The 71,840-nt window shown below is 45.3% G+C and overlaps 1 protein-coding gene across 1 annotated transcript; it reads left to right on the plus strand.

Annotated features, from left to right (window-relative positions):
* The first annotated feature begins 10,063 nt into the window (after positions 1–10,063).
* On the plus strand, positions 10,064–36,922 carry TECRL (trans-2,3-enoyl-CoA reductase like). The gene is made up of 12 exons (XM_054991522.1): positions 10,064–10,333; positions 12,625–12,676; positions 16,508–16,552; positions 17,862–17,965; positions 21,911–22,026; positions 23,789–23,894; positions 26,870–26,942; positions 28,646–28,689; positions 29,648–29,705; positions 33,926–34,011; positions 35,866–35,911; positions 36,219–36,922. Exons 1-12 carry the CDS (start codon positions 10,100–10,102, stop codon positions 36,344–36,346), a joined length of 1,092 nt encoding a protein of 363 aa, XP_054847497.1. The 5' UTR covers positions 10,064–10,099; the 3' UTR covers positions 36,347–36,922.
* Positions 36,923–71,840: the final 34,918 nt, after the last annotated feature.

The raw sequence follows: 71,840 nt of genomic DNA on the forward strand, positions 1-71,840 counted from the left end.
TAGGGGGGTTGGTCAAGTAGAGCACAACGGAGACAGGGACGGCTGGGAGCTCCTCAGTCAGCAGCCGGGAATCCTGGAATACTGGTCAGGATGAGTTCCTCCTTCTAGAGCTTTTGAAAAGTCTGCAAAACTTCCCTTATCTGAGGGGCATTTGGAGGCTGAGGGATGGGGGTGGAGTTCTCTCAATTGCCTTTTTCTGGCTGCCAGATTTGTGTCTTACTTTGATTTAGTGCACTTTTATGTAAATCATCTGGGAAAGGCAGCACATGAACATTTTAAAAGAGATAAATACATGTTGAGTGTTTTTGACTGCAGCTGAAGTTGCGTATCTATATCTGTTGAAATGCAATAGATAGTAAGAGAGAGAGAGAACTGTCAAAACAAATCCAACATGAGGGCCACCAATAAGGTTGCCAACCTCCCGGAATTACAGCTCCAGACAACAGAGATCTCTTCCCCTGGAGCAAACGGCAGCTTTGGAGGGCGGCCTCTGTGACAATTACACCCAGCCCCTCCGCTCCACCCCAGGAATTTCTCAAACCAGAAGAGGCAACTCTAGCCACCATTTTAATAGCACACATCTCTTTGCGCGTGTCCCTCTCTGCATGCTGAATGAGCTGCAAAACTCCCCAATTCCCTTCCTGGCCAAGACGAGCAGACCACCGTCACAATGAGTTTTGATGCTGTAGCTGTAGCACTTGGAAGAATCAACACAATCTGTTCTCATTTTAGTGGGACTCCACAGTGCAACCTGAGCCTTCAGTGCATGTGACCACTTGGGCCCAATGTTAGCAGTTAGATCTGCCTTCACGATATTTATAAGCCTTGTGAATATGGCGATATCATAAGCCTCTCTCTGTATGTGTTTTAAAGACAGAAATGCTGCCTAAGCCAGGGAAAAGGAGAGGAGAAAATGATTTGGGCAAATATCTGGAAAAGGTAGACCTTCCTTCAGAATTCTGTAACCTGTTAAAACACTGCTTGAACTCCTTCAGCTAAAAAGCTAAAAAGCTTTGATCCAGTCCAGACATAGCCAGCTGCAATTATGCAGCACTCCATGGGCAGGCTGACCCTGTACTGGATGCAAATACACATTCCCGCCACAGTGGAGTTGCGCAAGCATCATTAACTGCTGCACATCCAGGATTGGATCAAGCCATTCTGCCACTCCAAGCGCTCCTCATGGCCACTTGGAGCATCTCTGGACTAGGCAGTGGCAGTACAAGTGGGGGCCCCTCCTGTCTTGCCCCTGTGAAGTCTAGCATGGGCTTCAGAGGCATCGGCTGGGCGGCAGTGGAGCTGGAGGTAGCAAAGGACACAGGCCCCTCTCCTGTTGCCTCCCTCTAGTGATGTGGAGCCTCAGCAGCACTTTGGCAGTAAATTGTTCCTCCTTATACCCAAAGGTGCAATATCGATACATCTATGGATGCAAGTTCACCCAGTCTGCACGGGCAATTCCCTACTCAGCAAAAGACTTGGTCTGTGAAAGCTGTTTCCAGGCATGTGTCAGCCTTGCTGAGTTGAGCAATTGGCTGTAACAGAAAGACTCCAGCGTAAGTGGCCTTCCAGTCATGCTTACGGGCTGCAGGGGAGCTCAGAGCATGGCAGTGAAGCCAAACGCTGGTTTGATTCAGGTTTGAATGCTGCTTTGAAGGGAGGAGAAGAAATGATAGTTTGTGATTTGGACATAAGTACAAACAGTGCCCCCCTGCAACAGTGAAAGTCTTTCACCTTTGAGTTCCATGCAAAGGGAGAAGGGAGCTCTGGAGTCCAAAGATCCATTTGCTTCTTCCTGAAAGAGCAAATCATGGCTTCTCTTTCATTGATAGACATCATTGTTTTATCTGGATATGTGCTGCAATATAGTTTTTAATTCCAGAGGCAAATGCTAGAAAGGATGATTTCTTCACACGAAATCATGGCTTATGTTGTCAGTCTCCAGAGCGTCTTGCACATCCTGGTTTTCCTTTACTTTCTCTCTGTAGCCTGGAAGGTGCTGCCAAGAAAGAAACCAGGATTAATGCCCGCCTTCATACATCATGTGAAACCACATTTAAGTTTAACAGTGGACAATAAACCAAGTTCCAGTCCTGGCTTCAGCACTGGTTGAAGCAAGCTCTGATTCACAATAGCTTTAACAGAGAGCCAGTTTGATGTAGTGGTTAAGAGTGGCAGGACTCTAATCTGGAGAGCCGGGTTTGATTCCCCACTCCTCCGCTTGAAGCCAGCTGGGTGACCTTGGGTCAGTCACAGCTCTTTCAGAGCTCTCTCAGCCCCACCACCTCATAGGGTGTTTTGTTGTGGGTATAATAATGACATACTTGGTAAACCACTCTGAGTGGGTGTTAAGTTGTCCTGAAGGGCGGTATATAAATTGAATGTTGTTGTTGTTGTTATTAAGATGCTACTGGACTCCTGTATCATATAGTTCATGGAGTGGCCAGTGTTCAGACAGTAGCTAGCTAACCATGGTTAATTTAATTCAACCGAGGTTTTGTGCACTGTCTGAACTGAACTATTATTTCATGTTCTCTCACCCTCAAAATGTTCCTTACCAACTTTGTAGCATCTTATGTTCTGTATGTAATATATGACAGAATATTTGGCTCTAAGTATTCTTCTAAAGATGCTCATTTTTATCAAGCCACAGGCAGGACCACAGGTGCCAGTGACAAGTTCCTGATATCCTGATAAACATATTATATAAAGCACATTATATAAAGATCAATAGATATACTCCAGTAAGCTTCCTCCTGAGCTTTTTAAAGGTGCCTGAAGCAGAGCTGAAGAATGGCCTGCCTGTTCAAATGAAAAGGCCGGCGTACCCAAGACCTTTCTCACTTTTCTCTTGTCTGCAGACCAGCCTGCTTCCTTGGCATAGGGTACCTGCTGTTTGTAATTCGGCCCACCCAGCCAGCAGTATAGCTGTTTAAGGCTGGGGGCTGCCTTTTGCCTCCCCGCAGGAAGAAGAGCTAACAGACAACTTCTCAGCCAATCGGGGATTAAGGAGGGGGCAGAGCCAAGAGCCTTATAAGGTGGCTCTGCCCCTGATCCCCTGCCGTTGCCTTGAGCTCGGCCTGAGCAGAGTCCCCTTCAAGCCCAGCACCTCTGAGGCTGCTTCTATTGAAGGCCCTCCGGTTGAGGCGGCGGCGGCGGCGGCGGCGGCGGCGGCGGCGGCGGCGGCGGCAGCATTGCATTGCATTGCATTGCATTGCATTGGAGAGGCTGCGCTATCCCCCTGCTTGCTACCCTCAGACTCCAGGAGGAGAGCCAGGGCCCAGTGCCAGGCTCAGGGGTTTGGCAGAGATCCCCCCCATTTACATTTGAGGCTTGTTGTCTCTCAGTCAGGAGGGCTGAAACAGGGTGAGGCCCAGCCCCTGAGGGCCTCTGGCCTACCTGGCTCCTCTCCTCCACCTTTTTTCACTCTGTTGGGAGGGAGTTCTTCCAGTAGCAGCAGCAGCAGCAATAGGCTTGGCTGTAGGCCACAGGAGTGAATTGCAGCCATCTGAGGGGCCCGTTGCTTCATATACTATTGCTACTGGCCTAGCAGGGAGGATGCTGGTGGCCCCCCCTTCCCTGTTTAGACTTTCCCCTCCCCCCTCCATTTACACTTACTTTGGAGGAAGTATTTACATCAGCAATAGCTCAGCCTAAGACCTTGAGGCAGCAGGGGCCATTTTGTGGGAGGGCTTGGCAGTTTATTCAGTTTGGTGAGGCCATTTTTAGGGTGGCACCCAGTGGCCTGCTTAGCCTCCTGGGAGTGGTGGCCATGTTGTGGAGGTATCTACAATATGCACAGCAAATGCGGTGGCCATTTTGAGTGTGGCATTTATGTGGCCTGATTGGCCTCCTGTTTACTGGCAGTAGCAGCCATTTTGGTGGAGCTTTTGCAGCTTATCCTGTGCTGAGGGTGACCATTTTAAGAGTGGCACCTGGTGGTCTGCTTAGCCTCCTGGCAGTAGTGGCCATGTTGTGAAGGCATCTACAAAATGCAGAGCTCTGGGAGGTGGCCATTTTGAGTGTGGCATTTGTGTGGCCTGATTTACCTCCTGCTTACTGGCAGTAGCAGCCATTTTAGTGGGGCTTTTGCAGTTTATCCTGTACTAGGGTGGCCATTTTGAGAGAGGCACCTCTGCTTTGCTTCCTGGCAATGGTGGCCCTGTTGTGAAGGCACCTGCAATATGCACAGCACCAGGGGTGGCCATTTTGTTGTGGGCCTTGTGTGGCCTGATTTGCCTTTTGCTTACTGGCAGTAGTGGCCATTTTTGTGAGCCTTTTGCAGCTTATCCTGTGCTGGCAGTGACCATTTTGAGTGTGTCTCACGACGGCCTGCTTAGCCTCCTTCCACTGGCGGCCATTTTATGGAGACCTCTACAGGCTACACAGTGTTTGGGCTGCCATTTTGGGGGTGCTGTGTTCCTACTGGGCTTTGAAGCTCTAAAAGCAGTTATTTTACAGTACATCACATCACATTACATTACTGTACATTTCCATCTTGCCACCCAAAAAGGGTAGTAGCCCTGCTAAGGGCAAGCAGCCAGAAAATAGGCCTCCTGCAAAGTGGCCCTGCAGACTCTTCCTTTGAGGAGGATGAAATGGCCAAGGGGAGGAGGGAAATACTGGGCTATCAGTGTCTCTCAGTCAAGAGTGCTGAAGCAGGGTTAGGCCCAGCCCCTGCAGGCCTCCTGCCTATCTAGGCCTCCGTAACTGTTTTGACTTTATTTGGAGAGTGTACTTACAGCAGCAGCAGTGAAGGCCTGGCTGAGGCCGGGGTGGAGGGGGGCTTGCAATCATCTGAAGAGTGGTTTGCTGCACGCTTTATTTCCACTGGTGTAGCAAGGATATACAGTCCCAGAGTGGTTGTGACTAGTTAAACCCCTCCTCCTTTTTCTCTGCTCAATTTTGCAGCCTTGGTGGGCCTGTTTTTGTTTTTTAGGTTTTCTCACTCAGGCCACCTAATGGCATGCTGTGTTATTGCAACTGCTGAAATCTGCAATGCTGTCATGCAGGACACTGAAGTCTAAGATGTGATCTGATCTTTCTACCAGATTAGCGCAATTGATGGCCAGTAGCGGATCTGGCCTAGGCTGCTGTAATCCAGTCATGTTGAAGTGACAATGGACCTTACTGACAAGGTAGGTAAGTCCACTAGCCTCTAGGGCCTGGCTGTGGGGGCTCCAAGGGGTCAGGCGACGTCTCTTGACTCCCATGTTTAGGATCCTGGGTTGTATCACCTTGGGTCTTGCCTTTGGGTTTTGCAGTTTGGCCACTGGGTTATTACTTAACTCAGTCCTCAAGGGCCAGAGTCATAAAGGGAGCAGCATGTCCGGGGTTAACCCTCTTCTTCAGGAAGGGGAGGAGAAGGATGAGGCAGACCTGAGGAGAGAGACAAGTAAATGAGACGTAAGAAGGTTCACCTCACCTAGTCCAGGCAGCTGCTAGCTGGCCTCCTTTATGGGAACTACAGCAGCTGATGGGGCACCGAGCCTTGTCTCCAGTGTGTTGAAGTGGAGTTTTCACTACCTTGGGGACCAGTGGCTTCTGGGTTTAGTTCAGGGGCACTGGTGGGCTGAGCAGTGGCCCATTGACCAGTCAGAATGCGGGTCTTACTGTAGACCGTATATATTTGGAATTTTCCAATCCTCGTGGCAGTTGGACTGTGGGGGAGGGAACTAGATAACCCCTCAGCCCTCTTCCCATGGATGCATAGGCAGTGGTGCTCATACCTAACCCTCTTTCATCCACGTGGAATAGGATTTTGAGACAGGTCCTAGAGACTGGTCCTGATGTTTATGTTTCAAGGCAACGCCTGGTCTTGCCTGCAGATGGAATGGTGCAGCTTGCCCCTTGGATTTCCTCTGAGTTATACTTGCGGGGAGGGCTGTGGTTGCTTGGCAACCAGGCGCCATTGCCCCCAGCACGTTATAAACCGATGATCAACTGGCCAGCAGTTTCTGGTTGGGGTGCAAGTTGGGCTGTAGGAGTTATGGCTGAGCTGGTGCATCTTTCCCTCAGTTATGGGGAGCGGAATGTTAAGGGTCTGGCCTCATACCCAGCGGCAGCCATCAGGTGGCTTAGGCACCTTTAGGTTTGCCAGTAAACCTCTCAGTTTGATGTAAGCCCAGGTGATTTCTGGGGTCACACAATGTTAATGGTCGGCATGGGAGTTAGAGTTAGCACAGTGATGGCCCAAGCCCTTAAGGAAGGGTCTGGCAACTCTGCACTTAGCCACTGGGCTGGAGATGGACAGGCAAATGCTACTGTTTGGTGGGAGGTGGGGTCCTTTGTCTCACTCCTGGTAATTCACTTGGGGATAATGGGCTGGACTTATCCAGGGCACAGCCCTTCCATTACAGGTCCCAATGACATGCATGCACAGGCAAGGTGGCTCGGTGCGCTTGAGGGGAGGAGCGGTCCGCCACCTCACATTCTGGTCATTTACTTCTGCTAGAGATTCCAGACCCCCTGCCCTCACTTACCTGGGCAGCGGGGGGGGGAGTGTACCTTCCTTGCGCGCTCCCCTGCCACGCAGCGCGCTCCTGTATGCCACAGCCGCTGGGATCGGGGCCGTTTTGGCCACGATCGGGGCCGCTGCAGAGCACAGGAGCGCGCTCCACAGTGCTCAAAACGGGCCCAATCCATAGCAAATGGGCCCGTTTTCAGCAGCTGTGGTGCGCAGGAGCGCTCCGCAGTGCCCGAAACAGGTCTGTTCTGCCACGGATCGGGCCCGTTTTGAGGTGCTGCGGAGCACAGGAACACTCCTGTGCTCCACAGCACCTCAAACCTGGGCCCGATACGCGGCAGAACAGCCCGTTTCAGGCGCATTCTGCAGCGACCGGCCATGCGATGACATCATCGTGCCTGTGGGGGTGCGCACGCTCACACAGGCTTGCACCACCCAAGCAAGTGGTGGCCTGATGGTTTGAGGGGAGAGGCGGACCTCTGCCTCACACTCTGCGCGTGCGCACCCCCTCCCTCCAAAGGTAAGTGCCAGGCCTCTGTCCCCCCGCCGGGAGATTGAGGGGGCCTGGCAACCCTGACTTGTGCTGTAATGACCTTGGATCCGGGGCATGGCCCTTCTGATAGAGGCTCACGCAGACTTGCACGCATAGGCAAGGTGGCCTTTTGAGCTGGTGGTGAGGAGCGGCCTCTGCCTCACGTTCAGGTAATTCAACTTGGGGGTAGGACTTTGTCTCACAGGGCATGGCCCTATCTTGACAGGCTCACACAGGCTTGCACTGCCCAGGCAAGTGGTGGTCTGATGGTTTGAGGGGAGGTGTAGTCTTCCGCCTCCTGTTGGTCATTCACCGCATGGTAATGACTGTGGCTCATGGGGCATGGCCCTTTCCTGACAGGCTCACACAGGCTTGCACCACCCAGGCAAGTGGTGGCCTGATGGTTTGAGGGGAGATGCGGACCTCTGCCTCACGCTGGTCATTCACCATGGCTAATGACCTTGACTCGAAGGGCATGGCCCTTTCCTTACAGGCTCACACACACTTGCACCACCTAGGCAAGTAGTGGCCTGATGGCTGAGGAGAGGTCCAGTCTTCCGTCTCATGTGTGGTCATTCACCTGGGTGGGAATGACCTTGGTTCTAGTCTTTGCAGGTGCACTTAGACTTGCAGTGATGGGCAAGTGGTGGCCTGGTGTTTGATCCAAAGGGCTAGGCGTGAGGCCAGTAGAGCCCTATTTAAGGCATTAGAGGGTGGCCTAGGGATTTATCTGCCTCACCCGCAAATAAGGGCCAAATTTGTTGACCTCTACAGAGGGGATGGGGTTCACCTATTGGTGAAGGGCAACAACATCCGCTTAGATAACCTGCGGTAAGGTGGCAGTAGGCCACCTGTGGGGCACAAGGGCCTAAGCAGAGGCTTGGCGCAGTGGTGGCAGGATTAGGAGGGGGAGAAATGGGTGGGCCGGTGAGCACCCTTGGCACATCCCCATTTGGGGGGGAATTGGGGTCTGTCAGGATCACTGGTACTGCTTGATGGCTGCCAGCTGAGAGGGCAGACTGCCGTGTGGATCCCCTAGACAAGTACAGCCTTCCTGCTATACAGCGAGGTGCTATAGGCTTGGAGTGGAGAACCATTTGCCTGGCCCGCCGGGTCCCAGCGATGCATGTGGATGGCTCGTGCCCGGGGCAGCAGGGCTCGCCCAGACAGGTCAGGGCGGAGATCCAGGATGACCCCAGGGCCTGACCTGTACCGCTAGTTAGGCCCGTGCTGTGTATATATGGTCAATGATATGTTGTTGCCAAATAAATATGGCCCATTAGTTCCCAACACTTGTGTCTGTCTCTTCTTTCCATCTGGGGTGGCAGAAATCTAAGCTTCCAAACAACTACTTAACAACAAACATTTCAACCACGCATCTCTGAAATGGGCAACTATTCTGATACCTCTATATGGCCGGGGGGGGGGGGGGGGGGCTGGCATTATTTGTGAATTGAAATGTTGTGATGTGATGGATGTTGTTGAGTGATGGACTCTATTTCCCAGCAACAGAAGGTATAGTTTATTATGAGGTTTTGTGTACCAAGGTTCATGAACAGAAGGAAGTGTTTTGTTTCCAAGAAGCAGCTTGGAATGTGTGGGAGAAATAGCGAGGGCTGATCATTCCGCTGACAGGAGCCCTGCATGACAGAGGATGTCTTAGCAGTCAAAGGCGCTCCAGATCAAAAGCAGAGCAGCTCAGGAAAACGAAGCAGCTGCAAAGGAAGACCTTACAGGCATTCGCAGTGTGTCTCCTGCCCTTCCTTCAAGAATACTGGGATGGTGAATTGGGGGCTGTCTCCATTTCACCCTCATGCAACTCTTTAAGGTGGGTTTGTCTGATCTGGTTCAAGGTCCCTCCAATAAGCTTTACAGCAGAAACCAGGATTCATTATAGTCTAAATCAAAAGCTCAGACACCTGAGAATAATGGAATGCCAGTTCTGTGGCCCCCTGCAGGCATCTTGCTAGAGCCTCTCGGAACCAGAGAGTGGCCTTGTTTATTCACATCAACCCAGGTGCGATTTCACCTTCCTCAGGTGTTACCTGCTGTGTCTTTGCGAGGCTGAGCAAACTCGGAACTTTGTCGCTAGATGGATATAGACTTGCAGGTGGCTTTATGCTGTATGTTCCAGTAATCTTGGTTGTGTCTTAGATGTGATATGATTTGAGAGGCATTGCACTAGCACACGGAATCCACTTCCTTCTGGCATTGCAATAATATATTTAGAGTTACGAGGTTCAGGGAAAGATCTTGGCTTTAAACTTTGGTTTAAGTTGAGACAGCAGAAGCACTGTCCCCGTGTGCTCCTGGTCTACAGCCAGATCACTACACACGGTTAGGAATGCAGCCTTTTCTTTCTCAGGGGCAGTGTGGAAAGGAAAGTTGATTCTTGGTCCAAAATGAAGTGGGTGTGTACACCCACAAACACACGTCCAGGTTCCTGCAGAGCTGGAAAAGAAAACTTCACTCTGACTTTTGCTATCAGATGACAGCATGATATAATTAAAAATGGAAAGCCACCTCCCACACAGGGTATTCTTGGCTGCATGGAATATTTGATAATATCTGGCTGTCATTTGACAATATTTGACAGGTCGAATCTTTGGCATCCCAAACTTAGTACAGACATGCTCTTCATTAACTACTACCTCTGGCACAGATGACATTTGACTTTTTCATAAATGGACACATTTACACACCCAACTTCTATAGATAATGATTGCATTCATTGCATATCACTCCCAGTTCCTTTATAGCCCTGGGATTTTTTTTTTTTAAAGGAACTAGCCTGTCAGTATTCGGGACTCAAGATAAAGCAACTGAGCAGGACATGCTGTTTCATATACGGGGTTTAAAATAAGCAGAAAAAAACCTTCACCCAGTAATTCCACACATCACAATAGCAAGCTAAATATAGTCACGGATTAGAGAGCCATTGTTTTCAATCCTGCTATATAAAACTTGGGCTCTCCAAATGGAATGCCACTTGACCTTTTGTGTTCCACCAGCCTGTGCTTGTATTTAACTGATGCCAGGACAGCAGATTGCCCCTTGGAGGTGTCTTGTGTTGACATGACAGGCCCTAGTGCTGTGCCCTGGCCATGTTCCGGAGACACAAGCCCAGCACTCCAGAGCACAAGAGGAACCCTGCCGTTCAGGGATCTGCACTACCAGTGGCCCAGAATGACATGAGGTCTTTCTTCAGCTTGTCTCAGCTGGTCCTTTCGGCTGGCCATCTAAGACCACCTCCCATCCTCAGGCATTCAAAAATCACGTACTTTGAAGTGGAGATTCTTGATGCCCAAAGCAAAAAGCAGATCTGTGTAGTGGACAAGGTAAGCAGGTGTATATTTCTGTGTGTCTATGGGTAGGCTGTGGAACAGATGATCTAACTATCTTGTTTCAGCACTAGCTTTGTATAAATGCCATCTTAACGGGCAGCATTTTTCTTTCTGCAAGATTTTACAAATTTATCATTCATTGATAGCAGTTATGTGTTTCTCCCTCAGTTGCAAATGCTTCTGGCTCATCCTGTTAACATCTAATTTGCCATTTGTGAGTGATACTTATTGCAGATTATATTTGTATTAAATAATATAAACAGAGAAGGCATTGACAAAAGGGCTACTTTAATTACTCACTGTGACTTTTTAATAGGATTGGGAATCAAAGACCCTTTCTCCCATGCCCAGAATATCTGTCCCAATACAACCTCCCCCCCCCCCCCCCATGTTATTGTGACTTGTGATACAGATTTTTCTATTTTCTTGGCTCTGGCTTATTAACTAGGACTGTCTGCAAAGCTGTAACTGTTAGTGCCCCCATGATTATGTTTAAAATCTGCTATATATTCATTATTCCTTATTCAACACCAATGTTTGATACCTAATGGCATCAAAGAACCAATATTTTATATTATGCTAGTAATTGATACTTGATGACTGATGGAATTTAATATTTGAGAGTTAGTATCTGATTGGCTACCTATTTGCTTATATATTAAGTATTTAGTCGTTTGTATTCAGTTTTAGTTTAATTGGCAATCTCAATTTGATACCAGCATATATAATTCTCAATGTGGCCCCATCTATGCATATTTAAATCCTGTATTTGGAGCCATGGACAGACAGACCTGAAAAAGCCCCAGGTTTGTGGGAAACTCTGCAATCAAAAAAAAAATGGAGTATTAACTCTCCCCCACGATAAAAGGAACACCTGTAGCTTTAAGAAACTGATTCCCTCAGTGGCCATTACTACGCAACCACAATAGTATTGCCAGCCTTCAAGCCTTGATTTCCAGGGCTGTTTTGGCCTTTGAGGGAGGACTCAAGCTCAGCAGCAACCATTGAGCAACTTGATACTTAACACCTGTATTTGAAAACAGATAAAACTACCACAGTTCAGGTTCCTCTTCTGCTATGAACACAAAGCAAGAACTAAAAGGGCATCAAGCAGCTGAGAACACTTTTGGGAAATGATCTGTCCATTTAACAGATGGGAAAGAATCACTGAGGCCAGGAAGTTGCTTCATGTTTGTAGGCATGAGCAGCAGGCTTGGTGTCAGGGGAATTAGGTTGGTTAACTGTACAGCCAACCATCCATCCAGGAATGAGGGGCTGAGAGGGGAGGGGGAGAAAACAGTAGAAAAAGGCTAACAAATGGGGAAAAAAACAAGGAATGGGGGGGGGGCGGGAAGAGAGCAAAATAGGGGTGACAGACCCCTGCTGGGGACAGGGTATCCACTGCCCCCAGCTGTCACCCCCTGCCACTGCTCACTTGGCTGTCAGGGGGGCAAAGGTTTGAGGAGGTGGGCTGGAACATGTGGCAAAATGATGACACACATCCAGGTGACATACGTAAACCTGAAACAACGTGGTCTCAACGGGCCGAATTCGTTAGGAATCTGCCGAAAACATAGTGTTACCTGGGGTGGGGGGAGAAGGTCTGTTCACCCTTGGGGCATTCATCTTTGTTAATTTGTTTTAGCCACACTGTCCTTGTGACCTATTTCAGTTAAAGTGTCCATCAATCCCAGGCATTTTAGCCCCCCCCCCCCCCGCCCAAACATCATAGTGCAGAGTAGGGGGTAGAAAAAGTCCATAAACCATAGGCTTCTGTGTGTAATGAGGCAAAACAAAACAAAGCACATTCCTATTTGGCCCATGAACCACTAGCTAATCCTGACCTGCAAAATGGGAGAGGTCAGGTGGGTGCCAAGTGGCTCAGGAGAAGCCCCAGAGAGGCAGGCTGAGTCCCACCTGAAGACCAGCTGACACCTGTCCCTTGGGATGCCTGTGCAAAACACTGAGGGGGCTCCTGGGGACAGAAATTGTTGCTCACCTGCCCCTCTGGCTACAAACGGGGGCACGTCTCACCCTTTCCACTCCAGGCACAGCGAAGCACGTTTAAGTCCCATGGATTCCAGCAAGAGAATGAGCACATGCTGAAATCGTACCATAGAAACTAATGGAACATAGAAGTGCATAACAATGGTTGATGGATGCCCATGAAACACGAAGTGGCGCTGGCTAAGGATTTTTTAAAAAAAAGATCATTTATAATCTCAAAAATCTAAGGTGGATGAACAGGAGAAAGCAAACACCATTTTCTTTTTTCCCCCTTTCAGATACCACCTTCATCTACTCTTCTTGATGTAAAACATAAGTTTCACAAAGTATGTAAGTACCTGGCTGCTTGCAGTTGTCAAATAAGTTAATTCCAGGAACCTGATGGCTCAGAGCAAGATGCATAGAAGGAATGGCACCCGAGCAGGACAGGGCTGAGGCCAAGTTGTAGCAAAGGACTGAGTTTTCTTTGATGTCCAGTGAATACGTAAAGGCTGAAATCCTCTGGTGCTTTCCTGATCTACATCATACTGCATCTGAGGGGCGGTGAACATGCTCTCTGTATGTTAATTCTAATAGTAATATTAACTGAAATGCACCTTTTCACATCTGCTAAATAGAATTGCCAACCTCCAGGTGGAGCCTGGAGAGCTCTCAGAATTAAAACTGACTTCCAGACTACAGAGATCAGTTCTCCTTGAGGAAATGGACTCTATGGCATTATGCTTCACTGAAGTCTCTCTGATTCCCAAACCCTGCCCTCCCCTGCCAGGCCTCGCCTGGCAACCAGAAGGAGACCAGGTGAGGCAGGGACATGACGGGGGTGGCCATCAGGGACACATAACATAATGTCCAGGAAAACCTGGATATGACATCACCTCTCTCTAGGAATTGCTGGAACCTCTATGGTAACTGATTTTTAAAGAACTTTCTCCTGCTGGCAGGCAAAAACCGCTGGGGGCAGGAGATCTCCAGGCCCCATTAGGCACATGGTAACCCTGTCTGGGGAGAAGGAGACATGTATGTTCTCATGAGCTTCCTCCTGCATAAAAAGAGCCACGCACATTTCTAAGGGATGTATTTAGTTGAAGAAACATCTTTTTTAAAAAAAGATTAATTATTGAATGAATTTTAAACTCACCCCAGATTGTAGCCGGCAGAAAATGCAGCATATGGGAGTGGATGTAACTCTGGTGCAGCAGATGTTTTGCATCTGGACATCCCGTTCCCTTTTAGCTCCTGAATCTCCCATCTGAAGCTGCTGGGTGTGAAAGGACCTTCCTGGATTGCTGCTAGGAGGACAAGTGATCCAAGGCACTGCGTGGCAGGCCTGAAATGCTAGAAATAAAAAGTAAATAATTTTTAGTCATTAAAGGGTGAAATGACTTGCACTATGGGCTCCACTCCTTGTTAGAAGGAAAGGCAACCTTTATTTATTTTATTTCTTAATTCCTGTTACAGACCAAAACCAAAACAGATTCCAGACCTAAACAGGTGCATCTTTGCTTCTCAGCCCTACCAGTTCAAAGTGCCCCCCCTCCCCGCAATTATTCACCTGATTCTTCAGCTGATTAATCTACCAGTGAAGCCAGTTAAGGTTTGTTTGACCTCACTGGCAATCTTTTATGTCAATCACTTTTAACAACAACAACTATTACTACTTTTACATACGGCTCTTCTAGACAAATGAGTGCCCCACTCAGAGTGGTGAACAAGGTCAGTGTTGTTATTATCTTCACAATGCAGCTGGGGAGCTGGGCTGAGAGGAGTGGCTCGCCCAAGGCCACCTGCTGAGCTCACAGCAGTGGTGAGATTCAAACCAGCAGAGTGCTGATTCACATCCCAACCACTTAACCACTAAGCTACAGCAGCTCTTTTACCTGCTATGAAAGTTGCTGAGCACAGCCAATGTTTTGTATTCCATCTTTCCCCATGGCTCAAAGTGGTTTGCAATACATAATTAAAGCACCAAACAGCAAAACCTCCAATTTTCTCCTTGTATCCCGATAAAGCCTAGTGCAATGCAATAACATGCCTGTCACGTCAAGGACCTGGTGAATAAAACAGCCTGGAAACACCTCCTAAAAGCGTCCAAGGCAGCACCTTCGTCACCTCCTCAGAAGGCCCAACCCATAAAGTAGGAGCAGCCATAGAACAGGCACAAGCCCTGATCGGTGCTGCGTGGGCCACCCTTCGAGAAGGATCAGCTGGAAGGTGGCCAACTGAAGACTGTGGCTGTTGCACAGGGACGTATGGGAAGAGAGGGTCCTTCAGATACGTGCATCCCAGGCCACGCAGGGCACCCATAAGCAGCACCTTGAACTGAACTGGCAGCCGGTGAAGCTGCTTTAAAATAAGGAAGATGGGTTTCTGCCAGCTACCTGCTCACAATAATCGGGCCGCGGCAGATTCTGAACCAGTTCTCTATTTTTTTTAAAGGCCTTCTTTCACACATCTTTAAAATAGTGCAAGACTCACTGAATGCTGGCAGCTTCAATGCACGATTTCAGATGTCACCCTGTCATGATGTCATTTTCGTGGTGCCCTTGTGGCACCTGCGTCTGGGTGACGTCAGAAATTGCACTACAAAGAAGCAAGCATTCTGTGAATCTTGCACTATTTTAAAGATGTGTGAAAACGGCCCAAGTTGCGCTGATTTTTTTTGCAATGAGGAAGATTTAGGTCTGTGCCTAACTTCCTTCCGTCAGATCAATAGGACTTAAACATGCTTCATTCGGGCGGGCCGTTCCCCGTATTTTTTTGTCTTTCCAAATGCATTCTACACTGCAGAGGTCCCTCCCCTCCTCAGCCCCCTCCAGATGTCTTCGCTCCTTTCCGAGGACATCTCCCACTCCTCAAGCCCATGAAAGGCAGGGTTGCCTTTATCTCTCCGCAGCTATTCCGGAGTGTTCTTGAGAATTCTCAGGCACACAATTCTGTTCCAACCACCTGAAATGACATTTGTGACCTGTCTATTTAAGGACTGTGCAACTTAGTCACAAAATGTCCTGATGTGTTTCACTTTCACATCATTTATCTTCCTCATTTGATATGAAAGACAGCAAAAGAAAGATTACGATTGGACGAGCTGCTCTGCCTTATGTTGGACCATCATTTCAAACCTACAATTTTGCAAGCCTCTTTTTAACATGTTTGTATCTTACCTTTCCGCCTAATTAGGGCTCTCAAGGCAGGGAAGAGTTATAAAAACATTAAAAATTGAGTATAAACAATATGTATATATAAAACAGTAGTTAAAAGAGAGGTAGGAGGGTCAGTAAGCAAAAAAGTCTTCAGCTATTGGTGGAAGACGATCATAGAGGGGAATAGAGGCATCTCTCTTCTTTTTCCTTTTTTAAATGCAAAATGGTATTTCTTCCCCAGTGAACCAAATGAAACCCCACAGCTTAAGCGGGTACTGGATCCAAATCATTCAGCGCGGCAAAATGTTCCATTGGCTCAGTGCAGAAGGAGCGGCAGCGCGCTGCCAAGATGAACGGACGCAACAGCAAAACCCCATCTTAAAAAAAAAAAAGGAAAATAGCTTTTACAGATAAAACATTTCTATTTATTTAATTAAAAATAATCTCCCTTCCGTTCTGCAACAGCGGTCCGAGCAGCAAAGACGAGCCCTTTCAGAACTAAGTGCCTGTGCTAAAATACTTGTTTCTGTCTTTTCATTTTAAAATTTAAAACTGTTTTCCCTCTTCCTTCTTGAACGCGGCAGCTTCATAATTCCTTCAAAATTAGTCTCTTTTGTGGCAATAAAAAAACCAAACTTGTTTTAATAGAAATACAGACCTGAATAAACCTATTATGAGTTCTTCTCTGGTAACCAATTAGGGTAATATAACATCCCAAAATCTAGAACAAATTTGGCGGAGAACTGTTTTGCAGGCATCCCTGCCCAGGTTTGAATCCCTGCCCTTCCATGGCGGCTCACTGGGTGACCTTGGGCCAGTCACACACTGGCAGTCTAACCTACCTCGCAGGGTTGTGGTGAGGATGAAAGGGAGGCGAGGAGAATGATGGACGCCGCTTTGGTTTTCAGTAGGGAGAATGCCAGGGGGTGCAGGCACACACACACACACACACACAAACACACAAATGTATTTTTAAAAAATTCTTTGGAGTGAAATGTCTCTCTCTTAAATACTTGCACAGGCCCTCAGTGGTACCCGTCTCGCATAGGCCTGCGACTTGAACGCAGTAAGTATTTCCTTTTGCTGCAAAGACATCAACATTTGGCATTCGAGTCATTTTTTTTTGTAGATGCCATTGTGTGTATCTTGCAGTAATGATCCCGCTGGGATGTATTTCTGCTCATGATGAAGAACGGGTGAGGATCATTTTTCTGATGTGGTTAATCCATGGCCCCAAACAAATAAAAAGTGAAGAAGGGATCAGGGGGAAGGACCCAAATTCCATCCGGATGCAGTTCAGCTCCTCCCCGACTTCTCCTATATTGGTTCTTTTGACAACTGGCAGTTCAGAGGGCAACACTGGGGCTGTTAGGTACGGGACCTGAGAGCCAAGCTACAAGTGACGCGTTACACAGGTTGGACACTTGTCAGCTTCCCTCAGGTTTTGATGGGAAATGTAGGCGTCCTGGTTTTACAGCTTGGCTCTCCATTACAGCTGCAAGACCAGGATGCCTACATTTCCCATCAAAACTTGAGGGAAGCTGACAAGCGTCCAACCTGTGTCAGGCGTCACTTGTAGCTTGGCTCTGAGTGAACTGTGACCCTTTGCACATATTTGGATTACAGCATAGTGTGAGAACTGAACTTTCTACACAGCAGCTGGTTTACCCATTCCTGCCGTCAATGTGCATTCAGATGTCATGAGGCTTCAGTTTGCTGAGATGGGTGTGAGTTGTTTCTTATGCCCACACTGTCTTCTCACATGGAACATGACTAAGGATTCCTGGGCCATTTTCACACTGCTTACCGGCCACGGAATATTGCGCCGAGCTCCCGGAACGAGAGCATCTTCCTGCCATGGTTTCGTGCAAGAGCAGTTCGCACAAGAGCAGTTCTTACGCAAAACGGCACCAGGAAGATGCTGTCATTTTGGGAGCTCGGCATGACGTTCCATGGCTGGTAAGCAGCATGAAAACAGCCCTACTTTGCTACTATTTCCGGTTCTCCATAATATGGGTGAATTGGAATTTTAGTCCCTTGCAAACTTAGATTCTAAACCCGGATTATATTGTGCTTCATATAACTCCACTTTGTGGAGAGTAAACAAACTCCAGTTCATTTGGGTGAGTTCTTTTGTTGGACACAGGGAACCAAAGTGTGTTTCGTACAAGGAATTCTTAAGGGAGGAGGAAGGAGAGAGAGAGAAGCAAGCTGTGTTCATGCGCATTACCACAAACTGCAATTTAGTGTGACGTCTGAACAAAGCCTACTTGCTTTCTCCTTGTTAGAGACAATCATGAAGCTGGACCATGTTTAACGTATGAACACTGAATTGATGCTATGCGCCACCAGTTCTTTCTTCTTTGTTTTTCTAGATGGGTCCTATTTGAAAGATTCTGTCAACATAAAGAGCCTTGCAGCCTCTTCTATCATTACCTTGTATTTCACAGACATGGGCCAGCAGGTCAGCTGGACAACAGTAAGTTTGGCCTTGGTAAAACATCCCCACACGCGAGAGTTGCGGGCTGGCTTCAGAGAGCGCCTGGACGTGGGCCTGCCGTTCTCTGTCGTTTCCTGTGTGATCTTTCACATGTTGTCGCCCCCAGGAGGTGATTCTAACTAAATTGGACTATCCACTCCTGATTCTGTTTGTGGTTGGTTGGAACAAAAACAAATCATCGCAATAAGGCCTACTCGTGACTAAGTATACTCACAACCAGAGGAGTTAGCTGTGTTAGTCTGTAGTAGCAAAATCAAAAAGAGTCCAGTAGCACCTTTAAGACTAACCAATTTTATTGTCGCATAAGCTTTCGAGAACCACAGTTCTCTTCGTCAGATGCATGGAGGGCAGAAAGAGAAACTGGTCAGATTTAGAGGAGGAGAGGGGAGGGGAGGAGGAGAGGAGGGATGTAAACAACTCCTTTGATATGGAGATGCAAACAGCTCCTTTTGATGTGGGGATCAGTTTGCTTGTGTAAAGGTTCAAAGGAGTTTGCCGTGTTAGTCTGTAGTAGCAAAATCAAAAAGAGTCCAGCAGCACCACCAAGACCATACAATTCCTCTGCAGCACAAGCCTTCGATAACCACAGCCCTCCCCGCCAGATGCATCTGACAAAGAGAACTGTAGATGGTAAACTGTAGATGGATTTGTCAGATTTGCCAGATGCATCTGACGAAGAGACCTGACAAAGAGAACTACTCACAACAGCACTGTGAGGTTAGTTCAGTATCCTGTTTTCCATATAGGAGTCTGAGGAAGCTTTCCCAAAGGCTTCTCCAGGGATCTATTGACAAGGTTAGATTCGGAACTTAGTTTCACGAGAGCAGGTGCCACAGTCTGCTCACTGCAGGCCAGTCGTTCAAGACGGGCTCCCCCTCTCAGGCCTCATCAAGAGTTGCACCCCCTCTTGTGCAGAACGCTCAGAAGCCCTCCCACGGGGCACTGCTCCATGTGCTGAGCATAATACTGGAAACTCGTCATTCCAGGGTGTGTATAAAGTCTGCACATCCGAACCAGCCATTGTCTGGCAGCTGTGGTGCTGTAGAGATGCTTTGCATGGTTGACACGTGCCCCTGGTAGTCCGTGGCTTTCCAGCCTTATCCCAGCTGAGTGCTGCGATGTGGAAGAGCATTTCGTTAGCCTGCCTATAGGAGCTGACATATTGAGGTTGTCCCAATGGAGGCAGCTGCCACTCACTGGCTTTGCTAACATAAGTCCACACAATTGGATAGTTTGCAGTTCTTTGTTTTGCGCCCACTGACTTGGCCATGTGTGACAATGACAGCCTCCAAGGAAGAACACAGAGGAATAAACTCTTCCAGTTTACAAAGCTTGGGGTGTTTTTATCTAGCCACCATAGCCATCAGTCTAGAGGCTGTATACAAGCCCGGCTTTCATCAAAAGCACTTCATTGTGCAACAAAGTAAGTGAGGGCAGCAGAACTCTTCTCTCAGGGTTCACTTTCCATGTGGTGATAGCAGACTGAGGGTCCCTTGGTCACGAGGAAACAACCGTCAGCCAGGTGGGGGCGGAGGCAGGCAAGTGTCCCAAGCCCGGGCAGGCAAATTCCAGCAAGGAAGGATTGGCCAAGGATTGGGTGAATCTCTGAAGAGCCAGGGAGCGTGGCACTGGCTCCCCAGGCCATGGAGCAGGTGCTGTGTCACCCGGCAAGTTTTGTAATGCTGCATCCTTTGGACGGTACGTTTCCTCAGAGATTTTGGAGTCTGGCTGCCAAGAGTCCCAGTTTGACCCCCCAAGCTCCTGGCTTCGTCTGACAAATCAAAAGTCAGAATGGTGCCCTAATATAACCAGAAATGCAGAGTCACTGCCACTATAAACTGAACCCATGACATCATGCGAACAATCTAGGCAGATAATGCTTATAGCCTAATCTGAAGATTATCTCTGGTATTCATGGAATCAAGAATTGATAAACATTCTCTCTTGCTCTTGTTGGGTCGTATATAAATAGAAAACACACAGAAGCATACTCATCATGCAGTACATTTTGTATGAGTTAGGCCGGGACCCTTTTGTACTCCTATTTCATGGTTTAAGAAACTAAATCATGTGCTTTAGACAATATATAAGGCAGCTGTTTTTCTTGTCACTGCTGCTTTTTTTGTAAAGTACTCGTCCATTCCATTTATACCAAGAAGCAATTTTAATTATTTTCTGAGTTTGCCCCTACTTGGTCATGAGATTAAGTCTTATTTCCATGGAGTTCTGCAAAAGTTCTCCGAGAGCATCACTAGCTTTTGCTAATTTGTATTCCCCAAATGTATGCTGTCAATGCAGCAGTACCCTAAAGAGTTTTGACACAAAATGGTTTCATAGTGTTGATTTGCACACGGGAAACACCCTGCCCAGAAAAGTCCATTAGACCAGCTCCATTCTCTCTATCAGAGCCGGTAAAACTTTGGAGGGGAGGGGTTGTCATCACATTATTATAGTTGTCACAATCCTACTATATAAAAGGTAACTGGTGTTGCCAATGATTCACTTTTTATCCTGGCAAAGGTGCCGTGAGTTGCTGGCAACACTGTGTGTGGGCCAGGATAAGCCCAGTGAAGGCGGAGCTCTGCAGCGTGGCCCTCCCAAGGAGGCCTCTGGAGTGATGGAAGTGGCAGGGAGTCCCGGTGTGCTGGCACAGCCCTCAGCAGGCCTTGGAGCGCAGGAATGCTGCTGGGGCAGTGTGAGGAGACCTAGAGTGCTCCTGCACTCTGCAGCAGGCCAATTTGGGCCCGATTGAGGCTGAATCAGGCACTCTGGGGTCACAACCAGCCTGCTGCAGAGAACAGGAGCACTCTAGAGCCATTGCGCTGCCCCGGCAGCATTCCTGGGCTCTGCAGTGGGCCGATTTTGGCCCCAAATGGGCCAAAATTGGCCTGCTGCAGACAGCAGGAGCTGTTTCCTCAAGCCCATTTTTTTAAAAATGGGCTTGGTTTCTGGTTATTAATGTAAGGCCCCTTTCCTGCTCTTTCTCTCCTTCCCACCCACCTTAGTTTGCCCCTCCCCCCCGGCAGCCTCTCCTCTATGGCCCAGTTGCATGGCGTTGGCTGAGCCCAGGCCCAAACCCAGCTGCATGGTGGGGAACCAGCAAGGATTTGCAAGAGCACTTCCTTTTCCTTTGTACCCCCTTTCCAGTCCCATGTCCTCTTTCCCTCTTCCCTGCAGCCTCCAGGCAACTCTTCCCTGTGTCCTGGGCTGAAGAAACTTTTGACCTGAGTTTATACTTTTAATAATGCTGATGGGCACAGTTCACTCTCTGCGAGTGTATAAATTGTTATTTTATATACTGAACGTTTTTATATATTTGTTAACTTCCTAGAGCAGCATATGTTGGAAAAGCAGGATATAAATTATATTAATAAATACACGTGCATTATTACATGCTTACATATGTGTGCATGTGTGTTGTTTATCTACCTTTACAGAATACAGAAAGCAAACAATACTCCCCCAATTGTTCCATCATCCAACACTGATCCTGCAATTTGGCCCACAAGAAAAACTGCTGAGCAATAGTCCATGTAATTCATATGCTTAGCTTTGACAAAGCATTTGGGATTGGTAAATCCCTACTTCATTAGCCCTTTGCTTTTTCTGTCCTCTGCAGAAAGGTTCTTCTTAACTTGAAGGCTGCCCTGGTATGTTAACTGTGAGCCAAGCTACAAGTGACGCCTGACACAGGTTGGACACTTCTCAGCTTCCCTCAAGTTTTGATGGGAAATGTAGGCGTCCTGGTCTTGCAGCTGTAATGGAGAGCCAAGCTGTAAAACCAGGACACTTACATTTCCCATCAAAACTTGAGGGAAGCTGACCAGTGTCCAACCTGTGTAAGGCGTCACTTGTAGCTTGGCTCTGTGATTCTACGGATCCCATTAGAGCAGAGCTTTAGACATCTTTTTTTCTTCCTTCCAGGTTTTCCTCACTGAATATACTGGCCCTCTTCTAATCTATCTGCTCTTTTACCTTCGTCTCTCCAGCATTTATGATGCAAAAGAGAGTGCCAGAAGCATCCGCCACCCCATAGTTCAGTGAGTAAGAACAGCCTGCACTCTGCACTCAGGAGGGCACGGGTATGAAAACAAGCCTGCCATGTTCAGTGCAGCCCTCTTCAGATGTGATGCCCTCACAAACTGGGAGCCTGCCAACCAATCATACCAGGAGCACACAGTCCTCATGCCTGCATGGAAGCCATATGTGCTTGGGAAATCCATGCGTTGTTCAATTCACATGAAATGGTGACATGAAATGGCGATATTGGGTGTATTGTTGGCACCAATATCTGCAGTTGTCAGTCTCCCTGTTCATGTGGCCCTAAGATCTGAAGAGGGCCAATGCAACGTTTTAAATATGGTGGAGCCGCTTGAACACACCATTGCGGACCTTGTCATGGAGAAAATGGGTCTGGCGGTTACCTGTTGGTTAGTGATTTCACTAATATGACTTCCTCCCATAATCCCCAGACCAGTTCTGCCACAGTTTTAAAGCATGTTTTTATCTTTTGATAGAAGTGGAGTTAAACATATACATGAACCAATCAATCAATCAGTCACTTTTTTAAAAGTTGAGCAAAGGTGGAGAGTCCACCTGGGACATCAAGAGCAGGGCAAGACTGAAGGATAAAATCCAAGGTTTGAGCTGGAAGATGTGAACATATGAAAGGCAAATGGCAAAACTGTCGAGTTTCACATTGCAGACGATGAACCAGCTCTCCACATGGTTCAGAGTGCACTTCTGCATCTTTATTTTTACAGCACTGTCTGTTTTCTCCCTTTGACTTCACTCCGGTGATGATTAAACCAGCATCTTCTTATCCCCATTGGAACACTGGAAGAAGGCCCTGTGCAGGTGGCTAGAAATGCTGGCATGGAGAGGGAGGGTGGAAGCATCAGGTTCAATCCCAGTGTATGTGCGCCAATATCAACTTCTACACAGGGCCTTTGCACGTGCACTCAGCCATGCATTGACTCTGCAGGAGCCGTCTGACCAATTCATTGTAGGAGGGTACAGACTGCATACACGGAGGGTACATGTCTTGTGGTGTGGAGGCTCTTGTGCTGATGTTGCACACAGAGAGGAGGTTGCATGTGGACTAGCAAGCGTGCATCCCCCACCCACCCCCCATTTGACTATCCCAGGCTTTTGCTCAGGTTTTTTTTCTGTATAATTTTCAGCCCCATGTGACTGCTTTGAAAACTGAGGATGAGTCCCTAGGGAAACCGGACATTCAGCCCTTTCTTCCCCCATGACTTAAATCACCTTTCCAAATCTGGGGAAATTACCAGGCTTTGGGTGCCAGTATTCTCTTGCAAGTGTCACTGCTTGACAGTGGCAGCAAATGAACTGTACGCTACGCCTGCCTCATCTTGAGGACTGCTGTCTTTGAGAGTCTCAGCTCTGGACTGTCTGTGAGGCTTCCAACATAAGGAGCTTTCACTGCCAAAGGGGGAAAATTTAAGATTAATCCTTGCAAAATTATTTGTTTCAGGTTTGGATAAAGTTGCTTTGTTTAATAATACTAGGCATTTATATAGTGCTTTGCATTTTAACTATATTACCCAAGTAACTTTTACAAGAGGCCAGTAAGGGAGGTCATTTGCCCTGTATTGCAGAGTGGAGGGGAGGCAAGACTTGCCAGAGGTCCCCCCCCCAGTGAGTCCAAGGCAGAAATTTGAATGGGGGGTGGAGCAGCTCAGCCTTTGTGCCACACTCGCTGAGATTTTAGACGAGGCTATTCAAAAAGCAGCCCTGGAGTTTTTCATATTTGTTTCCCTTTATTTGTCTTTTGTACAGCCTGGCCTGCATTTTCCATTGTTTACACTATCTTCGACATCTTCTGGAGACACTTTTTGTGCACAAGATTTCTGAAGGGCATACGCCGCTGAAGAACATGATCAAGGTGATTTTGCATGCAAAAGATTATACTATGGAGATTTTTTAGTTCTATACACTTGGGCCCTTTTCGCACTTATGGTTTAAACTGCCATTTATGAGCATTCGTCCCGATCGCAGTGGCTTTGACATTGCACCCGTTCATTTCACACTGACTGCTGCAGTTTTGATTTGGCGTCTGTGCTTCATTTCAGACCCACTTTGAAGCTTTGGTACAGTTTCAGGCTTTCTGGGCTTTGCAATTCACGTCACTCTTGTTTTAAAACTTTGAGCACGCGTAGTAATGTTGCAATGTTGGAAACCATCCCCCCTTTGCTGATTGGGCTGTCCCCTGCTCACTGGAGAGGCAATTGGTGGTAGAGTTCTGGGGGAAAACATGTACCACTCTCATTTATTTTTTTTAAAAGCCAAGTCAAGAAAGGGTTAAAGTGCTGCTGCTTTATCCCCTCCCAGCAAGCAGTGACTTTGTTTCCAAAAGGCTGTGCAAAATGCTTGGGTTTTTTTTCTCTTTGGCAAAGCCTGAAACATGCCTGGGAAGGAGGGGAAAACAGCCATTTAATCCTTTCGTGTCTTTTAAAGCCAGGAGGAATGTGCAGTAACGTTAGTGTGTTACAATGTTACAACCCATTCTTTCCTTTAAAAAAAAAGTGTGTGTGTGCATATCCCAAAGGAAGAAGGGGAAAGTAGCCATTTAACCCTTTAGTAGCAGGGAATTAGCAGCAAGCTTAGGAATCATTCCTGGCTTTAAGGAAAAAAAATGAGAGTGCATGTGTACCCAGGAGGAAGGAAACCAATGGAGAAGCAGTCTTATGACCCTTAACTCACTTTACTGAAAAAATGGCGGACAAGGAGTTCAGAGAGCTGAGGAGGGTGGGAGTGGTTAATTCTGCATTGACCAATCAGCTCTCGGGGAAAGGAGAGGGGGGAGAAGCAGAAGGGGAGTATAGAATTCACACTGACATTAAGCAGACCAGACACGACTTGGCAGTGGCTTTAAAATAACATCATGGTATATCCGCAGGGGGGGAATCGGGGATGCTGCGAACAAACATCAGTTCTGCATCCCATGACTACCTTGCAAGTGTGAAAGTCCCGCAAACATGGGAAGCAGAAAAGGTGCTGAAACGCTTTAAAGTCCCATTGTGAAAAGTACCTGAGTGTATCTGACACCTTAAGCACATGACGTCTCGTCAAAAGTAAATAAATACATTTCTGTCTGCTGGATAGAACTGTAAAAGTAACCCTCGCCAAAGATTGGATTCCCATCACACAAAAATACCATCTCCTGAAAGTCATTGTCATTGCCTTGTCTGCTTTATATTGAAAGCAGGGGGTGTTAAGCAGCAAATGAAACAAATGTCATCAGCCCAGCTGATTAATCCTCTGAAAATTGTATTTTGGACACCATCAATATTGATACTTCAGTTTTAGAAATGACCTTTAAAACGAAGGGTGGAGGAGTAGAAGGCGGTGGGGATGTTTATGAATGAATGAGCCAGAGACCTCCTTAGACAGCTGTCAAGGTTGATGCTTAATAAATGTTAAACAAACAGTTGCTACGTGCTTGTGGTCCATCTTCATTAATCAGCAGAGTTGCCCTTAGCCATTGTTACTCCATGCCATCTTGTCAAGCTGCATTCTGACAGGTATCCAATAGTGAGGTCTGGGAAACCAACAGAATGTTTAGGTGAATCATGGAATGCAATGACATCATATCAGACCAAAGAATACTCCATTGATGCCTGAGGATGTGGCACGGAGTGGCAGAACTGCAGCCACATGTCTCCCATCACGGCCCAAAGATCAGCCTTTGTTCTTCTGTGACATTTCCTGCTGAGGGGGTAGCCCCTTGTGCCTTGGGGAACTGAACTGTGTGGTGTTTGCTATGGTTGCAAGAGGCTGGCACAGGGAAATCACAGGCCTCCTGCCCTAGGTGGCAAAGAGAATAGTTGGGGGAAGTCCATCAACAATGGTTAGGGAGAGAGGAGAAATGCCCCCCTCTGCCCTTCTGCATGGGCCTGCACAGGCTTCGTGCACCTGATGAAGTGCATGGACTCACGAAAGCTTCTGCTGGGATATATTCTGCTACTCTTCAAGGTGCCGCTGGATTCCTGTTTTGTTTTGCTGGTTCCCCTCAAGGAAAATACAGCAAGAAGTGTAGGCTAGTTGCAGTAATAATAATAATAATAATAATAATAATAATAATAATAGTAACATTCAATTTATATACCGCCCTTCAGGACAACTTAACACCCTTTCAGAGCAGTTTACAAAGTATCTTATTATTATCCCCATAACAATAATCACCCTGTGAGGTGGGTGGGGCTGAGAGTGCTCTGGAAGAGCTGTGACTGACCCAAGGTCACCCAGCTGGCTTCAAGCGGAGGAGTGGGGAATCAAAGCTGGCTCTCCGGATCAGAGTCCCACACTCCACCAAACTGGATCTCGGATGAACAGTAATAACTAGACAGTACCCATTATTTCAAAGAGTGTTTCCTTTGTCTTTAAATTAAACACAATCAATCTTGAAACAAACATTAATTTTTATGGTAATAATTTGTTTACAGAACTCTCTCAGTCTTGGCCTTCTCTCACTCTGCTCTAGCAATAAGTAAGGAGTTTCTCTACACGAGACATCTTATACCAGGACGCTCAAGTGTAGGGAGACACAATGTTAGCTGGGAAGCATAGTTTTAAAAGACAGCCGAATGCTCTGTCAACTTCACATCTCTACCCAGAGCTGGCAGAGATCGCTCCTCAGAGGGTTTGTTAATTTCCTTGACAGAGCCTTCGGGGAGGCGAAGATGAAGTTGCAAAGCCAGGATAGAACAGTGAGCAAAGGGTGCTGGTTACAGGCATTCTCAGTCCAGTGGGCTCAAGGGGAGGGCTGTTATTTAACCTCTCCCCAGTCATGTCAAATGCCTCGGAGACAGGAGTTTATTCTTTTATGTTTCACCTTCAGTATATCTGTTTTCGTTACAGGGCTGTACTTTTTATTGGGGATTTACTTCCTGGATTGCCTATTACATCAACCACCCACAATACACTCCTCCTTGTAAGTAGCACAAAGGACACCCACCGCACTTTGACTTCTCCTCATTGTGCAGAGAAACGTTCCAGCCACTGTTCTGATGAGCAAAATAAAGGGGGGGGGGCGGGACACAAAGTCCCTCATGGGAGAAAAAGGCACTTGACACGGTGCAGGCTATTAGTCAATTTAAAGTGCAAAAGTGCTGATACATATTATATAAATCTCTTGTACAATATACAGTAGCCCAGTACAAAAAGTACAAAATTCTTCCTGTGAGCATTTGCTATAATTGTACAGATTGAGATAATACCGGAGGAGAACAATAAAGTCCATTAGGCAGAGGCAATAAGTTTTTGTCTGTTTCTTCTTGTGTTTTCTTTAACTTTGTTAATCTCCAAGCGTTGTGTGGTCAAACTGAAGGGAAGATGGCAATGTAGTTGGGAAAGTCCCACGCCCAATCCAGGGCCAGCTATTATTGACTCAGATTTCGTACATCACCTCCTCAGAACAAACGGCCGCCATTCTCCGGAGTGTGGGGAATTTGTGGATCACACTATGTGGATTAACACGCCCCTGAGGAGGTGATGTACGGAATCCTTCCGTTTGACCACACAACGCTTGGAGCGCTGGGAAAAACAGGCTGCTCCCTCTTGAGCAACTCTCTCGGGACACACATCCTTACAAGAAGAGAGGAGTCCTGAGACAGCCTGGGGAGGGACTGTGGTTCCCTGGTGCAGCATCTGCTTAAATCCAGAAGGTCCCGGGCTCAACCGCCTGCACCTGCAGCTGAAAGGATCGGGTTGTAGGTGGCGTGAAAGGCCTCTGCTGGGAGACCCCAGGGAGCCAGGGCCAGTCTGAGTAGGCGAGACGCGCCTTGGTGGACCAGTAGCCGGCAGCTTCGTGAGTTCGTTTCTTATTGCCATCTTCTCCCAGGGTGTCGATTCTTGTTTCCTCTGCCACGGACTTCCCTTCAGCACTAACGTTCACTCAGCCACTGAACCACCTCCCCTTCATCAACCATCCCCTCGTTCAGCTGTTCTCTTTGGCCTCCTTTCCCTTGGTCTATTCTTTCGTCCAAGAACTGTCTTAAAACACATGCACACACTGTCCTTTCCCCTCCTCTCCATGGTAACTAACGCTCGTCAATATCTCTGGGTGCTGCAGCGGGACTCTCCTTGCACAAGAGTCACTGCAACAAGGCAAGATGCTCCACATGGCTGTTGGAAGACTCAGGGGGTGAGGTCTGAGAGTTTAAGCAACATGGTGAATTGCTCAGGTTCTATGTCTGAATTTAACCTACCTGAGCTCATATGACAAAGACTGACATTGAGAGCCAGTTTGGTGTAATGGTTAGGAGTCCGGGACGCTAATCTGGAGAACTGGGTTTGATTCCCCACTCCTCCACGTGAAGCCGGCTGGGTGACCTTAGGCTAGTCACAGTTCTCTGGAGCTCTCTCAGCCCCACCCACCTCACCAAGTGATTATTGTTGTGGGGATAATAATGACATACTTTGTAAACCGCTCTGAGTGGGCATTAAGTTGTCCTGAAGGGCGGTATATAAATCAAATATTATTATTATTATTATTATTATTATATCTATAAAAAAGCTCCACAGAAGTTTTAAGTGGAGCCAAGCCTGTGCATTACATTAGGTAACCCAGAGAAAGACACAAACAGACTTTCTGTTGGATGTAATACTAATGTAATATTTCATTATGTTTTCTAGCATTCGGGAATAGGCAAGTAACTTTTGCTGCCCTTACATTTCTGGTATGTATTTGGGTGGGTGGTGGGGAAAATAAATTGGATTAAGCAAAATATGCTATACAGCATGTATAACTTTGCACTTCCTCTACACATAAAGGAGAGGAAAGGATGTTTGACTTTCGTATGAAAGCTATGCTGCCTCCTAGGATCTTTTATGAAGTTGTTGGAGGGAGGGAGAGGCATGATTGCTTCCCAGCTATTTCTCTGACAGAGACCCTCGGAAGCAACACCAGGGAAGGCCTTGGACTTCCTGAGGCTGGCCCTTTAAAGCAGCGCCTTGGCCACTGTGTGACGCAGGAGGCTGGCCAGGTGGACGGCCCGTCTGATCCAGCGGGGCTGTTCTTATGGTCTTATATAAATCAAATGTTGTTGTTGTTGTTGTTGTTATGCCCCCGAGTCAGCTTCTCATTCGTATTGCCAGAGCTTTGCCGTTGGCTTTTATTTAAACAAGGAAATATTCTTTATTTCTTCATTTTTCATGGGGAAAAAGGAATGCACCACAACTGCAAAAACAGCTTTTAATGTAATACAGTACATGGACAGTATATTAAAAAAATATTGGTAATGTTCTGATACATGCAAGATTTTCTTACAAACTTACAGTATGTTTATTATTTTGGAGTTCATTTAGGTGATACTTTTTAAAACTTCAGATTTTTATTCAGTTTTGTTTTTTCTTCACTAGTAAATGATATTACAATAACAATCCCTGAAGTCTTCTAACCCAACAACCACATCCCACCAACTTCTATTTTTAAGTAACATTTATTTATTTACTTGAAAACTTCATATTTGTTCTGTGTGAAATTTGCTTGGGATAAACAGGCCTTACCAATGTTCATGCATTTCAGACGTGCTTTGGTTTTCATTGGATAATCCACTCTGGGGCCAGCCAGGTATTGAAAAGATTGTATAATAACATCCTGCAACTTTAACAAAAATATTTGCGATGCTTTTGCAGGTATGTGAAGCTGGAAATCATTTCATCAACGTCGCTCTAGTCCATCAGAACCAATCAGGTTTGTGGCTTTTATTTTCAAGTACTTACCTTTTTTCTCTTAAAATTCTGCCTGGTTAAGGTGAAGGTTCTCAGTGGTGGCAAAGTTACCCTTCTGTAGTGAAAGTACTTATTCAGAAGAATGATGCATGAAAGTATTGCTTTCTTTTGTATTTTTGTTGCTTTTTTCTTTTCATTTCCCTTGCTGGCTTTAGAACACGGTGTTTTGTTCTTTTAGTTTATGCATTTGTATATGTAATGCATCCAGTCTCTGGTTTTAATTGTTTTAATGATGTGGGAGTTTGTTAGTTTTGATGGGTTTTTGTTTTAATTTGTTAGCTGCCTTATTAGGACAGGAAGGCAGGGAATAAATTCTGTAGAAAGAATGAATGAATTTTACAACGTTGGAGCATAAAAAGAGCTTCTCTACATACTCAGAATACAGCCAAGTTTATGTTCAGTGCATGTATTGGTCATAGAACTTAAGAAACATTCCTGGCACCAGACGAGCCCAATACTGCCGAGCTGCAACAAAAAGAAGCTCCTTCAATCACGTTCCATGAAGCTTATCATTCTAATTTATTTATTTGTTTATATTCCCACTTTTCTCCCCAACTGGAACCAAACATGGCTTACAGCATCATTCAGCCCTCCTCCGTTTTATTCTCAAAACAAGCCCCTTATGAGGTAGGTTAGGTGGAGTGTGTAACTGGCCCAAGGTTACCCAGCAACTTCCTTACCAGGGAGGGATTCGAACCTGGATCTTTTAACATTACTCCATTATACTAAGCAAAACACTACCCCCCATATTTACTCAAATGCAAGACTAGGTTTTCCCCCCTGGTATGCCCCATGGCGCAGAGTGATAAGCGGCAGTACTGCAGCCCAAGCTCTGCTCGCGACCTGAGTTTGATCCTGGCGGAAGCCGGGTTAAAATAGCCGGCTCAAGGTTGACTCAGCCTTCCATCCTTCCGAGGTCGGTAAAATGAGTACCCAGTTTCCTGGAGGTAAAGTGTAGATGACTGGGGAAAGCAATGGCAAACCACGCTGTAAAAAGTCTGCCAAGAAAATGTCGTGATGCGACGTCCCCCCATGGGTCAGTAATGACTCGGTGCTTGCACAGGGGACTGCCTTTACCTTTACCTATGCCATAAAAAAGGGAAGGGCCATTTTAAATTCACGAACAATTTACAGTTATGTCCAATAATAAGTTGTGTGTGTGTGTATAGCATTAGCGGGGTGGCATCTTACAATCAGGATGATCTTTCTTCTCTTACCCGGGTCTGTATAGATTATTTCCCTAGTGGATCCAAAGTGTGGATTTTGAAAACTAACCTTTGGGGATATGCTTGTCCCATTCTCCTAGAGACAGGATTTATGTCCTGGACTTGGACTGGAAATGGACTTGATTTGCACAGGTAAACAAGCACTCACTAAAATACGGGCGGAGAAAATGTCTAGACATATGAAGTAACATGACACAGCAGCAACCACCCTAAAGCTCAGCAGATCGGGGTCTGGTCCGTGCCTAGGCGGTGGGTACCCTGGGGTCCCCGTGTGTGCCACTGTGAGCTTCATGGAGAAAAAGCAAGATATACATTAAACGAATAAGGTGCATTTTCTTCAGGCTGTGCTGCAAGTGGACAGTATCATAGACTGAAATAAAGGGATGGGCTGGAGACACAGACTGAAGGTTGGAGCCCGTGGAAAGGGCCTCTGCTAGCAGAACATGTTCACAGGATCCAACCCAAGTTTCTTCAAGGATCAGAAGACAGTACGCTAAAGGCCTTGTTGCCTGTGATGGACTGTGATGGCCTAAGGGGAAGTTGGAGGGGCACAGCCTCCATACAGGGCAAGGTTGCCAGTTCTAGGTTGGGAGATTCCAGGAGATTTGGGGTGGAGACTGGGGACAGCTGAGTTTGGGGAGGAGAGGGACCTAAGCGAGGTATAATACCATGAAGCCCACCCTCCAAATCTGCCATTTTCTCCAAGATCTCTGTAGTGTGGAGGTCAGCTGTAACTCTGGGGCATCTCCGGGCACCACCTAGAGCTGCCCTTCCCCTGGTGGGGCGGGGGATTCCCCGCTCCCAGCATCTATCCCCTGCCACCCCACACCTCGCCAGCAGGGGACAAAGGCACGGGGAATGGGCCCAGGAGGTAAAATACCTCCTGGGCAAGCCTGCAGTGGGTGCGCTCCCGGAAGGGCGTGCCGATGTCACTTCCGAGAATGAGGTCATCGTGCTGGCTGTGGGAATGCTCCTGCACTTTGCTTGGGGCCGATTCTTAAAAAAATTAGTCCTGCGCGGAAGTAACATCATTGCGTTGGCGCCAGGAGTGAGAAAAATCTTCCTGGTAACAAGTGCTGGGTTCCTCCCACCCTCTGGGAGGATAGGGAGACCTAGTAACTCCAGCACCACCTAGAGTTTGGCGACTTTAGTACATTGCCTCTATTCTCTTTAGGGTATCCTGAATATAATAACTTGTGTGTTCTGAGGAGAAAAACTAAAGCACAGTTCTCCACCTGCCACCTACACCAAGCCCAGCTGACATGAAAGCCATGAAGGACCTGACTTACTGGCCTGCAAGTCCTGTTGGAAACAAAGCCGCCTCCCCCCGAGGAAATATATGATGGCATTTCCCAGGCTCCTCTGCCTGCCCTGGTAGACCTCCCTCCAGCCCTTGCCAGGTCCTTCACAAACCAAAGCGGAACACGGAGAATTAAAACACAAACTGAAAAGTTTATTTTAGTGGGAAGGGAAGGATGTTCGACACTTTAAACACATGTTGCTTTCTGAAATGGGCAGAGTCGAGGAAAAAGTTTCTTGCAGCAATAAGTAATCTGCGTCAAAGCAAGAGAGAGTGCCAAGAACTGTCAGATGCTTCTGAAGGAAAGTTAAAGGTTTCTTTACTTTCCCCACTGCTACCCCTAAGCTTTATTCTTATACACCACAGCCTGTCATGTATAGATATACATTATACACAAGAAAGTCTACCAAAGAGAATCTTATAACAGTGTGGCCCATCCTAGCCTGCCATACGAACCCAGTAGGGGTGTGCGCTTTGGGTTTCTGATTTGGGTTTATGATCTGAATTGTGCCTGGTTTGGAATGATTCAGTATTTCTGAATCGGCCCCAGCATTGCTGAGCCGATTCGGAAATACCAAACCAAATTCCCCAAAGCGCTTCGAAATGCTTTGGAAAGCTTTAGGGAGAGCAGCAGCCACCACAGTACTTCCCTTGCCGTTTGCAAACAGCAAGGAGAGTGCTGCTTTCAAGCTTCCTGCCACCTTTTTTACCTGATGGGAGGAGGAGGAGGGGGTTCCTTCCTCACCCTTCCCATCGGATAAAAAAGGCGGTGGGAAGCTTGAAAGCAGCACTCTTCTTGCTGTTTGCAAACGGCAAGGAAATTGCTGCTTTGAGCTCTACTTGAAGCTTTCCAAAGCAGTTTAAAAACCCAAATCCTGAAGCAAATCGAAGCTTTGGGATTTGGGCTTTTCCAGATCTTTTCCCCGCTTCAGGCTTACTGAAGCAGGAAGCCTCAATCTTTTTGGGGTGCACACCCATATAACCCAGTCTTCTCTTGGAAGAGGGATAGAGGACCATCCCTGAAATGCCTCAGGGAATGCTAAGCCCTGACACCCCACTAAAAACCACCCCAGCTGTCCTTTTCATTCTGCCCACTTCTTCCCTTCCCTCTGTTAATTGACTTGTTTCATGTGCCTCTGTCCTGGCTTCCTTCCTGTGCGATCCAGGCAGTTTGCAATATAAATGTATAATAACAAACAGCAATACATAGTTCAAAAGGACGCCGTGGAAAAGGGACGTGGAGGGAGGAGGGAGGTCAGCAAGTGGTGACGGCGGCTCCTGCATACACGGGGATGACGCCACGATGAGAGGGCCGGGCTAGGATCTGGGCCAATCACACACTTCCAGCCTGATCTACCTCACAGGGTGGTTGTGAGGATAAAACGGAGGGCAGGAGCACCGTGTAAGCTGCCTCGAGTTCCTACTGGGAGGAAAAGAAGGGAGTCAGTGGAGTGAAATAAATAATCTTACGGAAAGCTTCCATAATCGCCACCAAAAATGTCGCGGACGCGCGCGAGAAGCTAAATGACGGTTTGTCCCCCAGAGGCAAGTTCCCAGGATTTTTTGGCTGAGAACCACAGCAGTTGAAGCTGGTAAATGTCTTCTAATACCTGAACAAATTACACTGAAAGTTTGCTTTTCTCTCCTTTCCCAAAGGAAATAAAGCCTCTTTTCCAGGCCCATCAATCAACCCGTTCACATGGCTGTTTACACTGGTCTCCTGTCCAAACTATACTTATGAGGTACCCTCCTTGTTTCAGTGCTTTCCTGTGCCTCTGTCACAAAACTGAGGAAGTGATGCTAAATTCTGGCAAGGTCTTCAGCAAGGTTGTAGGCTTATGAGAAGTTAAGATTTTACTTGAATTCACACACAAACAAGCTGAGATCTTGCAATGAGCACTGTTCTGATCTAAGAGTTTCCACAGAGCTTTCAGAGTGATAAATAAATCGTATGTTGAGCCCAGAAAACTAATTAAAGGATTCCATAGTTGGGCCACTAGCAGAATATATCGTTTGCAGTAAAAACGTGATGATAGGCGGTGTCAGCTGATTATGCTGGCTGTATCCTGTGCAGGAGAGAAAATAACAAATCATACACTTTTTATATTTAGAGAGGGAATTAGAGTTCTTTATGATAGGAAATTCATATTCTGATAGAAAAGGAGGAGTGATAGAGCCTATCTACATATCTAATCAAAGGATGGACATGGATAGCAGGGCAAGTCCTGATCCATATTTGCAAGATGGAGAGAAGGGAGAAGGAGGATGGTGGCTGTGACAAAGCCAGGAGGAGAAGGATGTCACGAGGAGGAAGTCCTGAGAATAGCCATCTGTACATCAAAGGATAGGCAGAGCAGTAGACAGCAAACAGATGCCCAGACCTCTCTTATCTTTCTAGATCTTTGGTGTGTCCCCCTCTGAAACCTGAGGAAAGGTGCAGATCTCAGTGCTCCTCTTCTAACACAGAGGAAATGATTTGGCAAGGTGTTTACATTTAAAACATTTTAAAGAAGAGCATTTAGCGGAATGGTAACACAACTGTTTTGCCTGCATCAGGAAAAGATTAAATCTGTGGTCTTAGCAGAGCTGCAAATGAGAACCGCAGTCCGGTTTTTGGGGTCCCTTTCAGATATCAGACTTTTAGCTGCTCAGGGCTTGCGTTTGGATGTTGGGTTCCATAGGATCTTCCTTCAGCTCCATCTGACTCTTCTCCCATCTCTCTTGGAGTGCCTGGTGGGTTTGTCATTATAGCCCAGTCAGGGCTTTTTTTCTAGGGAAAGAATTGGTGGAATTCAGTTGCCAACACCTGGGGCAACTCATGGCAGGAGGTGGCGACCCTGTCACCACATGCGCATGCGTGAAGTGCGCTCTCTCGCTCCCAGGACTGTATGATGATGTCACTTCTGGGAAGTGATGTCATCGTGCAAGGTGAAGCCCCTCCCAGCTGAAGCCCAGGGATGCCCCAAAACAGGTGCTTTAAACTTCAGCTGGGAGGGCGGGGATTTCCCCCTCCCAGCTGAAGCCCAGGGAAGCTAAACTGTCTTTAAACTTTAAGTCCAAGGAAGCCCCAAAATGGGCTCTTTAAACTTCAGCTGCCAGGGGGGTTCCCCCCTCCCAGCTGAAGCCCAGGGAAGGAAACGCCGACTTCAACTGTCGGGTGGGGACTATCGGGGCAGGAAGTTTGTCGGTGTGCTCCAAATCTTTAAAGAGCATGCCGAAGGGTGTTAATAAGTGATTAGTCCTCCAGGGGAACTGATCTCTGTCTGGAAATTGGTGGGCAGGACGACTGGACACATGATTAGCTTCAAGAGGTGCTGGAACACTGTTCCACTGCCTTCCAGCTGAAAGCAAGCCCTGGCCCAGTTTGTCTGCTCACTTGCTAATATGCTGCAGTCCTGGGAACTCACCTTGGTATGCAAAACTGCAGGGCTGCCACTCGGGAGGAAACGTTTTTTCTGAAGCTGCGTGGACAGCTGCTTTAACGCCAGTTGTCTGCAGAGGGTTGATTGGGCTGGGTGGGACTTGGTAGACTTCATGGAAGGCAGCTCTTTATATTTCAGCACAGTTCTTGTTGTTGTTTTTTTCTTTTCTGACAGATTGGCTCTTGGGTTAGTTTTACATTAATGACGCAAACTCTGCCAGGTAAGAGGTAGCCATTTAATAGGTAAGCAAAATGTTTTCCCAATGGAAATTAAGATGCTTGTGATCCCACCTCCTTCTGATTATTATATACGGAATATAAAGCAGCATCAATAATCAGTACCTTTCTGCCGTTCTTCAAAAGTGCCAAAAACTTAAATTCCCCTCTCTTTAAACTGCCTTTCCTCTTATAACAGTGGGCATGATCCACTGTGAGTTAAACATTCCATGCGTAGGAATAGCTTTCTTCTCCCACTGAAAATGAACAGCCTTGGACTAACTTGAGAAACCATTTCCTTCCTCCTTCCAGTGGGCGTTTTTGCACTGCTAATGGCAATCCAGATGGCCCTTTGGGCCCGGAAGAAGCATCAACTGTACCTGAAGAGGGGGATTTCTTCTCGCTGGAGAAAAGCAGCTATGATTCCATTTGTATTGTGAATGCAAAAAGATTTGGCCTGGAACTACTGGGAGTATTCACTCCATTTTGTTATCTAAATGGGATTTAGCAGGGCATTGAGAGATTTTCTAAACAGATTAACATTTCATAAGAACATACGAGTAGTCATGCTGGATTAGACCAGTAGCTCAGCACCTTTTTTTATATCCTGGCCAGCTACTCTGTGGTGAACTCAAGGACTAGCACAACGAGAGGGCAGGTGCTTTGCAGGAGGGAGTTCCAGCGCCAGCCCCTGCATCTCCAAAGGGTCCAGAGCAGCAAGAGATGGGAAGGCTCTTTCTGTGCCCTGGTACTAGTCTGGAGGATAAGCAGCATTGTGCTGTGAAGTCCAAAGATCTGACTCATGCTAAAGCAGCTTGAGAAGCTGAAGGGCTTCTATGTGCCCAGGGCTATTTCTGACTTCGGTTTCACAGCAGGATCCCCGTAGCACATAAATAACTGCTGTTGAAATGCTCTCTGCTAAAAAAAAGTAGTTTGTTATGTGGCGTGACAGGCCGTTGTTATAAGGCACTGTGGATCCTGGCCCAAATGAGGGTGTGTTCTCCCCCGCCCCCAAATATTTTCAGTGAATACAGTTTAACCAGAACAAATTCTGTAATAAGACAGTGTCCTGAACTGCCCAGTCTTGTCTTGAGAAATGAGGATCTTTCCACCAAGTAAAGCTTATAGGACAAGACAATGTACTGTCATTGCAATTATCCTAAGGTTTCGATCTGATGCACACTTTCTTGGGAGTAAGTGCCAATGAATTCAGCAGGATAGAGTTATGTGCAAAGAATTGAACTGTAGGCTTAGGTCCTGTGCACATTTAATTGGAATAAGTCCCAGTGAATTTAATAGATTTACTTCTGGGAAAATGACCATTGAATCAGGTTGCATGTAGCTTTAATACAAGTAAAGAATACCCACTGAACTTCAAAATGCTAAATAAATACTTTCCCATGTTCTAAAATTGGTTTGCTTACACTTATTTTCTTTACTTTCCACTAAAACTGGCAAAGCAAATGTTCATGATAATAAAACATTTATTTGAAGGATCTTGCTTGAATGGATTATAGACCTTATTATTTTATTAATTGAATTGGAATTAATTGTCTGCTTGATCAGGTAACCTTTGAATTGATAAGTGGGTCCAAAGGCCATTAACTGAATTACTAATTAATTAATAATTAAGATTAAATGTAAAGGTTTTTTTCTGGGTTAAGAAATGCTGAAGTTGGTATTCAATTAGCTTATAGGGTGGCTTTGGAAATAGAAAGAAAAAGTAATAACATCAAATCCTACTATATAAAACACTAAGAGTATTCAAAACAACTTACTTCCTACCCTGGTGTGTCACCAGAGGGTGCAGCAGTGGAGGGAAGCCCAGATGAGGCAGCCAGACCTCCAGAGACTGTGCCATGGCAGGAAGCCCAGGCCGGGATCGAAGCAGAGGGCAATGCTCTCCCTAACTCTAACCGGGAGTGGAGCAGGTGGGAATGCCCACCCCCTGCCTTCATCTAGCTGGGATCAGGAGTGGAGCAGATGGCAATGCCCACCCACCCCCACACCTTCACCCAGCTGGGATCAGGAACAAAGCAGGTGGCGAGGCCCATCCCATGCCTTCACCCAGCTGGGATCAGGAGCAAAGCAGGTGGCAATGCTGGCCCACCACCTTCACTCAGCTGCGATCAGGAGTGGAGCAGGTGACAATACCCGCTCCCCACCTTCACTCGGCTGGGATCCGGAACACAGCAGGTAGAAATGCCTGCCCCCCACCTTCACCCAGCTGGGATCAGGAGTGGAGCAGGTGACAATACCCGCTCCCCACCTTCACTCAGCTGGGATCCGGAACACAGCAGGTAGAAATGCCTGCCCCCCACCTTCACCCAGCTGGGATCAGGAGTGGAGCAGGTGGAAGAAGAAGTACTGGAAGTTATTAAATCTCCAAAGCCCAGTAAAGTTCCAGGGCATCATGAGTACCCTACTAAGTATTATTTAAAAAATGCAGGATTATTGGCCCTGTATTTGGTCAAAATCTGTAATAGGGTTATGGAATCCGGCATTATGCCAGCCTTGTGGAACTCAGCAGATATAGTTGTGATACACAAAGAAAGTAAAGATTCACTTAGCAGCAAATCCTATAGGCCGATCTCCTTGCTTAACTGCATTTATAAGATATTTGTCTCAGTATTGGCCCATAGACTTAATTTGTTTCTAGGTGATCATATATATGAAGATCAGATTTGTTTTATCTTAAATAGAAATTTAATGGATAATATCCATAAAACAACCAATATTATTCAGTATGCTAGACATCATGGTTTATCCTCAACATTAATCTAGAAAAAGCTTTCGATAGTGTAGAGAAAAACTATTTGTCGTTGCTATTAAAGCATATGAAATTCGGTCCTAGATTTAATACCATTGTGTCTGCCTTGTATCATTCACCTTTGGCACGCCTAAGGATTAATTACTGTAACTCAGAAGAATTTTCTCTGGGTAGGAGCACTAGACAGGGTTGCCCCTCTTTGCACTGGCAATGGAATCTCTGTCTTCCTTGATACGTCAAACTGAGTCAATTCATGGTATCATAATCAGGGAAAGATCTATGAAAATTAGTATGTTTGCTGATGACCTCACTATGTATTTGACAGACCCTAAAGCTACGCTTCCTGTAGTTCCGGATTTATTGGCACAGTTTGGGAGAGTTTCTGGTTTAAAAGCCAATGCAAACAAAACAGTCCTTTATCCAATCACTTTGTCGGAGCTAGATATTTATCTATTTATTTATTTTATCGTATTTATATTCCGCCCTCCCCGCAAGCAGGCGTACAAGATATAACTTATTTTAATGGTAATTTTAATTTTGTTTCGGCCATTAACAATTGGAAATATCTTGGAGTGATAATTCCTATGTGAATTGGGTATGTTTAAGTATACAGTTCATATTTTGTTGGTGTTTGTATGGCTTATGGCTTCGGCCGGAAAAGCAATAAACATATTATTATTATTATTATTATTATTATTATTATTATTATTCCCTCAAAATTGACAGATTTTATAAAATACAATCATTTGAATGTAGTAAAGTCCATTCAATCTATAATACAGAATTGGAAAACAATGTATTTATCCTGGCCTGAAAGAGTTTCTCTTATACAATCCTTTTTATTTCCAAGATGTCTTGAGGGCCTTACTTGTTAATATACCTAAGTCATTGTTATCAAGATGGCAAGCCTTATTACTTAAATTCATGTGCAACTATAAGGTTCCAAGGATTGCTTTTAAGGCATTAAGGCAGCAAATGGAATCAGGAGGTTTGTTAATTCCAGATATTAAAACTTATCATGAGGCTATTGTTCTTACAAATGTACTTAAATATAATGAGTTCGGGGTGTGCACTGATTGGAAATATATTGAGGAAACCTTTACTGCTCCTTTTTAGATGAGAGAAATTTTGTGAATACCACATAGAGACCAAAGTTAATCAATGTGAATCCACAATTAGAGATCATTTTGAAGGTGTGGGATAACTTTAGGAAAAGACATCTACCCAAGGTTTCCTCTTGTTCCAGTTTTACTAACCAGGTGTGGTTCCCCCCTGCGCTGAGTAGTACCTCATATAAGTGTTGGAAAAAAACAAACAAGATTTATTGATATTGCTAAAAATGGATTAATATGCAGTAAATTGCAATTAGAATCTAAACTTCAAGAGAAAACCCTCTGTATAGAATATCTCCAGTTACAGCATTTATGTAATACACCAGAGATTAAGAAAGAGTTGCAAAAACCTGTCACCCCTTTTGAAGAATTGCTTAGTACTTCATCGTATTCTTCAAAAGGTTTGGTCTCAAAAATTTGTAAGTTATTAATTAGCTATAGCAGGTCTGATTCATTATCTTTTCATAAAGCTTGAATGTGTGATTGTGAGAATTCTTTAACAGATTCAATTTGGAAAAGTATTTGGTCATCTCATTCCCTCCATACCAGCTCTTTAAATTTGATATATCAAGCACATAAATGTTTTACTTGATGGTACTCTACTCCAACTAAAATAGCGCATATCAGTCCAAAATATACTTCTCGTTGTTGGCGAGGTTGTGGAGGGAAGGGAACTTACATTCATTGTTGTTGATCTTGTCCAGTGGTTTTTAAATTTTGGAAAAAGATTATGCATCAAATAACTTATATTACTGAACATACAGTTCCATTTATGATACAATCTATATTGTTGAATGTTCTGCCGGGTTGAGACATCCCTGATATGCAGAAAAATTTAATGGTAACGCTACTGTTGGTAGCTAAAAAAGTAATTGCCTCTCATTGGAAGCCCCCCCCCCAGTTACCAGAGATAAAGGAGTGGTACATGTGCCTGTGGGACTATATAATTTTTGACAAAATAGCAGATGTTAGGAGATCATATGAGTATCCTACGTCAGAGTCAAATTTCCTGGTATTGGAAAAATTTTTAAAGAATCAAGATTCTCCATATTCCTTCCACCGACATCGTTATTTCAATTGAATTTTGTTAACAATTAAGATTTGTATAAGGAAGTATGGTAATATGCTCTGTAAGATAGCCATTTTGTTTCTATTGGTGTTTTAAAATAAATTAAAAGAAAAAAGGAGTGGAGCAGGGGGCAATGTCTGGCCCCCCCCCTTCACCCGGCCTGGATCAGGTACGGAGAAGGAGGCAATGCCCACACCTGCCCGCTCTCCCCTTTCTACAGGCCATTGTATTTTTTCCCACAACGGGCTTTGTTGCTAGTAACTGAATAATAGTAAAACCCCACAAAGCAATGGCCTGCCTACAGAAGATTACAAAAAATGAAAACTTTTAAGCCCCTTTAAATTAAAAAGAGGACTATATAGTCCAGAAACACCTTGGGCCCTATTCATCTCAACTGCCCAGGCTTACTGAGTCAATACAGCCTCAGCTCTAGCTACTGAAGCCAGGTATATTGGAAAGAGGTTGGAGATAGATGTGAGGGTTGTGTATGGGGAGGCAAGAGGAAGCCTGCCATTCTCCCCATGGCTTCACGAGGACAAAAGATGTGAAGGTCTGGGGGGAAAACATTCACACCCCCTTTCTTTTTTCCAAAGCCCTTTTTCAATTTTTCTGATGGAAAAGTTAGACATTTTGGGAAATACTGAAAAAACAACCCTCCTATGCAATATTTTCTCTTTTAGAATGAGTTAAATGCTTTTAAAGACAAGCTGAGCATGCCCCAAGATGCATTTCTGCACTTATTAGGGTGAGAGTAAAGAAGTTTGTTTCAATTCATGCAAACCTCAAGTTTCCAAGATAGTTGCATGGGGATAAAAATGAAGGCTCAGGATCAGAAGAAACTGATTCTGATTAGATGTTTGAAGTGCGGATACTCTTATTTTTAAATGTGACTATTTTGTACATAATTAAAATGCTATGATTTGTATGCTGATAATACACTATGGAATAGCTCAATGTTTTAATGTTGCGCAGTTTAACTACATACCCTTTGACATGCCGCCTGTGACTCATCCGAGCATTTCTCTCCAATGTGGCACGTTCCCACTTTTCAGGGAAGCGTGGAAAGGAGGGATTTATCTTGAAACCGCCATCATTGAAGGAAGGGGCAGATTGTGAGCCTCTTGGAGGTTCAGGCCTCATACCAAGGAAAAACCGATGCATCTGACGAAGAGAGTGGTGGTTCTCGAAAGCTTATGCCTCAATAAAGTTGGTTAGTCTTAAAGGTGCCACTGGACTTTTTACTATTTTGCAACTATTTTTACTATTTTGCAACTGCACACTAACACGGCTCACTCCTCTGGATCTATTATTTTTTAGGCTTCCCTCTAGCTGGCATGCTAGACGTTCTCTTCATGCTCTGCAGCTACTATATACACTGCTATACTCTCAATGCTAATGGATTTTTTCCCCTATCATACAAACAGACTCTTTTGTCTTCAGCCTGCATGAAAGCTTCCATGTTTTATTTTAGATATCATCTCAGTTCAATTCATAACTACTTTTGGTACTTCCTTATGTGACATTTATTTCTCAGGCAGGCAACAGAAGTTTTTAATTGATGAACATGATCTAATTAATTTTTGTAATTTGCAGTTACAGATGTAAATTGTCTTTGACTTTCAAAAATTCTTGGTTTCATGAAACAGCTGTCTACATTATGAAACAATCGACATTATGAAACACGGTACAGAATAGTTTGAAAAAAGCTTAAAAACGGTGATTCTCTGCATGCATATATAGACCTGCCCCTCCCTCCAACAAGCTGCGGTTGATTCCTACAAGCTCCCATGGATACTTAAATAGGTCTTTCTCTGAAGAAACAATTCGCTGCTCTTGAGAAAACTATTCTGAGCCCTTAACCGTAAAAAGGAATGGCGATCCAACATTAGCCGCAGCAGCAGTCAAAATGGAGCCTCTGAAGGAAACCATCCAGCAGCAGACCGGAGGGGATTCACTCACCTCTATTTAACAGACATTTTTTCCCCAAGAGGCTGCAGTTCTGTGAGAGAAGCCAAGGATCCCCAACCAAATTCTCAGCATCCCCACCAAACTACCCAAGCCAATACGGATGAACAGAGAGCCCTGGACGAAAAAGGAGATGTTTAAGGAATGGAGGGAAAGAAATGCATCTACAGAAGAGTATCTAGGGGTAGCTTGGCACTGTAGGGCAGCTGTCAGAGAAGTCAAAGCTCAGAATGAGCTGAGACTGCCCAGGGGAGCCTGCTGTGACACAAAGGCATTCTTCAGATACGTGAGGAGCAAACATAAGGTAAAGGGGATGATACCCCTATTGTTGGGTAAGAACAGAGAAACTCTGACAGAGGACAGAAAGGGCCAGTTTGGTGTAGTGATTAAGAGCGGCAGGACAATAATCTGGAGAACCAGGTTGGATTCCCTCCTCCTTCACTTGAAACCAGCCGTGTGACCTTGGGTCAGTCACAGCTCTCTCAGAGCCCCACCCACCTCACAGGGTGATTGTCGTGAGGATGATAACACACTTTGTAAACCACTCTAAGTGTGGCGTTGTTGTCCTGAAGGACAGTATATACATTGAATGTTATTATTATTGTCATTTGACAATAATATAATAATATTATTGTTATTAGACAAGGCAGAAGAACTCAATGCCTATTTTGCCTCAGTTTTCTCCCTGAAGGAGAAAACAGCCCCACCTAGAGATGGTGGTACGCAAAGCATGGTTTAGGGGCTCCTGGCTGACATGGGCAGAGAAGTTGTGGAGAAGCACCTTGTTGCATTGGATCTGTAGAAATCCTCTGGGCCAGATCGGGCGCACCAGGGAGTATCTAAAGAATTTTAAGAGAGTTTGCAGACCTTTTATTGATCATCTTTCAGGCCTCTTGGAGGACAAGTGATATGCTGGAAAACTGGAAGATGTCATTGTTGCTCTATATACCACGTTTGTCAGGCCCCACCTAGAGTTTTGTGTGGAGTTCCGGAGGCCTCACTTCAAAAAGGAGGTGGAGAAATTGGAACAGGTGCAGAGGAGAGCAACCAGGACGATCAGGGGCCTGGAAAACAAGCCCTACGAGGAGAGACGGAGGGACCTGAGAATGTTCAGTCTGGAGAAGAGGAGTTTGAGGGGGAGACGTGATTGCTCTCTTTAAGTATTCAAAAGGCTGTCACTTAGGGGAGGGGAGGGAGCTGTTCCTGTTGGCAGCAGAGGATAGGACTCAAAACAATGGGTTTAAACTACAGGAGGGGTTGGCTGGACATTAGGAAAAACTTCTTCACGTTAATTGTAACCCAGGAGTGGAATCAGCTGCCTGAGGATGTGGAGGGTTCCCCCTCATGAACAAGGAGCAGCTGGACAAATACTTGTCGGGGACGCTTTGGGCAGTTCCTGCATTGGGCAAGGATTGGACTAGATGGTCTGTGAGGTCCCTTCCAACTCTAGGATTCTATAAGTTCTTTGAAGGAAACCCCAACAATTAAAATGGTATAAAATGGACACATAATGTAGTCGGGGCCTCAGTCGACCACCAGCAAGGCAGACAGTCTCCCCAGGAAGTGAGAGGAAGAGAGGGGGGAGTTGGAGAAGGACCGGGGACAGAGAAGAGGAAGGTGGGGCTGGAGCTTGGGTCCAGAAATAGAGGCTGTGCCCTGAATATAAAGGAGGGGGGGCCAGCGGTAAGGTTGGTGAACACTGCCAAAGGAGGCAGCTGGCAGGGAGCAGAGAAAGCAGAAAGCCTGACGGAGGAGGAGGAGTAGAGAGAGGCTGAGTCAGAGGACAGGGTCTGTTCCCCATCCTCGGGAATGGAACTCCCTGGCCACCCTCTCAGGGCACGATGAGGGACAGTGGGATGTAGGGGTTAAGAGAAGACCTGCCCCTACCTGCACAAAAGCACACTCATGCCTTTAAGGAGTACCTGAGCCCTTTCTGCAGACCTGGGGAGTTCAGTGTGTCCTTGTTACAGGAACTCAACACACCCCAAAGCTGGATCCACTCAGACAAACAGCACGAGCAGTGTGGGAAGGGTGTCGTGTCTGAGCGATTCCTGCCTGGGTTAAGTCTCTGCTCTGCCCTGATGAGGTGCAGTTTCAAGCAGTTTCCTTGGACATACTCTTTTCCCCAAGACTTTTGCAGTTTGCTGGCTGAAGCTCGTTGGCCAAGGGCTTTGATGGCTGATGGCCTTTTTGCACGGGGAGCCGAGGCAAACTACGTAGTAGCTGGAAGGTTTTTGCAGCTAGGTAGGAACAAAGGACTCTGAGGGCCCCAAAGCTGAGTGGTGGGTTAGTGACGTTGTCTTGAAGACCAGCAGAGTCTGAGGCCTGCTAGCTTTTTGTCACCAGCAGATATGTGAAAAAAAACTGGAAAAAATACTGTAATATCTCTGTGGCTCTCTCTCTTCACAAAGAAATGTTTCTGTATTAGGTACTCCCTGGAACTTTACTGGTTAGGGAACTGGGGGGGGGGGGGGTTGATAACTCCCAGGAAAGTATGCTGCGCTTGCTGTACAAAATTAAACGAATTTGACTGGTGACTGAAACCACGAAAATCAAGTTTGCTGCACCCTCTAGTGGCTCAAATATATCAGTACATCTCTCTCCAACCGCACTCACATGCTTTTAAATTAATGGAGGCGGCTATTTGCAGTGCTGTGCTCTGCTAACAACATGCGCAGTAGTCAGCTTCTCTGCAGGTAGCAGGATGTAAAACGGCTGCTAACAGCTCAAGGGCCTCATCAGGCACTGCAATATTAGCAGTTCTGGGTCCTCCACTTGTTCCCCTTCCTTCAGGCAGTGATGGTTTTGCTGCATGGTAGAACAATCAGATGAAAACCCACAGAAAGACACAACTTGCATAGCACATCAGATATTGGGCTTTGTAGGGGAGTCAGTTCATACCTCTGCTGCCCATCATATTCCAGTCGATATCAAAACAGTCACACATTCAAGTCATCCCCTGACAGGCTCTCAGAATCACAGAGTTGGAAGGGGCCATACAGACCATCTAGTCCAACCCCCGGCCCAATGCAGGATCAGCCTAAAGCATCCCTGACAAGTATTCATCCAGCCTCTTCTTGAAAACTGCCAGTGAAGGGGAGCTCACCACCTCCCTAGGCAGCTGATTCTACCTTTGAACTACTCTGACCGTTGTCATCAGAATTTGTTAGTGGGTCGGAACCAGGCTTTTTTGGCCCATGTTAGAGATAGAGAACCAGTTATAGTTTGGGAAAAGGAAATCTTCCGAAAGCTCTCTCTCCCTCTCTGCAGAATAAAGTTGCATTTCCTGAGAAGATTTCACCCTCTGTGACAGTGAACAGATAAGGCCATAAAAGTTGTTAGTTGTTTGGGACCTTTGAAGGGTCCTCTGGCCTTTTGCATATAAATCGCCAAGGTGATAAGGACCAGGGCAAACACCAAACAGCTTATCTCTGGGAAGAACAGGATATCCCAAAATTATAGCTAGTGGAGTGTGAACATTCCTTTGTAATTTACAATATAGCCAAATGCATATCAAAGATGCAGTCTATCTTAGAGGCAAAGGATGTATAGACTTATGTTTACATGAAATACCCTCAACGGAACTGTCTTTCAAGAAGAAAGACAATGTAATTGATTATGATGTTAATGAAGCAAGCCTTTGATATCTCCTTATAAAAGAGGGATGAACCAGGCACTCAGGACCCTTCTCTTGTTAGAGGACAGAGACCTCTCTGCAATGGGGGGGGGGTGTCTCAAGAGCTCTTGATTGGGTGGGAAGATATCTTAGTTGTTTTGTCTAGCTAATGATTTTGTACTCTGTATCTATCTCTGTAGTGTTCTAGTGTTCAGCAGAGATGAGGCCCTGAACTGGTGCCTTGTTTCTCTGCTTGTACTCTATTTTTCCTTTTAAAATAAAACTTCCAGTATTGCTTAAGACTTTTTTGCTGCTGGCACTTTATTCTTAACAGAGACATCAGTTTAGTACTAGGGAAAGATCAAGTGAGGTTGCATTCTTTACATGCCTACAGTAAGAGGCAAACCCAAGCAATGAACCGACAGCAACTGGTGGACTGGTCCCCGGGTGCAGAGCAAGAAATTTCTACAACAACCGTGAAAAACTTTTTCCTAATATCCAGCCAGTAACTTTCTGCATGTAATTTAAGCCCATTGCTTCAAGTCCTATCCTCTTCTGCCAACTGGAACAGCTCCTTGCCCTCCTCCAAATGACAGCCTTTCAAATATTTAAAGAGAGCAATCATGTGTCCCCTCCCCCCCTCAACCTCCTCTTCTCCAAACTAAACATTCCCAAGGCCCTCAGCCTTTCCTCGTAGGGCTCAGTCTCCAGACCCCTGATCATCCTCGTCGCTCTCCTCTGCACCCTCTCGATTTTGTCCACATCCTTTTTGAAGTGAGGCCTCCAGAACTGCACACAGTACTCCAGGTGTGGCCTGACCAAGGCAGTATAGAGAGGGGCTATGACCTCCTGCGATTTCGACGCTATGGCCCCTTTGATACAACCCAAGACTGAGTTTTCCTTTTTTGCCACCGCATCACACTGACTGCTCATATTTAGTTTACAGTCCACTCTTACCCCAGGATCTCTTTTGCATACACTACTACCCAGAAGTGTACTACCCATCCTGTATTTGTGCTTCACATTTTTGTGGCCCAGATGTAATACTGTGCACTTATCTACGTTGAATTGCATCCTGTTCACAACTGCCCACTTCTCTAGAGTATTCCAGTCTTGTTGAATTTTAACTCTCTCTTCTTGGGTGTTTGCCACTCCTCCCAATTTGGTATCATCAGCAAATTGAATGAGCAGCCCTTCCACTCCTTCATCCAAATCATTGATAAAAATATTGAAAAGTACCGGGCCCAAAACCGAGCCCTGCAGCACCCCACTGGAGACCTCCCTCTAATCTGATGAAACGCCATTGACCACCACTCTTTGGGTGCGGTCCTCTAACCAGTTCCCTATCCACTGAACTGTCCTATAGTCCCGTTGCTTGCATAACTGGCCCCTAGGAATTGTGTGGTCAAACTCCTAACCACATTGTATTTGCATGCATGAGCTCCTTGGACACCTGTCCACAAAAGCTATGAGCACCACCAACACATATGCAGACCTTCAAACATTTTTGCCATTCTGCCACAAACCTCCATTCTCAGGAATCTGATTCCCTGCTTATAGTCATTTTACTGTGCAGAGAATCTAGAAGGGACCCACTGACAAGCCTGGCAGGCCCGACTCTGCATTTCTATTTGTCCTCAAGCCAATACAATGAAATCTGTCTCTGCTCAGGGAAGACTCACCAGCTCTCTGTTCAGACCATCATTTGTTTGCAAAATACAAGCAGACCTTTGAAAACCTGTTTTGATTCCCTCCCCAAAATATTTGGATTTAAAAAGTGCTGTGCATGTGTATTCTCACACTGCTTTCTCCTTCGCCTTCCCTCTCCCACCACTGCAGCTGCCTTTTTTTAGGGGCATTTGAATCCTGTAATAGAACAGGAGATGCATGGCTTGTCTCCTGGTTTAGCCTTGGCCGCTGGGCCGAGCTGATACAATGCTCATTGCGTCTGGATCAGAAATACTTTGTGCATGCTTGTTGGCTAGCTTAGTGTTTTTTATTTGATCTGGATTGAGGGTACTTCATCCTGCCCGTCCCCTCTTGTCTAAACCACCATTTAAAAAAAAATCTCAGGTTACCAAAGGAGGTCATCTCCTTGATTGCTATCATGTCTGAGCCCCATCCATTCCAATACTGATGCTATTGTCATTAGCTAAATGCTAAGACTAATGCAGACCTGTTGTTCTGACCAAATGCTTCATGCTGTAACTTGATATCATATTGCCTGTGCCATAACAGTTTCTTTCACAGGCTTATTGCAGGTGCTTATCTAACGGACTGTAGAAACTTCCAGTGCTCATGACTTTGTATACTACTAACTCCCATGCATTGCTATGTCTTGCTTTCTCAGTGGCTCAACTTGACAGTACAGCTATGCGAGACGTTCTCAGGGCAAGTGCGAGCCAAAAGTCCTGTTTACTGTTGAGAGAGGGAAGGAGCAAGCGTGTATGTTAAGAGGAAGGATTTTCCCACATGTTACTATTCCTGTCAATCTTGCTCTTACTGCTTAGATGCTTACCTTGCTCTGAGTAATCCTATGGACATATCTGTGGAAATGATTTGATTTCTGAATAAAGCTATTTCACCAAGAGCCTGGATTTCTTGTTGCAATGGTACAAGGACCTATCTGCCATAGACTGTCAAGCCTGTTTGTTATGTCTGTAGCCCTTACACCCATGTCATAAGTTCCAGGGGTACTAAATGCTAATACTGTGTTACTGTCTGAGTTCATATTGCAACTGCTATGTACATCATTGTTTGGTTTCATAGACTGTATGCATCACTTTCGTTTTCTCCCTTTCACTGCCTTTGAAGCTCAGTGGAATGACCGTGCAGTGTCTGTAATGTCTGAAATGTTACATTTCTCTATATCTTGTCTAACTAATGTATAAGCTCCAGAAAAGTTTCCCAGACTTCTTCCCGCTCAAACTTGTGGTGTAGAAGGGAGGGGAATGTTTGAGTATTTAGACCTGCACTCTCACCAAGCCTCTATTCCTTTCAAAGAAGCTGTACTGCTTGGATGCTTCTTTGGCTCTAAGTAAATTTATGGACCTGTGCATATGGAAAGATCAGATTTCTGAATAAAAGCCATTTAACCAAGGACCTGTGTCTTGCTGAAATGATCCAGGGATCTGTCTGCCATATTTTATCATCCATAATCTGACATAGAGCCAAAGAAGCTATGATTCTATGATGAAGCTATGATTCTATGATTCTAAGCATCCAAGCAGTACAGCTTCTTTGAAAGGAAAGGACTATCAAAAATTTGCTGACAGAAATCGCTCAGAACAATGGAAACTACAACCAGGAGACTTTGTATACAATTCCACCAAAAACATTAAAGGAGAACAACCTAGCAAGAAATTAGGGTGGAGATTTTTAGGACCTATTCCTGTAAAGAAATTAATCAACGAAGTAACTAGAAATTGAACTCCCCAAGAATTTAAGACAAATCCACCCAGTATTTCATTTTAGCCTGCTGAAAAAGGCTCCCCCACCTGACAAGTGGCATCCAGAAAAGCCCCCCCCCACATCCAATGCTGGTGGATGGACATATTCATTATGAAGGGGAGGAAATCCTGGATTCTAAAGTAAAACAACAAACTTTTCTGTCTAGTCAGGTGGAAGGACTTTAATGAATCTTACAAAGAATGGGTAAAACAATCTCATATGAGTGCACCTAAGCTTGTTTCAAACTTCCATAAATGTTATCCTGACAAACCTGGCCCTTAAGGACAAACCTGACCATCTTTAGGGAGGCAGAATGTCATGTCTGTGCTCCATCCATGCCAACACTGCTGTTGTCATTAGCTAAATGCTAAGGCTAATGCAGACCTGTTGTTCTGACCAAATGCTTCATCCTGTAACTTGATATCATATTGCCTATGCCATAACTGTTTCTTTCACAGGCTTATTGCAGGTGCTTCTCTAACGGACTGTAGAAACTTCCAGTGCTCATGACTGTGTATACTACTCACTCCCGTGCATTGCTATGTCTTGCTTTCTCAGTGACTCAACTTGATAGTACAGCTATGCGAGAAATTCTCAGGAAAAGTTCGTGCCAAAAGTCCTGTTTACTGTTGGGAGGGGGAAGGAGCAAGCGTGTATGTTAAGAGGAAGGATTTTCCCACATGTTACTATTCCTGTCAATCTTGCTCTTACTGCTTAGATGCTTACCTTGCTCTGAGTAATCCTATGGACATATCTGTGGAAATGATTTAACCAAGAGCCTGGATTTCTTTTTGCAATGGTACAGGGATCTACCTGCCATAGCCTGTCATCCATAGCCTGACAATTGCCTTGGTCCTGGTTGGGAGGGAACCCTCCCAAGGCAACCCTCTTAGGTGTTCAATTCAACACAAAACAGTTATTGTGAACAAGGTAAGTTTGAATGTCAGTCAATCGAATTTATGGTGAAATTTGCAACATTACTGGTCTTTCTTCATTTACACGGATCTCTTTCTGCATCCTCCCACAACCACGAAAATCTTCCATCTCCCCGTCTCTTGTCACTGTGATAGAGTTGGAAACCTTCAGCCAGGGAATCCGGCCATGGGTCCAATTGCTTTACTCCCTGCAACACCAGAGGGAACTGCTGTGTCACACAACATCCATCATGCAGCAGGCCAGCGGGTCTCCTGACACTTTCTGCCCAGAAGGGATCAGGTGACCTGAGAAGCTGGCCAGTTGGACTCAACAGCTGCCCACTCCGCCCGCCCTCCTTTGGTCTGAGCAATGCTCTGCAAGCTCAGCTCCCCGCAGAGCACGTGAGCCCCCAATGAGATGCCAGCTGGCCTCTTTGGACTGCCAGCCTCAATATTCTTACGAACAAATATGCACCATCTTCAACAAAAAAACCCAGGTGGGTTCAAGTAGCCACTGATGTTATGTTCCTTCCCCTCCTTTTTGGAAATTTAATTTCAAATTTTAAATTAAAACAAACTGCATACAAAATTGAAACAAAAATGACAGCAATAGTGGCAGGTCTACACGTAGGCATCTGTTAAAGGTTTCCAAATATCTAAAAATAAGCTCATAGGCAGTTGTCATCTAAATGCCATACATTTAAATACTGATAAGGTACTGATAAGATCCTCAGTCCATTGAATTATTGAAGGGGGGCATCCAGTGCTGTACTATGAGCCTTTTAACAACTGTGAGGGCACAAAGGGTCCGTTTTTGTGGACCATTAGTTAGGTTCCAGTAGACAAATAGTTTAAAAATACATAAACATCCTCAAAAATCAATGAGCATTCTAATACTCATTAATACTCATCTAATACTCATTCTACTTAACATAAGTAATAACTTTCTTCCCAAAAGACCAATACCTGGACATGCCCAAGGCATGTGCTTAAGAGACATGTTCTATAAGTTATGTCAGCAATTAGACACAATACTTCATCCTTTTCTTAAAAGGCACTGTAGTGTCCAAAATACTCTGATCATAACATTTTGCAGAACAAGTCACAGCTTAAAATCCATGAAAACAACAGATATAGCATTCAAGATGGAAAAGAGTCCAGTAGCACCTTTAAGACTAACCAACTTTACTGTAGCATAAGCTTTCGAGAATCACAGTTCTGTTGGTTGTTGTGGGTTTTCCGGGCTGTATTGCCGTAGTCTTGGCATTGTAGTTCCTGACGTTTCGCCAGCAGCTGTGGCTGGCATCTTCAGAGGTGTAGCACCAAAAGACAGAGATCTCTCAGTGTCCAAATTTGGACACTGAGAGATCTCTGTCTTTTGGTGCTACACCTCTGAAGATGCCAGCCACAGCTGCTGGCGAAACGTCAGGAACTACAATGCCAAGACCACGGCAATACAGCCCGGAAAACCCACAACAACCATCGTTCTCCGGCCGTGAAAGCCTTCGACAATACATTAATCACAGTTCTCTTCATCAGATGCATCGTCAGCTGTCGAGAACCACAGCTCTCTTCCAAAGATGACGATGCATCTGATGAAGAGAACTGTGGTTCTCGAAAGCTTATGCTACAGTAAAGTTGGTTAGTCTTAAAGGTGTTACTGGACTCTTTTCGATTTTGCTACTACAGACTAACATGGCTAACACCTCTGGATCTATGACCATGGAAAGCATTCAAGATGACATCCCATTACTTTAGCTCCGTCCTTATTCCATTCATTCCTGAGGCAATGCACTTTCCCTCCTTTTCTTTTGCTCACCATCACCTGAGGTTGCCATCTCTTCAGCTTTGAAAATTATAGACAGTGCAGCTCTTCACAGCATCTGTGGGGCAAAATGAAGTGTTTATTCCGACCATCTCATAGTATCTGTTTGAATTACTTCAATAACATGGAGGGAAATGGAGAAAACAGGACACAAACACATAGTGATCCTTACAGGTTATTATCCCCCACATAGAGAGTTTACAGACAAAGCACTACTGAGCATTTATTTATTATTGGTTCGGGCTGTTTTTGTACTACTTTACCAGAAAAAAAGTTGTTTCAAGAGGTTTACAGACCACAAACAAATCAGAATATGCAAGAGTGCTCAAAAGCCCCAATAAAACAAAGCAATGTTTAGCACCAATGCAAAATCTTAGCAAGCTCAAGAATCGCAATATGGAAGACAATTCTTGATGGAAACTTGGACAGCCAGATTCCCATCCGCCTCCTCCCTGTGATTTTGACTCACACAAGCCCTGTTCCTTCAGGTCCCGGGAAGTCAGAAAGCCCTGAGCCTGCCCCTCTGCTATTGTTTACAGACTCCACCTAGCAACCACGTCACCAGCTTTGTTCCTGCAAACTTACGTGGGGCTGATCTATCTCACCATTGCAATTCTGAACTATCTTGCTCCTTAGATAGCAAGACCAAATAGACAGTTCAGGTTTAGAGCATTCAAAAGACCAAGAAAGTTTAATAAACAAAAAAGAGTAAACATGGCATGTTCAAGCACCAGGCTGAGCAAGGAGACAAAAAAAAAGTGAAAACTTGCAGTCCTCTCTCCCTAAGGTTGGCACTTATCCTAAACGATATTTAATTATGATAGGCTTGTAATTATTGAAGTTGCAGCAGTTTAAAGTTCAGCATTACTTTAGTTCTCATGTTTGAGACTTCTCCTTATTGTGTCTCACCAGGTGGACAAGATGGAGTCCCTAGGCGCATCCAAAGAAGATGATCAAGGAAAAGAGACCTACCTTGTTGTGTCTTTAGAATTCATAAATCTCTTCCTTGAGAGTCCACCCCCCGCCCCCCGGAGACATTTTGGTATTCCTACCCCAAGAGGAAGAACTTACTATCTAGCCATCCAAATCTTTATTGCTTAAGGAGTGACATTTTAGCAAGATGTGAGATGGTAAAGCCTTTTGTTTTACTGTAACCAGACCCGTTTGCATCTATAAACACCAAAATACTCTGTGCTTGGAGTTTGATGGCTCATGCCCCAGCCCCCTCCTTCCGGCCAGCTATGAGTTTGTAGCTGAGCTCCTATTCATAGACAGAGTGCAGTCCTCATGTTTGAATTATTGAAGTAAATTCTAGAATGGAGGGCATTTCTCCGCACAAGGTTTTGGGGGAAATCCTGGAGATGGAAGATCCTGGACAGCTGCTCCTAGTCAGGGTAGAAAACACCAAGCTAGAAAGGCAAGCTAGAAAGTCTGTACTGCGTTGGCACAGGGAGAGTGGGGCAGCAGGACGCAGCAGTAAATGGGCCACTCCACAGCTGCAAAGAAGGCACTTGCCCACTGTCTTGGGAACAGCTCAGGAAAATATATATTTTGGGAGATGCTTTGCATGCAGATTTCAAGTTCCTGGGATCCCCAGTTGAGAAGAATCAGATAATAGGTGAGGTGAAAGATCCTTTTTTATGAACCTGGAGGGCTGCTGCCAGTTAGAGCAGGTAATATTGCCTTTGAAAGACCAGTGACCTGACAAAATATAAGGCAGTTTCATATGAATTCCTTTAACATTTTAAAACAAAGCAGGGAGCCTGCTTTCAGAGAGCAAAGCTGAGGGGAGGCTGAAGGGTAAAACTGTCTGTCCTGCTGTCTGTACAGCCCTGATGTAAACTGCAGCTGCTGTATGAGTCCAGAAATAACGAGATGATCTTTGATCCATCTGTTTAGGCCCAGAGTCCTTAGCCCAGATTATAGAAGCTAGGAATGACATCTCATCATCACTCACAAGGCTCAATGCAATTTATCTTGTTTAGACAACAGCAAGAAAGCGGTCAGGGCTGTGGGACGTACATACAGACAACACATTTCTAACTTAGGAACTGGGGTATCTCCAGTTCTGGATGGGGTTACACTTCCCATAAAGAAGCAGGTTCTAGCTTGGACCTGGGCCTACTGTCGGATAAAGAGGTGGCAGCGGTGTGCCTTTCACAGGCTTTGGCTGGTAAGCCAGCTGTGGCCCTTCCTGGGCAGGAAAGATCTTTCCACTGTTGTGCACGCCTTGGTAACATCTAGATTAGATTAGGGGGGCGGGGGCTGCCCTTGAAGACTTTCCAGAAGCTACAGTTGGTACAGAGTGCTGTGGCCAGGATGTTGACTGAAGTCGGCTATAGGGACAATCTCTCTGTCAGACTATGGAATCCCCGTTATCCAGAGTTCGTCTCCCCCTTCTGCAAGAAGCACAAGTTTCTTGATTTCAAAAGGTTTATTGAAAGACTAGGCTCTGATACAAGCGTCCATATTTCAAGGCCTAAAGGAGACTTGACTGAACCAAGGCATTGTTGAGAATGAGATACAAAATGAAACCGGCAATACATCAAACCCTTCGTTCCCAGCCTCCCCCCGTAGTTCTGTATGATGAGAACGTGGACGTGGGAATGCCCGGGCCGCCAAGGTCCTTGGCTGACGAGACAGATAAGAAGTATTCTCTCCCATGGAAGACGAGGTCAAAACAACATCTGGACCTGGAGGGAGAAAAAGCTTAACAACTACAATTTAAACATGGCATAACTCTGGTTAAGAACATGAGCCTTAAAAGGGATCCTGACACTCTCCCCATTTTTGTTCCAACTGCATTGGCTTCCAATTTGTTTCCAAGACAATTCAAGGGGCTCAGATTGCCCTTTAAATCCCCACACAGCCTGAGACCAGCATACCTCAAGGACCACCTTCTTTACTGTGAACCTTCCGGCCCAGGCATGTCATCTGCTTTGGGTGCCCCCAGATAGGTGGCAATCAGGAAAAGGGCCTTCTCGGTCGTGACACCAATACAAGAGCTCCCTCCCCTGAGAGATTCGTCTGTCGCCCTCTATTGCTGTCTTCTGCCAGCGGGTGCAGACTTCTTTATTCTGTTTAGCATGCCCCTCAAAATTTATTGCCCTCCCTGTTTTTTTGTGTTATGTATGTTTATATGTTTTATTTAATCATTGTACATATACTTTAAATATATTTAATACGGAAATGTTTAATGTTTGACACTTCAGGATTCAGGTGTTTAAACCACTTTGGTATTCTCCGTAAAGATTCAGGAATCTGTAAAGATTCGGGAATCTTTACAGAGCACACCAAAGCTCAAAGTAGCACTTTTCTTGCTGTTTGCAGACAGTAAGAAACATGTCGCTTTCAAGCTTCCCGCCCTGTTGCCTTTTTCACCCCCTCCTCCCCCTCCCATTGGGTAAAAAAGAGTGGGAAGCTTGAAAGAACAGGAAGCGTCCGCTTTACCCGAAGCTTTCTGAAGCGATACGAATCACTTTGGAAAGCTTTGCTTTGGGATTCCTGAATTGGCTCAGCAATGCTCAAGCCGATTTGTGAATCCCGAATCTTTCTGAATCAGGCCCGATTCGGGTTAAAAACTCATATCGGAAACCCAAGCGCATATCCCTACTTCCTACTATACTGTGGTTGTATACTGTAAGCCACAGTAGCTAACAAAAAGAGGCAGAAGAGGCATATATGTATTTTAATAAATAAAATAATGAATGTAACGGTTTGATTTTTTTTACAAGGGGCAATGAAACCAAATACTATCTAGACTAATCCCCCCTTTTTTTTAAGCAACAGGAGTGGATTTACTGCAATCATTTTAATGAACAATTCATCCCATTAGTCTTGCACTTAGGGCTGCCAGACCCCCGGTGGGGGCGGGGGATCCCCCACCCCCACCCTCCCACCCCTGCCCCTACTTACCTGGCCAGTGGGGGGTGCGCACCTTCCATATGTGCCCCCCTGCGGTGCTGGGCGCCCCCGTGCACAGCAGCTGCCAGGATCAGGCCTGTTTTGGCCTGGATCAGGTCCCCTGTGGAGCACGGGAGCATTCCTGCGCTCCGCAGGGGCCCAAAACAGACTCGATCCACATCAAAATGGGCTCGATCTTCCCCAAAACAGGTGCGGATTGGGCCTGTTTTGGCCTGGATCGGGGCCCCTGTGGAGCACGGGAGCGTTCCTACGCTCCGCAGGGGCCCAAAACACTCGATCCACATCAAAACGGCTCGATCCGCCCCCAAACAGACATGGATCGGGTCCATTTTGGCACGGATCGGGCCCGTTTTGGGCTGCTGCAAAGTGCAGGAGCGTTCCTGCGCTCCGCAGCAGCCCCCAATGGCGCAAACCAGGGGCTGCATAATGACATCACACTTACAAGGGCAAGCACATGCGAGCTAAGCATGCGCACCCCCCCCCCCAGGTAAGAGCCAGGCCCCAGTCTCCCGCTGGGAGATTGAGGGGGCCTGGCAACCCTACTTGCACTTGGGATAAACAGCATCAGGATCAAAGTGTAAAACTGTTGGGTGAGACCCCAGGATTTAAGATCAGGAGGACAGGCCCTTAATGTATCACCAATATGTTAGATTTGTTTAAAACTTTACAAGAAAGAAAATGAAGTAGTCCTTCAACTGGCCACCCCAGCAAAGGGCTTTCAAGGCCAGCCAGAAGCAGAGGTGGTCTGCAGAGGTTCTCTGTGTCGGTTGCCCATCCAAGGACCAAGCCTGCCAAGCTTTTGAGAGCGGATGAGATTGGGCCGTGCCATACCGCTTCCCACTTGATATAGGGCTAATATAGGGCTGTATAAAAAAGAAATGCCATGTTTTGTGTTGGATAAGATACAGGCCACTGGGTGGCACTCTTTGAGCATAAACTGCTACAGTAGGTTTTTGGAAACCTTTTAAAAAGAAAAAAGAAAGACAGCCCTAACAGGAGGAAGGTAGCATTGTACAGTTGCAATGATACATACATACTGTTTATTATACAATAAATCCTGAGAGATTGCTAAAATCTTCAGTGCTGCCCAAGGCATGCTTTCCTTTTAAGTTCATAGTCGGTTTTGTAGATTCAGCTTCACAAAAACCACAACTGTGCACAGAAGCATTTATAAGGACCTATTTTAAATGAAGTATCACATTTGCAGGATGTGCAGGACTGGTATTCCTTAATTTCTCTGTTACGGTCTAGCCTTTCAGTTTTCCATTCCCCTCATCCTTAACCACAAGCTTAGTTAATCATTTTAAAATTCCACCAAGTTCAATGGGTGTGTAAAAATTAGACAAAAATAAAAACACAACCTCTTTATACAAGTCTGCCAAAATCTAGCCCATATTAAACACCATAATAATGATACTTAAGGGATGCGTGAACACCCACCCAGAGAGCTCAAATTGTTCACCAGTGCCAAGCGGCGAGATGAGTTCTCAGTGGACTGTTTGTTGATTGGTTTCTGGCTGGTTAGTCGACTGCTTCATCACATTTCTTTCTAACAGTGCAGTATAGCGCACTTGGCTTTCTGTGCATGCATATTTTTACACAGCCCAGTTTAGATCTACTCACCCCCTCCATAATATCCCACTGCTTCGCTTGGCAGGCCGTTGTTTACATCTACAGTATATATAGTTAAATCAGCCACAAATCATATCAATTGGTCACATACAAACACTTTGTTGTTGCTTAAACTACCATGAGATGTTTGTCTCAGCAGATCTTAGCAACGTTAATGGCTGCTGACTTGTTTGGACCAGCACCATTTTCACACATGCACAGTTTTAAAAACACCAAAAGCAAACCTGTTCAGGAGGCTTTCAAGTCGTTTGGTAGGGGCAAGCATTACGAAATTCTCGAGCCAAAGATATACGTGGATATCTCTGGTTTGGTTCATTACAGTCATTTTCTGGAACAGGAATACAAATTCAGGATTATTGGGAATTATGAACCCTTTCCCCTTAACAATCCATGATTTGTTTGTTTGTTTGTTTGTTTGTTTGTTTGTTTGTTTAGGTGTTTACCAGCAATTCAGCACGTACTTGTGTTTTTTCTTTGATTCTATTGATTTCAAGAGCCCCTTACAAAAGCCCCTTTATCCCTTACTAGGGAGGAGCACAGAGAAACATCAAAACACAGAGCTGGAAGGGACCCAAAGGGTTATCTAGTCCAACTCCCTGCACAAATGCAGGAAATTCACAGCCTGACAGTTTGACTGTCAAGCATATTCAAAACAAAATCCCTGGCATACCTGCTTAGATGTTGGTGGCAGCCAGCCATACTCTTATTCTGCAACCTTAGAGCATTCTTGGTTGATCCTTGAAGCTGATATTCCTCCTTAGGATCTTTCTAGGTTCCCCAGACCCAATTTGGGTTCCTGCAGCCACAAAGCTGCTCTGGGAAAGGCTGTCAAAAAAATAAAGGGGAGCTCAAACGGCCTCCGAATGCCACTGCAGAGAGTGGAAGGGCTCCTGCCTCCCCCCTCATGCCGTTTGAGTTCTCCTTTATTTTTTAACAGCCATTCCCCACAGCTGCTGTTTGACTGCAGGGAACCTTCGTTGGGTCTGGGGAACCCGGACCCTCTTTAGAAACCCACACATGTAGACAGACCCTTAGAGACCACCTTTCAAAGTGAGGCTTCAAAGAAAGAAAGAAAAGGAAAAGCAATGACTTCCTCATAATGAACAACAAGGACTTACTCTGTTACTGGCTTTGATTTTTTAAATAAAATGATTACTGATATTGGGCACAGGGCATCCTGAATTAGAAGTAAATTCAGAGTATTATGCATTGATATGAAACTTGAGATATGTTGTTTCAGATGGTCTTCAATTCCTTCATCTCTCTTAATTATTTCAGAAGATATCAGCGATCTTACGTTGCATACAAAAGACATGGAAAAAGCCACACAAGCCTGGGAGGCTTTCCCCATGTAATAGAGCACATTTTCAGGGGAGTTTGAACATAAGAAATACTTCCGTTTCACTTTCTTTGAGGTTAAACCGTATACTGTCTGGACTCTTGTAGAAATCTGTTGGCATATTTTTTCCCCCTGATTCTTCTTTTTAAAGCAATGTGCTAATTGCTGGAACTGTAACCTCAGACTTCAATTCCTGCAGAACAGAAGTCTCTGCCTGCTGCCTGCTGTGTTTAGCACATCTCCAGCTTTAATGGCTGCTATTTTGGTACAGTTGCTCTTTGCTTGTGTACTTTGTGGAAATAGTTGCAAAGTGATTTTAAATATTTAAAGAACCTGAATAACAGCATGTTGCTCTCAACAAAATTATTGTATCTACAAGAACAGGTGCAATTACATTGTACCAGGAAACCATTTAAAAAAAAAACATTTTATTTGAAAAGAGAGAGAAAAAATTAAAATAAACCTCATACACAATAAAAATAAAAATATGACAACATAGTGAGAAATCTATATATAAGAATCCATAAAAGGATTTTAAAAAATCTAAAAAGTTCTTTTTCAACCAGTTGGTCTCCTGATCCCACTGGGTGAAGGTGGGAGGGGTGGACATTGCCTGTGCAATGACATCACTCCCAGGAGTGATGCCCAGCGATTGGCGGGAGGGGGCAAGCGCTCCGAGATTGCCCGCCACTGGCAGGCTCCTCAGGAGTGTGTGCCAGGAGCATGCTCCCAATAGGGGTGTAAGGTGCAGGTTGGGAAATTCCTGGAGATTTTGTGGGTGGAGTCTGAAGAGGGCGGAGTTTAGGGAGGGGAGGGGCCTCAGTGGGATATAATTCCATAGAGTTCACCTATCCAGAGCAGCCATTTTCTCCAGGAGAACTGGTCTCTGTTGCCTGGAGATCAGTTGTAATTCTGGGAGATCTCCAGCTACCACCTGGCTGGCAACCCTAGCTCCTAACTGGTGTGGCGATGTCAGTTCCAGAAGTGACATCGTTGCACCACCATGGGAGCATTCCTGCACTTCTTTTGGGGCCAATTTAGGCCCCAATGGGTTGAATTGGCCCCGTGCATCATCACGCCGGCTCCGGGGGACCTTGTGTAGTGCACAAGGTGAGTGGCAGGGACTCCACCCTCCTGACAGGAGGTGAGGGGCACCTGGCAGCCCTCCCTGTTCCTGTTCCTTTCCCCCTGCTGGCCAGCTGAGTGGTGCTGGTGGAAAGAGGCTTAGAGTGGGGGATCCCCCGCCCCCACTCAGGGAACAACAACCCTACAACCAACCCTCTTCGGGGTGTAGTCTGCCCCCACCACCAAGCCCTCTTTTTCCCAGGTGAGGGGTGAGCTAGCAGGGGGAGGAGCAGCTGGCAGGGCCCCACAGGGGGGAGGGTACACTTTACTGGGGCCCAGAAGCCCAGAGGGGCCCGGCCCAGGCTGCAATCCCTCTGATCATTGATCATAATCCAGGACAAACTATAGAGCACGTCTGAGGATATTTATAGAAGTTTATTTCCTTGTATCTATTGTCCAGATCTTGAAAGATTTGCTGGAGCCACTCAGAAGCAGTGTGGGAGCAGAGATCTCAAGCAACACGCTGAACGGCTGGGCCTCCTGGATCTATCCTCTCAAGAACTACAAATCCCAGAGTTCCTTGTGCGTAGGTGGGAGGGAGGGACACCTGGTGGGAAGGGCAAAGCAAAGCATTGTAAGATAGTGGAATCAAGCGTCGCTTCTACTTCTGGTAGGATTTGTAGGACCAAAATATATGCGAGTCACACACAAGCTCCCTGCTGCCAGTCGGGCGGCGGCTACAAGTAGGAACTAGGCAGCCTGAAACATAAGAAGATAAAAGGAGGAAACCAGCCTGTGTTCCAGTTTTTCAAATCAGGCAAGGCCTTACAGTAACTGGGGAAGCAGATGAATAAAATCAAGATGAAAATGATCTCAATATAGAGACTGAGTCGGTGGCAACTGTTTTTCAGTGATGTGTGCACAGCCCTACTGATTCTTTGCATGCTGTAGAAGAAGCTGAAAGGAATTGAATTCCAGCAAGCTGGCACTCATCAAAAACTGAACGCGTTATGCAACGGGGCAAGAACAGTCAAGCCACCTAGCTATCTGGTCTACTGCGTGTGAACTTGCAAGAGAAATTGTCTTTGATTCGTGATTTTGCAGTGAGAAATACCGGAAGAAGCATTGAATTAATTGGCCTAATCTTTGCAGTCATGTTGGTCCGTGGGAATTTTTTTAAAAGTCATTGGCAGGATAATCCCTTTTTATTAACCAAAAGGTTACAAAATAGTTAGCAAACTTGTAGGACTCTCAGGCTGGATGTTATTACTGGAAAAAGTTGCAAATGAGGGCATTTTTCAGGAGGGTGGAATATGTGACAGTATTTTCAAAACTAAAACAATCTCTTTTCATGCTTCATGTGTGGCATGAAGAGGCGTGGGGGCATTTTGCAAGTTTGTACTGCCCCCCCCTGATAATAATTGGTGCCTGGCAGCTGGTGGCAGTGTTACCTGGAATAGGGCTCCTTGCGAGTAAGCGGGGGGAATTAGTGGCAAGGAGCAAGGCTATGCGAGAGGGGTAGCTGCAGGATGACGCCACCAGTATTTACGGGGTCCTTTCCCCCAGGTAGCAGACAAGACTTGGTGCTTTTAAGGCCGAAGAGTATTTTTATTTAAAGAGGAAAAACCAACATGCACACAAGAGGCAATTAGAAATGGTTGGTACACACACACACACAGAGAATCCTAGGAAGCTAGTTAGAAATTGGAATAGAGGGAGGGAGGGGGAAAGTATATTTACCAGTCTTGAAGAGTAGAGCAGTCCACGGAGGAAGAGAGCTTCAAATGTTCCGCATTCTCAGCCAGAGAGAGAGACTTTGGGAAGTGGCCCCAAGGGAGCAGCACTTGGATCCAGTAAGCGTGCACAGTTTGAATGGGGCAAGAGCCCTGGTTCTTCTAAGGCAAAACAAGTCCTGAGCCTGGGGAGCCCCATCAGCCATTGGAACAAAAACCCTAAAGGTCAGTTCCTGGAAATTACAAAGGTTTGATTACTTTGATTACTTGCTGCCAGGGTGTGTGAAAGGAAATGCAAAGTCTCTCCTGCTGCCTCACAAAGGGGCAGCTTGCTAATGAAACTCAGATAGGGATGGCATCTTCCCAGGAACAACTTAGAACTTATCAGTGCTGATTGATTCTCTCTCGATCTCAGGGTGGGGATTTCATCACAGAAGGAGGGTACCAGAATGTGCTAAGAGTGGTGACTCAACGAGGCCCTTTCTTATCACAGCTCACATCCACAGTTGGGGAGGCAGTAAAATCAATCATCTCCAGCCCTCAGCATTTGCATGAACGCCCCATTCATTCCTTAATCTCCTGGGTGGGATTCAGCAACTCTGGCTGGACTTCCCCTGCTGCAGACCAGGTTGCATTAATCCAGAGGTTTTGTGATTTTTATATCCCAGGAAGCTATCAAACAGCTATTAAACATGGCGGAGGCTGGGGCCGTCTACTTATAGCAGAGGCTGAGAAGGCTCTTAGATGTTGCCTGGGCCCTCCCTCTGCCCTGCCCTCTCCCACCAGTTGGCCTGGAGCACCCCTGGGCTTGTTCCATGGAGCTTTCAAGATCATCTGATTTGCCTAGCATGGTTTGAGCCCTGTGACAAGAACTAAAAAGAGACTTCAGCTAACTATAATCTGCAGAGGCAAAATCTCAGCTGACTCTGAGCTTCTGCAGAAATGACATTAATTTTGTAATGTATGAGAGCATTTTGAGCCAAGGAATTACATATCAGCATTACTAATACTGGTGGTGGAAGAAACTATTTGACTTTCTGGATTCAACCTGCTCATTCCATTGCTGGTAAAGATCCAGCCTTGGTGGTGGAGTTCTGAATGTTACTTTCACGTGATTGAACCGTCTACTGAACTTTCAGGGCTCTGCCTGCTCTTTGCCATGCTTGAGTCATGCAACTTATTTTCTGAGCAGGCAAGTTCTGGCAGCTGTAGGAAACTTCTAGTACAATGTAGACTGTGCTGGGCTATGGATGCTTTCTCTTCCAGCAGTGCAATGATGATGGGATGTCAGACCGAAGCAGGAGGCCAACATGAGCCTCTAGCTTTCAAGAAACCTTTCCAAAGCATTCCAAAATGTGCTTGGTTCCAGTGGCTCCCAACAGTGGCTCGGGATTGCTGGATCTCAGGGTTTCACCCTCATTTCACTGGGCTTGCCTCCTTCTCATGGTCTCTGGGGGAAGACGAAATCTCAGCTTCTGGAATCAGGAGCCCCGGAGGTGGGGGAGCATCTTGTGCCTGGCTTGAGGGTTCTTCCTATTAGCCCCACCCTTGCAGTTCCTCCATTTCCACCCTTGACCCTGCAGCCACAGCCAGGCACCCCCCTTCCTGCCGGTGGGCTAAACCCATCGCCCCAGGCACCACTTCCTTCACAGACCTCTTCCATTTGAACTGGCAACAGTGCAGGCCGGCTGATATTGTTCAGTGGGTGGATTTGGCCCCATAAGGTCTAGGTGCTGATATCTACATTTAAGCAAATTATTCTACAGCTTCCTAGGTATCTTATGGTGACTACCCAAATGGTGCCATTTTGTCCTTGCAAGCGGAGTCATGCTCAAAATGGTCTCGAACCTTTGGGATTTACTAGCAAAAGCCGTTTCTGTGAGGCTTTCAATGCAGCTTTTTGTCAGATGTGGGGGGTGGGTGGGTAACAACAAGAGATCCTCTCTAAGCGTTCTGTAGTGCCTTTGCATTGCAAGTTTCCTCAGCAGATCGCACAGATGGTTAGGGGAAATGAACCTAATCATTTCCTCGTACCTTTCTAACTTCTGAAAGCCAATCTGAGTTGCTGTGTGGCACAGACAACAATGTGCGTGGGAGGGAATTCTTATCTCTCGTTCCTGGCGAAACAGAAAAACAGCAACAGAACTTGCCAGGCGCTGGTGCTGAAGGACTCTGTGCCAGCACAAACAATAGAAATAGGGGGCCTCTAAGAAGACAGCTGCCTCCATTCACCTTTTCATGCACAACAGCAATTGGGATGGTGCCTAATTCCACCCCAGCCCAAACCCAGACCCAAATCCTGGGTGCCAGCTGGGGAACAGGCATTTTCAGCATAAAACCAAGAGCTTTCCTAAAACAACTGGGAGCTTCCAGAAAAAGGTATTGCTGTTTTCATCTTCCCTCAACCACTGCTGTTGCAGAGGATTTGGGTGTAGCAGCAGGGACCCTAGCATGGACAGGAGATTCCCTGAGCTGTGCTTGGTTGCTACGTTGCAGCTGCAAATTATACAGAGACACATCATAAAATCTTTGGGCTCACAGAAGTCTTTAGCTAGTTAATTAATATATATTTTTGTGCCATACTAGCAGGTCTCTCATGACTCTGGAAGTTAATGAGGACATGTAATTCAGATTTCTGAGTGACATAGCTCTATGAAAGCTCAGCCATTTCCACATGCCCTTAAAGGGACGGCCCACTCACTGAACGCTGGTGGCTTTTCTCCTTCACTCCACATGTCTCCGATTTCAAAGCAGTAGCAGGCTGTTTGGCTTCTGTTTTTTCGGCGCCTTTTTGGGGACACAGGAAAGTGTGGGAAATTGTGTTCCCATAAAATGTGCCAAAATGGAAACCAATCAGCCTGCTACCACTTTGAAATCGGAGATGTGTGGAGTGAAGGAGAAAAACTGCCAGCGTTCAGTGACTGGGCCGTCCCTTTAAGGGCATGTGGAAATGGCCATAGGGTTTGAATTTTTATTCAATAGCACTTAAAAAAACCCTTTTCATTTTAAGACAAATGCAGAGATTGTTACAAAACTACACGTACCTGGTTCTAGCTCCAAAGACACTTAAGCTTACTGTAACAAAGTTGTACTGTAATTAATACGGATACTGTTAAGTTAGTGAAGTAATAACTTTTCCCAAACAGAAAACAACATAGAAGAAAAATGTTCTCCACCACATGCTATGGATAATGAGGTTAAGGAGTTCCTTTATTACAAAATTAAATTTGGGATGACTAATATAGTCAGAAAGATAAATAATCTGACACCGTGCAAGATATGGATTTAATAAATGGTACTTAAAGGAGGCACACGCTAGTTGTATGTCATTGTCAAGCACCAGAGCCTTCAGTGATTTACAGGATATGTTGTGGTATCAGGGTTGTTATTTGATCTTTGTGTCTCTTATATAGGTTTTTGAAAAGTTTTTTCACCCCTTCCCTTAAACTCCAGAAATTAGAAAACAGGATCAAGTTTTCTTCATCACTTTTCTACATTATAACTGAAAGATCATGAAGCAGGCCTGAATCTAAACATTTTCTTGCTTAAATGATGAATAATGTAACTTGCAATGTGTCGGGTTCTCCAGGGCACATTTGAATCCTGGAGGGATTCTATTTTAGGGCCCCATAAGTTTAAAATGCAAAAACCATAGAAAGCAGAAGATATCAACCCATTGAGCTTGAAAAGGCAAAAGTCTAGGTTTGTAGTGTTTCTGGCCAGTCTGATGAAGGGAGCATGGCTCTTAAAAAGTTATACCCTGGAAAATATCTTGGTCTTTACGTTGCCACTGGACTCAGATTTTGCCCTTCCACTGAAGAGCAACACCCACTGGAAACTATCCCGAGACTTGTACTCTGTGTCGCTCACAACAGCTGCTTTTGGATGCTGGTTTCCCCTTCTGTGCTGGTAAGGGGCCCTCAGGCCTGAGCACACACAGCCGGGTGGTGGTGGTCTATCCTATATCCAGAGGAAGGACTGTAGCTCAGTGGTGGAACACCAGCTTGGCACACATAAGCTTCTTGTTTCATCCCATAGCATTTTCAGTGTGTGTGCATGGAGGCATTTCTATTGTGTATGCTTGCATACTGAACTAAAGCATATGATTGTGAGATTTTTAAAATTTCTCCCTAGCAGAGGAGCACTTTCAAACATAGCCATCCTAAGTGAGTCATCACTAAGGCAGAGGGAAGAAGGGAAGGAGCACCTGAGACAGTGTCATAGTTTAAAGCAGCTAGTAGAGAAGGAAGATTTCCTGTTGCTCAATGCTTCCATCTCTGCATGCCAGAGGCTGACGTTGCTGAACAAACTGGGATGTCTGCATTCAGATGACATGAGAAACCACAGCTGGTACAAGATAAATCTTTCTACAAACCAAAACAAAAAATAGAGAAGGAAGCAGGGAAAGGTGAGTATATGGGGGTCTGCTAGGAGGAGGGGGAGTGAAAATTGCGTGAGGAAAGGTCCACAGGGGAAAGTGAGGTGCCCCTTGCAGATTCCCCACTGCACAACTGGGCCTAGCCCAGTGGCCAGCACCAAGCACCTGGGCCATAGTTTTCCTGGCTAGAGTCTGCTGGGGGAGGGAAAGCTGAAGATGGGGAGATAAAGATACGTTGGCTGGTGGGTGGAAAGAGAGAAGGAAAAGGCAAGATGTACACATATGGATGTACCCAGATCAGGAGAGGGAGGGCACGAAGGGATGAGCCAGTGCTAGGCTTCTATCATGGTCCTTTCACATATGATCAGGGTAATGCTGATTGCCAGTTGGGGTCAGAAAGGAATTTTGGCCAGGGATCCTGAAGGGTTTTTTGCCTTCCTCTTCACATACAGCAGGGGTCTCCGGGGGAATAGCTGTGAATTTCCTGCATTGTGCAGCGGGCTGGACTCGATGACCCTTGTGGGTACCTTCCGGCTCTATGTTTCTATGAGGTTATGGGGGCTTTCAAGAAAGGGAAAAGTGGGAGGAAGAAATGAGATAAACTACCAGTCCTGTGGGTCCCCCACTTATTGTTAACTATTTGCAGACCAAAACTATTTAACATGGGATATGGATATTGGAGGTCTGCATGGATATAAAAGCTAGTGTCGTAGAGTATTTATGTAATCTTTAAAAAATAACAACAAAAGCAGCAGAAAAATTCGTTATGACTCAGTCCCCATTTCCTGCTTTAAACTTTTTCATACGTTGTTTTGGACTAAGCCTCACAGCTGTAGGATATTTATTAAAATAGATTAAAAGTGCAGCGCTTTCCTGCATAAAATAGCATCATTTATGGGTCACTTCTGTAAGGCTAGTCATTTTCTGTTGCAGGTTTAGCAGATTTCACTTCCTAATCTTATGCAAGGCCTCTACTAGGGGAGTCCTTAAAGGGTACAAGTGAACGTATTGAACCAAAAGTATTCAGCGTCCCCATAGTGTATGAAAGAGAGAATTGAAAAAAATGCTGACATTGCATCTCCGGACACTTGACGGACACGCGACCCAGCGCCTCCTATAGTGACTCTGAGTCACAGATCCTCAGTACACATCTGTTGATAAAAAGAGCTATTCCAGCCACTATTATTATTATTTATTTATTTCGGTTCACAAACAGCTTTAAACTAGTAAAATGAGACATTTCCTTATTTGTTAACAGCCACTATTAAACCCAGCTTCCTAGGTGAGGAGCAAGAGGTGATGGAAAACAGGGACTTTCCTGACTCCGGCCTGCTCAGTGAGTGTCGGTATGGGCTTCAACTGGAGAAAGGGGCCACATTCACATAGATATTAACACATCATAAATAATAATAACATTCGATTTATATACCGCCCTTCAGGACAACTTAACGTCCACTCCGAGTGGTTTATAAAGTGTGTTATTATTTTGTAATACATGTGACCAAGCTATTATACTGGAGAAGACCCCACGATAAACTGAACAGCTGTATGGTTCAGTTTTATCTTCTCATGGAAACACTTTTAAAAGCTTAACATTAAGATATGTGGTGGTAGAAATCAACTTACAGGGGTCAAAAATGTTGGTGGTGGGACTATATGCGCCAAATGAGAATAAAACTGGATTTTACACACACACACACACACAAATGGGGAATGTTTAACAGTTTTAGCGTATGAAAATTATTGCTTGATGGGGGATTGGAACGGAGTAATTGATCCAAAGATAGATAGATGCTCTGAGAAACATTTTAAGATCCTTCAGGGTAAACTGCCCAAAGCTTTCTTTGATTTAATGGACAATTTGGGTCTGATTTGTAGAGACAGAAAATGGCAATGACATAGGTCTTGACATAGGTCTTGACATAGGTCATTCTCAAGAATAGATACGATTTTGACTCAAGGGACGTTGCCACCAAGGTGGTTAAAACAGAGGTCCTGCCCAAGACCTTCTCAGATCATAATCCTGTATCTATGACTTATAGGGGGAAATGGGGTATCTTTAGGTGGAGATTAAATGAAGCTGTGCTACAAAATGGATTGTTAAAGACTATTTTAACTCTAATTCTAGTGTGGCACTGCTCAGAGCTGAATAGGCTATATAAGCAGTATCATTAAAGTAAGTTAAAGGACTGTAAAAATAAACTAAATTATTTTGAATTAAATCTAAATAAAAGCACAGACATGAGAATAGTCTGGGATGCAAGTAAAGCATAATCCAACGTAATGCTCAACTGAAGACAAAGAATCAAGAGAAAAAGCCACATATTCTGGGGGAGATAAAGAGCAAAGAGGAAGAACTAAAGAAAGTTCCTGGAAATGACTTTGAGCAATCTAAAACTGAAATTGCCCTCTGTACAAATGATGAACATGTTATTTCTAAAATATATAAACTTTTGTTGAGGTTTGAAACAGAAGAAGAGCAAGGAAAAGAATGTATGATTAAATGGGCAAAAATTGTGGACATGACATATTAATGGAGCAATGGGAAACTATGTGGACAAGGGGGTTGAAATTTACATTAAGCTCTAGAATCAAAGAAAATTTCTACAAGACGATGTATCGTTGGTATATGACTCCTGAAAAACTGGCTAGAATGTATAAGGATGCTTCAAATGTACGTTGGAAATGTGCTAAAAAAAGAAGGGACATTTTATCATATGTTGTGGACATGTAAGAAAGCAAAGAGTTTCTGGTTGCTGATACAATCATCGATTCAAAAGATTTTGAAGATTAAAATCCAGTTGAAACCAGAGACTTTTTTGTTGGGATTGATGGACAGCCAGTGGGAAAGAAGCTTTGGAACTTTGTTTTTATATTTGATTATGGCAGCAAGAGTATTGCCTACTGTTATGACCTGTACTTTCTTTAGGGTGGATTTTGCTTTAAATTTCCCCCTTACACCCTCTGGGTAGTTTGCTGCCACCAGGAATATATTATTCCAAAATGTTTTATTTAAGTTTTCCCTTTTGTAACGTGTTTGAGCGTCAGGCTCCTTCGTGGTTCTATGTGACCCTGAGGATAGGAATGGGAGATAACTCTGGGATATAACAAAACAAAGTTTATTTTTTTAAGAAGCGTATTGGTTACATAAAAGTCGTTCTTAGTTCTTCTAGTTGCTTCATCCAAACTCATTCACACAGATCTCTTGTAAGGCTTCACACACAGTTAGCCTCTTTCTCTAGGCTCTATATATTTCCCTCACAGAGAACTCCTCAGACAGCACACAGCCGGCCTGTTTTCTTCTCTCTCTCAATTCTTTCTCTCTCAGGCTCACACACAGTTTGCCTGCTTCAAAGAGAGTGAATATATCGTCTCCCAGACACACTCAGTTCAGGCTTCCCCTCAGGTTGCCTTTCCCTCACAAATACATGAACACCCTCAGGCTGCACACAGCTCGCCTCTCTGGCCCTAACTGAATCTTTTCCTCTCCCTCAGTAACTGAAAACTGCCTTCACTCCGCCCACTCTCTGTCATCAACCAATCATATCACTCACTCATCTCTCTTTCACCCCCCACTCTTCACCTATCTCACCAAACATTTAAAGACACATGCACCCATTTCTTGAAATCATTACAAATCCCCCCCCCTTCTCCTTAAGCGGAACACCTCTCTTTTCCAGAAGAGTGGTGTGCAGCTTCCTCTGGCTTAGGGAATAGTTTATTGTCTATGCAGTTCCTGTTAAGTCCATTTCTCCTTCTTCTGTGGTTTTTGTTTTAAAGTACTGGGTTTCTTTATCTTGCATTCCTCCTCCGCTGGGGTGTCATCTTCCTCTCTGGGATGTTCCACTGCTGGGCTGAGGTCATCTCGGCTATGGCCTTCTCTACTAGGTCATTGTTGGCTTCTTCTAGTCGTTTCTCTATCAATATTCTGTTATTTTCCAAACAGTCCATTTCTTTCTTACGAACAGAGCTTGAGCTGCTCAGTTCTTTACATGCTCTCTTCATGTTTGATGCACTGGGTGACTCATTTAGTAGGCTAGCATCCTTCAAGGAGTTTCCTAACTCTTTATTCTGTTTTTTGCACATGCTGAACTTTTCTAGTACTTTACAGTTGTCTTCAACCAGTTCAGCAACTGTACTATCAAGTTGTTTCTCTCTTCTTACATAAAGTCTATTTCTAATTGACTGATAGCTTCTGTACGTTAGAAGAAAGACAATTAAAAAGGCAACAACGGCAAAATAAATCACCATTTCTAAATGCTGCATCTTTTTGTTGCTGTTTTCTAGGGCTTTCTGCAGCCTTTGGTTTCCTATATCCAAACCTTGGTAACTGACTTCTAAACGTTCAGCCTTCTTAAAAGAGGTTTTCATAAGCTCTAGACTTTTCTGAAGCTGTTGTTTCTCACTTTCCAGTTCTTTGTTTTCTAATTGTAACTGAGCCATCTTGATGTTTATACTTTTCAAAGTTTCAACTGTTCTGAGTTCTAAATTCTCTTCATCAATTTGTGTATTCTGTTTCTCTAAGGACTCTAGTTGAAATCTGAGGTTTCTCTGGCTAGTTAGAGTCTTTTTTGGCATTCTATTTCCTATATTCAGGTAAGAGTTTTCTTGCTCTGACCTATCTATTTTTTCACAAATTAGCTTTAGGTTAGTAACCCTTTTCTGTAACAACTCATTTTCCCAAGCAAAAATGTCTCTTTCTGTGTTCATTTCATTCTGCCTGGCTTTCTCTCTTCTGTCCTTTAACTCAGGATCCTTCATAATTTCTTTTTTAAGCTCCTCAGGGTTTTTATTTATGCCTCTTCCTTTTTCTTGGGACATTTCAGTAGTAATACTAACAGGAGTTTGTCTCTTTCTCTTTCCCTTCTGCAATGTATCAATTGTGTCTGTTGCTAAGATACCTAGGGGCTTGTCTTCTGCTCCCCTGGCTTCAACTTGTAGCAAATCATTGGAGTCAGTGCATATTTGAATTCTTGCTTTTGCTCCCATTACATCTCTTCCTAATACTACCGGTATTTTCTGTTCTTTAATAACTGCTACAGGAAAATATTCTTCTTTTCCTCTCCAGTTAATTTTTAGCCGTGCTAGTGGCACTCTTTTAGAATTTCCCCACACACCTTGCAAGGATATTTGTTCATCTGG

Source organism: Eublepharis macularius, chromosome 11, assembly GCF_028583425.1.
Source record: "Eublepharis macularius isolate TG4126 chromosome 11, MPM_Emac_v1.0, whole genome shotgun sequence".
Taxonomy (NCBI): Eukaryota; Metazoa; Chordata; class Lepidosauria; order Squamata; family Eublepharidae; genus Eublepharis; species Eublepharis macularius.

What these genes read in the sequence shown, in the direction of transcription:
- TECRL (XM_054991522.1), top strand. Translation starts at nt 10,100, where the DNA reads ATGTTCCGGAGACACAAGCCCAGCACTCCAGAGCACAAGAGGAACCCT. An exon ending in CGCTGAAGAACATGATCAAG is followed by an intron (nt 23,895 to 26,869) that starts GTGATTTTGCAT and finishes TTTTCGTTACAG; the next exon opens with GGCTGTACTTTTTATTGGGG. An exon ending in CCCACAATACACTCCTCCTT is followed by an intron (nt 26,943 to 28,645) that starts GTAAGTAGCACA and finishes TATGTTTTCTAG; the next exon opens with CATTCGGGAATAGGCAAGTA.